Source organism: Pongo pygmaeus, chromosome 15, assembly GCF_028885625.2.
Source record: "Pongo pygmaeus isolate AG05252 chromosome 15, NHGRI_mPonPyg2-v2.0_pri, whole genome shotgun sequence".
Classification (NCBI taxonomy): Eukaryota; Metazoa; Chordata; class Mammalia; order Primates; family Hominidae; genus Pongo; species Pongo pygmaeus.
This window is the reverse complement of record NC_072388.2, coordinates 15,973,827-16,045,915: the sequence shown is the minus strand read 5'-3', so window position 1 is coordinate 16,045,915 and position 72,089 is coordinate 15,973,827. Positions and strand designations below refer to the sequence as shown.

Here is a 72,089-nt window from a genome sequence, read left to right as displayed (position 1 = left end):
ATGATCATGCAAATCAAAAGGATTTTATCCTTTTCCTGTGTTTAGCAGAGTACCTTTAGTATTTCAGTTTTGAGTGCACAAATTGGTTTATTTAGAGAATGTTCAGTTGTATTTTTGCAAGTCACTCTTCCAGGTTCCAGGCAGCCTGTTATGAATAGAAAGATTCTATTCCTTACAACATGGAACTTCTTACTTCCTGTAACTTTCTCCAATCCCCTTCTCCCCCAGAATGACTTACTCAAAATTTGGCAATGAAAACCAGTACCAATGGGAGTTTACTTAAAGATGTCATTTTTCATAGAAGCTATCTTTACTTCTGTTGAAATATAAGAAGATCAGTCAGTTCTATTCATTTGTGAATTTTCACCAAATGTTTTTGCTATATGTAGTTGACAATACTGAATCAAAATTGATATTATTTTTTAGGTAGAAACATTTGTTGATGTTTGAATTCATTTTTTTCATGTTGTATGTACTTTTTTGTCTAATTTTTATTCTAGGGTTGATGATTAACATTAATGATATTTTAACATGTATATGTGATAATAAAATTAAAGAACTTTAGTTTAACCCGAATGCAATAGCAGACGGAGGAGAAAGGGCTTTTTAAAAATTATTTATACATAAAAAACAATTTTTAAAATAGTTATAATTTTGAACTATTTTATCTTTGTAAAACATAATTTTATCTATGTTATGATATTACATAAAGAGAGTACTTCATAAAACATTGTAATATATTTAGCATGAGAACATACTTATTAGCATGGCAACAGGTGTGAATTTTATTATAGATTTTAATTCATTGCAAATGATCTCTTTAATGTCCACTGACCCAGTTATTTATTTTAAATGAGCATTTCCCCTAGGTATCATTCAGAATTAGCAAGACCCATGAAATGTAAAATACTACTTATATTTCATAAAGACTCTTTGATTACCACCTCCCCATCAGTTAACACTAACTGGATCTTGCAGTTCTTGAAAAACTGAAGAAGACGGGGGCAACTTTTGTGGTTTAGAGTGAGTCATCTTTGCTAGATTCTCTTTAGGGATTGTTTGGCATCAGTAGTATCATGCCTTTTGTTTTTTACAATGAAAACTAAACATTTTATAAAGAGTTATTTATAGATACAATGTTAGTTTTTAAACTATTACACGTACACAAACACATTTGTATAGAATAAGGTTTGCATGTATGCCAGGCACGGGGCCCCATGCCTGTAATCTCAACACTTTGGGAAGCTGAGCGGATCACTTGAGGTGAGGAGTTTGAAACCAGCCTGGCCAACATGGTGAAACCCCATCTCTACTAAAAATATAAAAATGAGCCGGGGATGGCAGCACGCACTTGTAGTCCCAACTACTCAAGAGGCTGAGGCAGGAGAATCGCTTGAACCAGGGAGATGAATGTTGCAGTGAGCCAAGATCACGTCACTGCACTCTAGCCTGGGCAACAGAGAGAAACTCTGTTTCAAAATAAATAAATAATAAAAATAAGGTAACATGTATATAGAAAGAACATTTAAATACTGATATATTCCTTCTCCCAGTTAAATAGGACTTTACATTCTGCCCTTTGAGATCAGTATAAAGGAAGAGGGTCCATGAAATATGGAGAAAGATTTATCACTGCATGCTAAAACATCAACACTGAATTTTCTTGTGATGATATCTCAGTACATGGTTGGAAAAATTATCATGAAACAAGTTTGGATCATTCCATGTGTTAAAGATATCACTTTCTGCTCATGACTGTAGTCCCAGCACTTTGGGAGGCTGAGGCAGGAGGATTACCTGAGGTCAGGAGTTCTTTGTATATGAAGAGTCACTTGTCTTCTGGCTTTGAATATTCTCTCTGTCTTTCAAAAGTTTTGTTAGAATATGTCTTGATGTGAGAATATTTTAGTTTATCATACTTGGAGCTACTGAGCTCCTTGGATCTTTACATTCATAATTTTCAATAAATTTGAAAATCTGGGGTCATTATTTCTTTAAATATTCTTTCTGTCCTCTTCTATCATCTTCATCTGGGACTCTCACAATGCATATATTGCTCTGCTTTATGGTTTCCCACAAATCGAACAAATTTTGTTCACTTATCCTCCATCTTTCTTCTTTCTATGCCTCAGACTCAATAATTTTCATTGTCCTCTCTTCTAGTTTGCTGATTCTTTATTCTGCCTACTCAGGTCTGCTTTTAAAATCTTCTAATATTTTTATTCCAGTTACTGTACTTTTTAGCTTCAAAATACTTTTTTTTTGTATTTTTAGGACTCTATCATTTTATTTTGTTTACACATTGCTTTCTTGATTTTCTCCATGTCTTTACTTCTCTGAGCATCTTTAAAACAATTGTTTTAAAATCTTTGCCTAGTGAATCTCCTATCAGAACGTTTTCAAGAATAGTTTATTTGTACTTTTGAATAGGCCATTTATTGGTTTCTTTGCATCCCTTGAGATCTTTCTTGAACATTGAACACTTGAAAGTAACAATATGAAACTCTGGAAATTGATTCCCCTGCTTCCTCAGGGCTTATTGATTCTGTTTTCATTTTTATTATTTTTTATTCTTATATCTTTTAGTGGATTAGTCAGAGGAGTAAACTTCATGTTTTCTGAAGTCACTTCTGAACCTGTGACTTCTCCTGGGCATGCATGGTAACTTTTGAAATGCTAGCCTTTATTACCTGGCTTCCGAAAGTTTAAAAAAGAGAAAAAGAAGAGGGGTGGGTCACTGGCCCTTTTAACTCCATAAAACTCACTTCAGCCAGTGGGGAGGAGCTTTCAACAATGGGGCCTAGTGTTTCTACCAAAAAATTAAATAGTATCAATTTTAATCCAGCATTGTTAACTACATAGGTTTGAGTGAAAATATTTAGTGAAAATTCACAAATGAATAGAACTGACTGATCTTTTTATATTTCAACGTAAGTAAAAATAGCTTCTATGAAAAATAGTATCTTTAAGTAATCTCCCATTGGTACTGGTTTTCATTGCCAAATTTTGAGTAAGTCCTTCCTGGGGAGGAGGGCATTGGGGAAAGTTACAGAGGAAATAAGAAGTCCCTTGTTGTAAGGAAGAGAATCTTTCTATTCATAACAGGCTGCCTGCAACCTGGAAGAGTGACTTGCAACAACACAATTGAACATTCTCTAAATAAACAAACCAATTTTTGCACTCAAAACTAAGTACTAATGATACTCTGCTAAACACATGAAAAATAAAATCCTTTTGATTTGCATGATCATACCACATCTACCTCCTGCATATGCAAACATCCAAACTTCTGAATTATTTTTAAAAATCTAAAAAAATCATGTAGATGATTAAGATGCAGTTTTGGTCTATGTAATTCTAAATCTCCAGAAACATACACACACACAAGACCACACACAGAAGCTCGTATGTTCACAGAGAAACTGATGCTAGAAATTAGTTTTTAAACCTATTTGATTAATATCGGAAGTACATTTTGCAACAATAGTCATCAAAATTTTTCCTCAATGTTTAGTCATGGTTTTACTTTATAGAGAGCTCTATGAATTAATTTCAAAAATAAAAAAGATAAATTATAATAGGTAGCCCTTTATAAAAATTAAAACGGGTCCATTAAAATGTTTTTAAACGACTTTTCTAAATTACATATTGCAAAAATTATCCTCCAAAGAACTTTGAAAATATATTCAGAAATTAAAATACTTATATTTACTGTTAGATTTTGGCAATTAATTGTCCTTGACAAAACATTTTACTACATCCAAATGATTTTAACCACCAAAGACATACTGGATTTTTTTTTAAGTCACAGACAGCTTTAATCTTGCAAGTGCATTATTTCAAAACGTGTGAGTTAAATGTGAAAAGACCAAATCTGCTGTCACGAAAGCCATTCTTTGGATGTCTTTACAGTTGAAGCAGCCAAAAGTCTATACTGAATGCCAGAAGAATGAAGTATACAGATACATATTTTTCCTCTGTCTAATCTACCATCAAACTGGGATTTATTCAATTAGTTATTTTGTTGTTGTTTTACAAAATTGAGTATTTCAAACCATACAAGTAGATTCTGATACAACTCTAAACATTATAACACAAACTGAAAAGTTTAATATTTAATACGATAGTATTCAAAAGCAAAAGAATTATATTGTGATGAGTCTAATAAAGATGTATAGTTTTTTGGCTTTTTTATTCCATGTATCTTTCAATGTCTCAATATTATCACCTTCTGTAAGTGCTATGTTATCCAATTCATGATAAAAGAATTGAGGGATTTCTGCCAGGATACAATTAAAGAAACTAATAAGTAACTGTAAACATAGTTTTTTATATCATAGTAACAGACATTATTAAATATAAAAGGAGTTTTAACAAATGTCCCTTTTTTTGTCATTTAAACTGGCATATCCATGCATGATTCTTTTTAATTCCAGGGATTGTTACTAAAAGAAAATAAAATGCACATGATTCAAAATATTACTGATTAAATTTTCATTTTCAGTTTACAATAAAGCTAATATTTTAACTTGTTTTATGTCTTTACTGGTTGGATTTTATTTACAAGACAAATTTGTGCTATAAATTGTTGGAGATGAAACCAAATTTCTATCCAAATCTTTCATAATCATATAAGCAGGGTCTTACAGCTAGGGAATAAAATAATAGGAAATAACTTAAAATTAAGGAATTACATGGAAAGCTCCCGAGAGATGATACATGCACAACAAGCATTATATTAGTTTAAATGGTACAATGTTGAATATACATTATTCAACATATTATGTTGAATTATATCATGTTTAATTTTTTTAAATTCAGAGAGAATCTATGTCACCCAGGCTGGAGTGCAGTCGTGTCATCACAGCTCACTGTCACCTCAAACTCCTGAACTCAAGATATCCTCCCACTTCATCCTCCTGAGTAGATGGGACTACAGGTGTGTACCACCATGCACAGCTGTGTGTGTGCGTTTTTTTCTTTTTGGTAGAGACAGCGTCTCATCATGTTGCTCTGGCTATTCTTTGCTCCTGGCCACAAGTAAGTCGTCTACTTTAGCCTTCCAAAGTGTTGGAATTTCAGGTGTGAGCCTCTGTGCTGGCCTGAGAGTTAATTTCATGTGCCAACTTGACTGGGTTAAGGAATGCCCAGACAGCTGGGGAAACACTCTTTCTGGGAGTGTCTGTGAAGATGTTTCCGTATTAGCATTTGAACCTGTAGTAAACAATCAGGAGCAAAAGAGGTCCACTCTCACCATTGCTGGTGGGCATCATTCAATTCATTAGGGGCTGCCCCAATAGAACAAAAAGCAGAGAATGGGTTCTCCAGCTCACAGACAGCAGAACGTTGGACTTGTGGGCCTCCACAATAATAAATGTGAGCTGATTCCCATCATGCATCTCTCCTTACATATTTCTGTGTGTCCTATTGATTCTATTTCTCTGGAGAGCCCTGAATAATATACATATATATATGTGTGTGTGTGTGTGTGTGTATATATATGTATATAGTTTATTAAAATAATAAAATTTAAACAACTTATTAATTTGAGCTAATAATTTTTAAAAGCCCACAATGATGCAGAATTTCTCTCTCTAACCCTTGAGAGAATATCCACTCATCTATGGCCGATAGTCAGTCAGAGTTTAATAAGATAGTATGTCTCATTTATTGAGCATTTTCCATATTTCAAACCCTGCCCAAGTCCCATTATGTATGCTAATACACTGATTCTTACAACTTGATGAAATAGTTATGAATATTCATACTTTCAGATGAGAGGATGAAGTTGGACAAGTTCAGTTAGCTGCTGGAGTCTTGTACAGTTAAATGATGAAATAACTAAAATCCAGTACTGTGACTTCTACATACATACTTTTTGCTTTGTGCTTGATTGCCTTGGAAAATCAGTTCCCAAACTCCTCTATGCACTTTTAGAAAGAGAAAGACATTCATATGCTCTAAACCGAAGTACTACATTCCCCGTATCGTGCTTTCCAAAAGGTACACAAGCAGGCGGTAACCATTCTTACTATCCACACTGTATACCCATTTTATTCCTGTTGGGAAATGTCTGAGGAACTCCTACTGGTTGCAAATATTTTTCATCTAATTTATGACTTAGGTAAATGCTTATATTACTTCCCTTAATATTTCCTTCCTTTCAAATCACCCTTTTTTAGATTTTCATTTTGGTGAATAATTTACAATAATAAATTACAAACATTGATATTTAGCTCTACAAAATGTCTGTTTACAAAATTATTCATATGAATTTTCACTGGCCTCTTACTGTTATATTAATAAGGAGAAGGCTGCTGGCAAGAAACAAAGCAAAACAAAACACACACACAAAAATCCTTTAAAACTCTGAGATACTGAAGTACTTTGGTTTTAAGCATTTGATTGTATGAGCTCATTAATGAATGTTAATATTCGTCACTGAAATTTGCTACCTATACTTTTATGCTTCTTATCACAGTGAGTTTACCTACCAGTGATGTTTATTACCCTATTATTATTCTAAATTGAGTGTAGGTAGTAGAAATGCCACAATTATCTTATTTTCTTGGATACTTCCTCAAAGTAGTTTTACAATTTTATTTTCCTTCAGTACTTTATTATCTAATGTATCTGTCTAAAGCAGTATGTACAACAGGCTAATAAATGGCTCTATTTAGCTAAGTCTACTCTAGTCTAATTACCATGAAAATGTTAAGTCTAAATTTCTAAACATTATAAACAATTTTTTGAAGAGCTCTGATTTTCCCAAGAATACCATACTGCAGACTATCTTAAGTTTACACATGTGAAAGAGAAGGAAATATATATGAAAATATCATACCTCTTCTTTAGCTATAAGAATTTTTCAACTGAGGTTTTAAATTATCACCAATTTAGTATCACTCCTTTGCTCTGCAGTCTTTAGCTCTCAATATATAGTTAACACTTTCATTTTCTGGAGAATTCTGACTTTAAGGTACTCATTAAAGGATGTTTAAGAAATGAAGCAGAGGATGGAATGATGACTTTTATTTTAAAAGTTTAAATGCAGAAAAATTATGAAGATGGAGCCTGATGAATATGAAAGGCAGAGAGCACCAAATGCTGGTGATGCTGGTAGGAATGCAAATGCTACACTGCTTAGGAAGACAGTTCATCAGCTTTTTACGAAACCAAGCAAATTCTTATCATATAATCTAGCAATCATGCTCCTTAGTATTTACATAAAGAACATGACAGCACGTCCACACAAAAACCTGCACAACAATGTTTATAGCAGCTTAATTAATAATTGCCAAACTTGGGAGTAACCAAGGTATCCTTAATTAGGCAAATGGATAAACTGTAATATATCCAAATAATGAAATATTATTTAGCATTAAAAAGTAATGACCTATCAAGCCATACAAAGAAATAAAGGAATCTCAATTACATGTTTTTAACTGAGTGAAGCCAATCAGAAAATGCTACATACTGTGTGACTCCAGCTACATGACATTCTGGGAAAGGCAAAAGTATGGAGACAGTTAAAAAAAATCAGTGGTTGCCAGGAGTTATGGGGGACAGAGGGATGAGCAGGTGGAGCACAGAGGAATTCTAGGGCAGTGAAACTCTTCTGTATAATTCTATAATTATGGATATTATGTTCAGATGTTTTAATAAATAAAACTAAAATTTAAAATAGAATAAGAGGGAATCAGGTTGATTTGTCTCAACTGAAATTCATGATCACAAAGCTCACGTCTTCATATTTCCCAGAAAAAAATAATATTCCCTGCTCCATTCACTCTCATCCTTTCCCAGAGTAACAGTTCATGTTTATTTTCTCTCCTTCCCATTTTCACTCTTTGCTGATGACTTTGTTTTCTATTTCACTTGTAAAAAAAATTTCACTTGGTAATTTGACAAGAACTTCAAAATCTCCAGTTGCTACATCTGCTCACCTTCTACATTCTGTTACCTCTCCTTTCCATATGGGTGAACTTTCTTTGCTTCTAAATAATGTCCACCCCTCTTACTATGACTAAGGCCTGCCTCTTGTTGTATTAGTCAGGATTCTCTAGAGGGACAGGACTAATAGGATAAAGGTATATATAAACGGAGTTATTAAAGAGTATTGACTCACACAATCACAAGGTGAAGTCCCACGACAGGCCATCTGCAAGCTGAAGAGAAAGGAAGCCAGTCCAAGTCTCAAAATCTCAAAAGTAGGGAAGCCAACAGCGCAGCCTTTAGTCTGTGGCCCAAGGTCCGAGAGCCCCTCACAAACCACTGGTGTAGGTCCCAGAGTCCAAAAGCTGAAAGAACTTGGAGTTTGATGTTTGAGGGCAGGAAACATCCAGCATGGAAGATGGAGGCCAGAAGACTTAGCCAGTCTAGCCCTTCCATGTTCCTCTGCCTGCTTTTATCCTAGCTGTGCTGGCAGCTGATTAGAGGGTGCCCACCCAGATTGAGGGTGGGTCTGCAACTCCCAGTTCACTGACTCAACTGTTAACCTCCTTTGGTGACATGCTCACAGACACATCCTGGAACAATATTTTGCATCCTTCAATCTAATCAAGGTGACAGTATTAACCATCACACCTGTTATCTACTCATGCCTATCATTCCAGCAATACTCTTCTTTTTCTGCATCTGAAATTTCTTAATTCCTCTACCAAGTTCTTCACATCAAAAAACAAGAAAATAAAGTTATTTAATGCGAAGAAATTTTCTTTTCTTCAGACACCATATTCTCTTAGTTTTCCTCCAGCCTCCCTAGATAATTCTTCTTGTCCTCCTTATCGTCCTTGCCTCCACCCAAAATTTGAAGTTTCCCAAATTTCTCTACTATTTGAATGTTTACTCTTTGCTGCACACCAATATTTCTTAAATCCAGTTTCATGATTTAGTTATGCTTATAACTGCCACGCAATTCTTCATATTCAATTTGGATAGTTACTCAATGTTTGTGTTGAATCATTCTCATCATCCTGGCTTAAATAACACAGCTTGAGGCTTGAAATTTTTACCTTTAAAAAAGTTATACTTATTTCACATAATACACAGAAATAAATTTCCTGAATATTAAAGACATTTTATTATAAAGAACATATTCTGTATAACAATGTCATAATTATATTCTTCTCTATCTCAGAACTGTTAAAGTTTCAAAGTTCGTGTATGTCTTTAATACTTACAATGAATTCCCATGATACAAGTTTAGCTCTCACTTTCTTGTTCTTTTGGAATTGTTCCTTGAGATTTATCGGGATATGTAATCATCCAAATAAAAACTAGGTTTCCTATCAGTCTATCGTCCTATCTAGTTTAGGATTTTTCCCAGAATTTTTCACTTTTAACCACGTTATTAATGGTTGCATTAAGGTAGGCCTTGATGGTTTCTGCACTTCCAGATTCTCCCTTGATTTTCTCTCATAGTACATGAGACATCTGTGTGGGCACAGCAAGAAGGGTTCTTACTGTAACAGAAGCTTGCATCTGAACGACGTCCAGTAACATAACCAATATCTCTCTATTCTTAATCCTCTCTGGATGCACACAACACAGCCAACAGTTTCCTTTCTGTGGCAGTAGGCATACAAATATAAGCTATTTTTAAAACTATTTTATAATTTTCTTTAGAACAATTTTTCAGATCTACCAATACAATAAAAATAAATTATCAGCTAATAATTAATAAATACTTCAAAAAGTATAGAAGTATGTTTAGCACTCCCCTTTTCCCCTCAAAGTTGCTCGGGTTTAGACAATAAATTCTATAGCCACACTACTATAGTCACCATTTTAAAGATGAGACTTGCCGACACTTCCTCGTCTCCTCGAAGTTGCCTGGAAAATAACATCATTGTAGTTCCCAGGGAAGCAGGTATAGACCCCATATGTTGAGCATGTATGGGAATAAGAGCCACTGAATATGGGTGTCTGGGAGAAGACATGGAGCAGAGCCTGCCACCGGCCTGGATCCCTCAGCTGCACACTGTTACTGAAGACAGAAATAAAGTGCTTTTATTAAGACATTATATTTTGGTGTCTTGTTGCTACAGGAGCTTAGTCTGTCTCCAAAGTAATATATTTCCTAAATAATAAAGATTAAACCTTATTTGTATGGCTCCACATTTAGGGAGCAATGGGAGAATCTTACTGAAACCTGGCCAGCCATGACTAAGGACCATTTTTCCTTCTCAAACTAGGGCCAGAATGCAAAGGGTTCTGGATGAAAGAGCTCTTAGCTGCTATCAGAACCAAAAAAAAGCAACTTTTGGTGAAGGGCGCACTGAGAAAGAAAATCACACATAAATGCAAACCCTCTTGTAAGCTCCCTCACGCTGCTGGGCAGAGTCTGGAGACCTGAACAGGGTGGTGGCTGCAGGAAGCCACCTGCTATCATCTCTGAGGGTGTGGCCAGGCAGGACCTGGGACAAAAGGGGTGGCCCAGGGATGCCACAGTGCCTCCACAGAGGGCCAGGACCGAGCCACAAGGCTGCGTCATGGTCCAGCTTCCACGGCCCTGAGGGATCCTAAGTGGACCCAGAGCCCACTCACACCCATTCCTCAGCTGGTGACAGAGCCAGGGCCCCACATTCCCAATGAAGGCGAGACTAAAGAGTGGAGCGGGTGTGACTGATACCTGCACCGAGGCTTCACACATTCGCCCCTCTCAACCCGCAGCCCAGTGCTCATTCTAAAACAAGAGACAGTCCAATCGGAAGGAGAGGCCCAACCTGTTCAATCCAGCCCTGCATTACACAGAGGGGGAAACTGAGGGCCAGGAGGCTGAGTCCCAAGAGGACTTGCTCAGGCCACAGGAAGGCGGCACTCACACCCAGTCAGTCAGCCCTGAGCCAGGTCTGGCCTCCCCCATAGACAACAGCCCCTGGCTTGGACGCCCACCCTGGAGTGACCAGTACCTTTGAACGCCTCCAGCAGGTGCTTCCCCATGTACCAGAAGTAGGTTTTGAGGTTGGGAAACTGAGTCAGGCTGCCCAGTTTCAACCTTCTTTCCACTTCATATGCTCTGAAAGCCACCAAAGAGCCATTCTCAGTGCACTAACCATCAAGCAGGCGACGATGGGGGTGGATCCAGGCCCCAGACACACCAGCTCAGGCTTCCCCACTGGGCCCTGCATAGCTGAGGTGGACCAGGGGACAATCGCCCTGGGAGGCTGCAGGGCTCGGGGCCCACGAGAGCTCTGTTGGTGCCCGAGAAGAGAAGGGAGCAGGATTTTAAGCAACCCAAACCCACCAAGGGTGACTATGACTGTCCAGCAGCCAAGTCCCTAGAGGGGTCGGCCTGCACGACCCCAGAGCCCATCTCCTCCTTCCCTCCACATCACGAAGAGGCCTACCGAGACTGACGGTCATGTCCAGGTCACCCACAGGCAGGATGAGCCAGTGCTCGGCCCAAGGTGTCCAGCACCGACCCAGCTAGAGGGAGGACACTGCGCCGTGGAGCCTGAGGGCAGACAGCAAGGCAGCCACTACCTCCTCTGCATCTGCATGCTCAGGCTGTGGAGGAAATGTCCCGCGAGGGCCAGGCAGTCCACAGGGGTGAGTGTGGCGCAGCTCCAGCCTGAGAAACAGGAGTGGCTGGCACCCGACCTAGCTCCCATGAACGGGCTTCTCATGGCTCCAGATCAGGGAGTGGCAGAGACCAGCACAGGCCTTCCCCGGCCCAACCCAGGCTCCAGCTCCTGCCCACCTGTGCCTTGATGCCCTGTTCACCTCTGCAGCTTCACCAGCAGCCTGGGGCTTCCCTGGGAGAAGCTCTGGCCCTGGGCCCACCCCGGGCTCCATGGAATGGGGTTGGGTGAGAGGCTGTGTCTGAGGCGGCACAGACTACTCAGTCCAGCCCTGTACCAGACAGGGAAACCAAGGCCTAGGACTAAGGAGACTCGCTCAGGCCACATGAGTGCAGTACTCAGAGACAGAGGAAGCCCCAGCCTGTGTCCAGCTACCCGGCCTCCCAACCACACTCAGGGGCAGGAGACAAGGCCAGGGCAGCTGCATCGCCCCCAGAGCTGGGACTGGACCCCGGGTTATTCTCGGAGACAGAGCCTGGCCCAGACCCTGGGAAACCCACAGCTCTTTCCTAAATAGCTGTTGACTGTGAGGAAGCCGACAGAGGAAGGAGAGACCCAGAGATTACAGAAGATTCTGAGGCTTATAAATAATTAAAATGTGAGGGCCTCAGTTTGATACTTTTTTAAAATGAAGGGAAAAAAACCCTATAAAACAATGTGAAAATCTGAACACCAATAGGCTATTTGATGATACTAGGGAATTGTCGTTAATTGTTCATTTTTTGAGGTGTGAGAACGGTATTGTAGCTGTGTTACTTCAGAAGGAAAGGAAGCCCTTCAGAAATAGTGGAATATTTAATGAAACAGCTGGATGTCTGGGATTTGTTCTTACATCATTTAGGGGCACACAGCGGCTCACGACGGGCTTTCTCCTTCAGCACAGACTCAAAATGTCCCCTAATATTGCCTTAATTAGCAGCTGGGGCCCTCCTCCCTCACTGGCTCTGATGCCGTGGCTGCTGTCCCCACACAAGGCTCTCTGAGCTGGGTCTCCAGCCGTGGGCTCAGTCACAGTGAGCCCAGCCAGGCTGTGAAACGGGCTGACTGGCTGTGCAGCTCCAAGGTGGCCTCGGTGGTGAAGAGTGCCCATGCTGACCAGACAGCACAAGCCGCACTGCTGGCCCCTCTGCAGGGACTGGGCTAGGGTGGCGTTAAGCTCCGGACAAGGGAGCACGCATGCCAGGGATGCAAACAGACCTTTTGGTGGGGGGACAGCCTGAGGGAGAGAGACGTAACCTTGGTGAGGGCCTGCAAGCCCTAGGACACGGTCCCCAAAGCTGCCTGCACTCCCCTGAGAGGATGAAGATGGTCTGGCCCTGCTTGATGATGCACTTGTAGCATTTGTGGACCTGGTCGGCAAAGAACATCTCGCTGTGGTTAGAGGCAGACCATCAGCACTCATACAGGAGATGTCGACCGAGGCCAGCCTGATGAGATAGAAAGTCTTCTCTCCCTGACAAGAGAGCCTGTTGGCAGAGCCACCCATGCCAGGACGTGGGGTGGGGATGCAAGTGATAGGCCCTAATGTGAAAAGTGCCCTACCCAGGTCCACGACTCCTGCCTACATCACTAAGGGCACAGGTGCTTTGCAATTCAGAAGTGTGCGTGTTAGGAAGGTTCTGGGTATCTGGGCCCCCAGCATAGTCAAGAGCTAAAGCCCATAATCCCACATTACATAGTTTTGAGGCACTACAAATGGTGTGGGTGCCCAGGTTGTAAATAAAGCTGTAACTGGCTGTCAGAAGCATTCCAGGTAGCTCCACTCTTGAGAGCCACTTGGATCTCAGGCTGGGTCAAATGATGCCACTGTGTCCCAGGCGGTCTTATGCCAGGCCCCAGGAGGGGTTCTGCACTGGGAGCAGCGAGACTCCTGTCCTACTGCAGCAAAGCCAAGGCAGGTTCCAAGAATGCCTCAGTGACTTCCTCAAGGCCTCCCAGAGGTGGGATCAGCACACGCACCGCCCTCAGCTCCAGTTTCAGCTGGTCTGGAGAACTGAGTTAGCAGCTAGGGGAGCCCCCCAGCTTAGAGTTTCCTTTGTTTCTGTTGCTATTTACATCTTATTTTTCTTCTGGCTTCCCTCTCTCAGCCTCGATGATGAGATTCCTAGCCTTCCCTGCCCACTCAGATGCCCCTATCCTGCCTGCTGGCTCCTGTGCGGGGCACTGGCTATGGCTGGCCCCTCTTCCAGGATGTCTTCACAACAACCCCTTTTCTCCTCTAAGTGTACGGTCACCCAGTAGCCTCACCCAATTGTTAACGAGCCTGAATCCCATTAGAAAAATGAGAAACTTGTGTGGTTCTCTGATCCCACATGCACCCCTGCCCCTCCACCCACACACGCACCCCCGCCCCTCCACCCACAATGCACCCCCGCGCCTCCACCCACACACGCACCCCCGCCCCTCCACCCACACACGCACCCCCGCCCCTCCACCCACACACGCACCCCCGCCCCTCCACCCACAATGAACCCCCGCCCCTCCACTCAGCAATGTCTCCAGGGCCTCCTGTTCCAGGGATGGATGGTCCGGGGCCCGCTGGGGAGTGGCATCTTGTCCACAGTCAGGGCTCCCGGGGACTGCAGACCATCTTGCAGATGGGTCATGGCCACGGCAAAGCCAAGGTGCCCCAAGGGGCGTGGCTCACCTTGAGCACGTGGTACCAGGCGGAGGCACCCCCAGAGTCGATGTGGAAGTCTGTGTAGCTGTCCTTCACGCAGATCAGGCAGTACTTGCTGACTTTGGGCTTGGCCAACAATGCATCATCTGGCCAGGGATTTCCCACCTAGGTCAGTTTCTTCACGATGTCAGGTGGCTCCACGAAGCTGGACATCCTGGGGTTGGGAGAGGAAGGTGGTGAGGGAACCTGGGGCTCCCTTTTTGATGTCCCCTGGAGTGGGAAACATGCTCTGTGAGGCACGCCCCACACTGTCTCACCACCTGTGGGCCACGGGTCACAGCTCCCATTTCACAGAGGAGCACACAGGATCACAGAGGGCGGAACGAGCCCAGGCGCTGGCTGTGACCCTGGCAGGAGACTGGGTGTGATGCTGGCCTCCACCCCCAGAAGACAATGAGAAGGCCCCAAAACCATCCACCCCTGAGAGGGAAACTCCTTTCCTGGGAACTGGAAAGTGAGTCTTTCTGGATTGGCCACGTGCACGTGGCTGTAATGTGCAGGGCTGGAGCATAGATATCATTTCTCACACTCAGCCCAGGTGCCTCTGGTGTCACCTAGATAACAGCCACTGCTCTTCAGAGCTGACAATAGGGCACCCGCGACACCTGGCCATGTCAGGTCACTGTCAAATCCAGCCAACTCATATCCAGGGAAGACAGGGAAATGCAAAGGCAGCCATCGATTCAATGAAATGTCACTATCCTGCATAAAATGCACTATATTTCATGAAAAACGTCTAACTAGGCCAGGCACGGTGGCTCACGTGGTAATCTCAGCACTTTGGGAGGCCAACATGGGCAGATCACGAGGTCAGGTGTTCGAGACCAGCCTGGCCAAAATGGTGAAACCCTGTCTCTACTGAAAATACAAAAACTAGCTGGGCATGGTGGCGTGCCTGTAATCCCAGCTACTTGGGAGGCTGAGGCAGGAGAATCGCTGGAACCCAGGAGGTTGAGGTTGCTGTGAGCCGAGATCACCCCACTGTAATCTAGCCTAGGCAACAGAGCAAGACACCGTCTCAAAAAAAAAAAAAAAAAAAAAAAAAGCACCTGTGCAATAACATTTCAGCTGCTGCCAAGAACCAGATCTGGGAGTTCTTGCTGCCTCCAGGAAGACAGTGTCTGTCACGTCTCTGCCATCCCATCTGAAAGTGCTGTTGTCTCTACTCAAAGGTCACACCACCTGGACAAGACTGTCACAAATCACAAGCAGAGTTCCACCGCCCCAATCCCACCAGCCTCAGTCACAGACCTCACCTTTAAATCTCCAGCAGACTCCAAACCAGCAGCCTTCTCCAGCCGCCAGGAGTCCTCGTTGCCCCATCAATGCCCACTGCCAAGCTCTGAACCCTCAGCAGTCTGGGCGCATCGCTGCCCACAGGAGAGTGTTCCCTGCCACAAGGGCCCTCGCAACCCATCCCAGCTGGGTCCTCCAACCACCACACACCACAGGGGCCAGGCTGTCCCTACCTCCCACCACACCCTCAAATGTCCTCCTTTCCCTTGCTTGGCCAGCTTAGGTGCAGGCCACACCTTTCTCTGAGTTGGTGGGGGGTGGTCCTCAAAGCCCCTATGGACACGCAAAGCCACCGTGACCAACAGTCCAGATGTTGCATGTGCCTGAATGACCAGCAGTGTGCACATCACCCTAGACCTGCCACACAGCAGGCATCTCTCTGGTCTGGGGGTACATTGGTCACTGTGGCCCCCCTGAGCCAGCAGGCCCCAAGAGCTACCCCAGACAGCCCATGGGGTCAGGCCTGACCTTACCCACTTGGCCAACATCTTAGGGGACAGACTTAATGATGAAGCAGAGCCCACTCCATGGCCCTGACCCAAGCCCACATGAAGGCTCTGGTAGGTTAAATGCCCCAAAAAAGTTGCCAACAACCCCCTAATGGTCTTGGACTGGGCCAGTGGACACAGGAGGAAAAGGGATGGCCCAGAAAGGCCCAATGGAAAACCACAGGCCAAAGTACCCTCTCTCCCTAGCTCCATCATCCCAACATCTCTCTGTGAGAATCCCCTACCCAGGCAGGGAAGTAAATTAAGTTGATGGAGACATGACTCAGTTATGTTGTTTGGTACCAAAGCAACAAATACTGCTCCCTCTGATACCATAACCCACTCCATTTCCCTTTTTGCCTTTGCTGTTAGGAAGCTCAAACCAAACTGAATGCTTATTACCTTTTTAAAAAACTTTTTTAAAAATAAAGACAGGATCTTGCTTTGTTGCCCAGGCTGGCTGCAAACTCCTGGCCTCAAGCGATCGTCCTGCCTCAGCCTCCCAAAGTGCTGGGATTATTGGCAAGAGCCACCGTGCAGGGCCATATAACATTTTTGTGGCTTTTAACACAGTTTTGTATTCTCTTGGTGTGGTTTTAGATAATTCTTTTGTTTCGTCCTACCTGCCCCTTTACCTGTGTTATGTGCTTTCAGGAAGTAGGCATGATGGAAATGATGCAGACTGAAGCCATCCTTAGCCACGCATGCCTTACGATGAGTGTTCTGGATCTTTCCCAGGGGCCAGCCGGACAGCAGAGGAGATGTGATGGAGACGGGGTGAGGGGTGGATCCAGGGCTGGCACCAACCACCACCAAGTCGGCAGCCATTGGAGAACAAGGTCAGAGCCACAAAGTGTGGGACCAGCAGCTCTGCCACTAGGAAACCAGGCTGGTGTAGGTCAGCCCTGACAGAGGATGCCCCACCCAGTGACCACAGGGCTGACGACAACTAGCGCCAGGAACTCAGGGAGACTGGGCCAACCAAGGCACGTCTGTGTGGGGCCCACCTTGCCTGGGACACAGGTCACAACAGCCGCCTATGCAGGATCTCATGTGTGAGAGTGTAGGTGTCTACATGGGTGTGTGCAGGTGTTGGTAACTGTGCCAGGGATGAGGGTGTTAGGAGTGTGAGTGTGCCAGTGAGTCAGCGTCTCAGTGCACCAAGGATGTGTGTGTCATAAGCATGTCATGAGTCTATTGTGTTTGTCAGTGCCTGTGTAACAGGAGTGTGTCCGCAGGTGTGTCTGTCAATGTCCATGAGTGTATCACATGCCCATGTCATGTGAGCGAGTGTGTTAGTATGTTGTATCACAAGTGGGTTGGGGTTTCCATGAGTGTGAGTGTACCCTGTGTTGGTGAATGCTGTGTGTGTCATGTGTGTTCGTGTGTCTACTACTGTGTCGTGTCTATGAATTTGGCATGAGTGTGTCCATGGGTGAGTGGTGGTGGGTTGTGAATGTGTCGTGTCTTGGCGAGTGTGTCCTGGAGTCCTTGAGTGTGAGTGCACCATGTGTCTGAGTAGGTATGAGTCTGTCATGACTGCATGTGGCATATCTATGAGTGAGCGTGTCATGTGTCCATGAGCAAATGTTAGAGTGTGTCATGTGTCATGTGTTGGAGTGTCCATGCGTCAGTGTGTCATGAGCATGTCTACGACTTGGTGTTATGAGTGCTGAGTGTGTTCATGAGTAAATATGGATGTTGTGTGTCCTAAGTGGGTGTGTGATCGATGTGTCTGCGTCATGAGTGTGTGCATTCTGGAAAAAACCACACACCGTTACCAGTGGTTCTCTCTGACGAGTGAGATGGGGGTGGCCAAGGTCAGAAGAGGCTTTGCCTGTTTGCTCCTTATTTTTGTTCAAATGGTTCATGATGTGTCACCTTCATACATTAAAAGAGAAACAGCTTTGGGCCAGCCTTTAAAAAAAAGGAAGAAAAAAGGAAAAAAATTTAAGAGAGAGAGAGAAACAGGATAAATCAGTGTGTGCCATGTGCAGTGTTCCAGACTCTCAGACCTTCGACCTGTGCTTCTCAGGTGACTGCCAAGGACAGCACAGCAACCCTGCCCCAACCCCAGCCCCCACACCCCCACTCTGTTGGTGCTCACTGGGTGTCGAAGAACTCAAGGTTGGTAATGTTGAGGACCCGCTTGCAGTTGGTGATGTAGTAACAGTTCACAAACTCCTTCAAGCTTCATCTTGCAGTCCTTCTGCTTGGTGACATCTGTCACATCCACACTCCGCTCCAGCCGTGGGGCGGTGGCGGGTGGAGCCTGAGCACCCTGGGAGGGTGGCACAGCCTCCCTGAGGCCGGGATGTGTAGAATGGACACACACCCTTGGCTGCCCTCACACATGGCAAGAGCTGCCAGGGGCTGGATGCTCAGGCTCTGGGTGCCAACATCCAGCTTCACTTCACCCACCTGCTTTTCTTGGCTCAACGAAGTGCCCCAACCACTCTTCCTCTGACCTGGTGATGCTGCGAGGTGGCCAGGTGACACACCTCCGCGAGGGTGGCCAGATTAGCCAATGAAAACACAGGATGCCTGGCCTGCTTGAATTTCATATGAACAACAAATACATTTTAGTGTATATTCCAAGTAGTTCATGAGACCTACCTAAATTTTAAAAATTAAGCTATCAAACCCCCTGCATTTGTAGGGCACCAAATCATTACTCTGATAATTGGCAAACTGATAAATAAAGGGAAAATCCTTTTCTGTAGTTGACAAAGAAAAGTTCAGGATAACCAGATGAGCTGAAGAGAAAATTTCTTTATAAAGATTGATGACTGATAGAGGGAGAAGGGAAGACAGAATTGCCAGTTGCCCTTTGCAATAGTTCTCCGTGGCTGCGCTGACCACAAAGCGCAAGGTCATGGGATTAGTGTGGACAGATGAGGTGGGTGCCAGGGCCACTGCCATTGTCTGCATCACTGCAAGAGTGTCGCCAGGCATGACAGGCCTCCCCATGGGTGGAGGCACACCCACCCAGAGGGAGTCCTGCCAAAAACCTGAAGGCAAGTCAAGCAAGCCTCTAACCACGAGTTTACAGCAAGTCCCGGGACAGAGGAACCTGCTCAATGACACCACTGGGGATGCTGGCAACCAAATCCTGGGTGTGGGACCTTCTGCAGGGCCAACATGGCCTTCTCCCCAACAAATTAATGGGATGGAAGGAAATGGCAGAGTCAGAAGAAAAGATACTTCAGAGACATAAAAACCAAATGCAATGTGGAGGTCTCATTGGGATTCCACAGCCAAATGTAGAAAGGTATTTTTGAGGCAACTGACAAGAATTAAACTGGGTCTTACATGCCACCGAGGAATTATTGTTAATACTATCAAGTGCGATGATGGAACTGTGATTATATATTTTTTAAATTGTCTGCTAGAGCTATGTAATGTAATTTTTATGGGTAAAATGATGTATGTCAAAAGATTTTTTTTGTTGTTTTTTGAGATGGACTCTTGTTCTGTCACCCAGGCTGGAGTGCAGTGGTGTGATCTTGGATCTTGGCTCACTGCAACCTCCACCTCCCGAGTTCAAGCGATTCTCCTGCCTCAACCTCCCGAGGAGTTGGGACTACAGGTGCCACCACTACACTTGGCTAATTTCTGTATTTTGAGAAGAGACAGTGTTTTACCACGTTGGCCAGGCTGGTTTCGAACTCCTGGCCTCAAGATGAACACCCACCTCAGCCTTCTAAAGTGCTGGAATTAAAGGCGTGAGGTACCATGCCTGCGCCAGAATTTCTTTTAAAATACAACAAGAGAACAAACATAGGGAGGCAGAAAATCAGCTGAAAGCTGGGGGTTTTTATTTCCAGTGCTGGGTGTATGACGGCTGACTGTTAAATTTTGTGTGTGTTTAAAAAGTTTCACCATAAAAAAAAAAATTAAGAGGAAAGAAAAACATAGAAGCAATACAAACTATGAACCATTTCCCTGCTTCTTCAGGAACAGCTGTGGAAGGAACAGGGCCAGGGGACAAACCAGCCCCTGTCCGCATAATTAGATGACCCCAGGGCCTTGGTGGCAGAGCTGGCCCCACCTCTCAGAGATGTGGGAGGGAGGAAATTAGCTTCCACATCAGAAGAGCTTAGAAAAATGCCTGACACTGGGCAGGCCCTCACCTGTATGGTGCACTGCGTGCACCATGCCTGGGGCTGGGAAGGTGACAAAGAGCACTGGCCCAGCGAGTGTGAACATTAAGGCTGTGGTACATAAGGCTGCCAGACCAGCATCGTGCAGCAAGCCCACCAGATGGCCATGGCCCTCTCTCTACTCAGGCAAACCTGCGGCAAAGCCGAGCACAGGCAAGACCAGGGGTTGGATCCTGGCTCAGGGCAGGGTCAGCCACAGCGCTATTGCCACAGCTCAAACCATGCCCAGCCTGCCCTCCTCCTCAGTAAGAATCCCACAGAATCAGCCCCTTTGCATGGACCCCCAAGACCTCCACCCCAGGTCCCGGGATGAGACCTTTCTAGCCCCTCTTCCTGAGATGCCTGACAGCTCCCACGGTGCTCACTCTTCCTCCTCACAAGTCTGGGAGCCCAGTCTCAGTGGCCCCAGGATGGCTATGTGGCTCGAGAGAAGTGACGTGGTCCCAGGCCCCTGCTGAAATTGAACTTGTGAGCCTCCTGATGGGTGCCCGTATGTGCCCAGAGGCTTGTACAGGTGACCTCATTTCATCTCCAGCACACACCTCACGAGCGGCGCCAGAGGAAGGGAGTGAGGCTCAGAGTGGTGGGGGTAGTCCTCTCGGAGCCCCAGCACCAAGAAGACAGTGTGCCTGCCCGCCCAGCTCCTGTCCTGGGCATTTCCCTGTTCAGTGTTTTCCCTCCCCATGCCAGCCATCCATGCATCCCCCATGAGCACCTTGAAGCCCTGCAACCATGCATGGCCTCCACGCTTGGCCGTGTGGCCACTGGCCTATCATGGTCACTGCTAGATGTGCTGGTCTCTCCCTGCCACTGGCTCTCAAATGGCATCCCCACTGGTGCTTCCTGCACCCACAAGTGCCTACCTGAGCCCAGTAGATCTGGAGCTGCAAGAGGACATAAAATGGGCACTACTGATGGCGATGGCACTGGCTAGAACCCAGATGGAATCCAGACGAGGAGACTCTGGTGCCGTGGGGGCAGGTCACAGTACAGATGAGGAAGGCCAGGCATCCGGCCAAGTGCCCGGCCAGGCAGCCAGGATGGGGACATGCGCCCGCCAACACCAGGGACTCCCGGGCGTGGCGGTGTCATGTAGCACCCACAGGAATGCAATTCATAGCTGCCAGAATCAAAGGGTCTCCCAGACCAGCCCCCACTTTGCAGCCAGAGTATCTGGGAGGGCAAGGGACCTGCCAGGTCACATGTCATCTCAGTGGGACACAAGTATGATCTAAAAGCACTGGGAACAGAGTACAGTGAGCCTTGAGCCTTCCCTGCTTATGGCACACATGGGACACAGTCGGGCCGGGGAAACAGCACGCACAGTGGGGGGTGCCCCAGCACTCCCAATTCAAGCCCCAGAGCCCTCTGAAGGGGATGGCGCTTACACACATATTTCTCGACATTGCTTACATAGAACATGGGGGCCGAGACAGCCAGGCCCAGCCCGTCTTTCTTAGGGATGAAGATGGGCTTGGTGAAGCTGTAATCCTCCATGTGGCCCAGCGTGAGCTGACTGTCTGGCACACGGGTCACTATGTCTTTAGCACTGCAGGCAAACACAGGTCAGAGACCACGTCAGGCCCGAGGCCTCCTGTGCCAGAACAAGTGTGGACAGGGCCTCAGTGCCCGAGAGGCGAACCTGGGTCTGGCCACCCACCTCCACAGCCACAGGAGGAGGCCTGGCTGTGGTGCCACATCTGGGACCATAGGGCAGTCAGGGCAGATGCAGTACTGAATCCAGAACCCCACGTGTCAGATGGAGACGCTGGGCCTGTCCACCCCACCTGCTGCCTCACACTGCTCAGGTCACACCTTCTCCCGGGGCACCAGGTACGGACATCTTGGACTTTTTACATGTGCATATGAGCACATGTGCACACACCTCTAGTGGACTATGTGCCCATGCAACAATGCACGCACACACATAGGTACATACACATGCACACACCCCTACTGGACCTCAAGCCCTACACACACAACGCACACACCCCTACTGGACTTCAAGTACCTGGGGGAGGGAAGCAATTTCCTCTCCACACTGCTATGTCCCTAGCTCCCAGCCTCGTATTCGACCAGGCAGAGAAGAGCAGCTGGGATAAGGGAGGCCACTGGGGCATGCAGATGCCTCCTTGGGGGCTGCTTTGCTGAGTCTGACACAGGCTGACCCTTGAGCGTAAAGGGACTGAATTCAAGAGCAGAGCCAGGCAGGGCCCGTATGGTGCCCATCCTTCACAGATGAAGGTGGGGTTGGGAGATGCAGAGGACAGGGGCCTCAGAAGACCACGTCATCCTCCTGAGTCTCAGTGGTTGTGGGGACAAAAGGAGCTGACAACCACCCAGGGGCAACACCTGTCTCTGAGCAGGATCTACTACCAACACGAAGGAGCAGGGCTGGGTGGAGCTGCGAACTTTTATGTGCAAAGAATCTTCGCATTGTGTTCAATCTTCCTGCCCGCAATTCAAGTGGACGTTATGGAAATTTGGCAAAATCCAACAGAGTCAAGGCCAGAAACCAGGACTTCTGAGGGAAGCATGGGGCACCATAGATGAACAATAAAAGGAGTTCATATCTGTCTTTCCCAATCCTCTTCTGGCTGTGTGACCTTGAGCAAATTACCTGACATCTTTGTGCCTCATCTTTACTAGAAAAAGGCTCGCACGGCCTTATGGGTTGCCTGTGGGACGTAAGTTGGCACATGCACACTGTCTGTGCCAGACTCCTCTGGGCCTTTTCTCAGGGCAAAGCCACCTGGTGTGGCAGATGCTTGTTCAATGGCAGAACATGCTCACAAGCTGGCTTGGTGCTCCTAACAGACCCTAGGCTCATCCCTGTTTGCCCCCTGCACCCAGTACTGGGCCCAGCACACAGTGGGCACAGGGGGAGTGTCCGCAGGCAGATGAAGTCTCCCATCCTTGTCACACTGGCTGCTTGGCTTCAGAGCATCTTAGAAGGAGAAGTGGATGCATCTGCTTTCATAACTATCAACAGGGAAGGCCCAGTTCAGCCCATGCTCCTGCCCTCTTGCTGCCAGCCTGAGCCAGGCAATGCCAGGGCCACAGATAACTCCAAGCTGCCCTCCTGTTGCAATTTGCAAGCACTCACTGAATAGCTTGGCTCCGTGCAAGGCTGGCGACGCTGGAGCAGGTGTCACCTAAGTGACAGATGCTTGGGAGTCCCTGCTTCTTAGGAGCTGAGATGGGCAGGGAGCCAAGGCAGGCCCTAGTGGTGCATGTGTTGAGATGTTCGGCCCAGAGGGTAAAGGAGTTGGAAAAAAGACACCCCCAATGACAGCCCAGACCCTCCTGACCCCCCCAACAATCCTAAGCCTTGGTGACTGTAAATACCATCACCCTCCTGCTGGGCCTACTGCTACCCAGGGAAATGTGGCTACCCAGGGAGCGAGGGGCTTCAGAGTTCACAAAGTGCCTTCCCTGCCTCAGAGGGCCTCATGGAAATGGAGGCAGTTACGTGCACTCCATGGGGGAAACCAAGTAGGACCCAGGGAGGAAACTTCCAGAGCTGAGCTTTCTGCACCAAGCAGAGCTCCCTGCCTGCCTTCAGGTCATCACCTGCGAGGAGCACCGAGTGTGGGCAGGGCTCCAAGGAGGAGCTGCAATGAAGGCCCAGGACAGCGGCAACTCAGGCAGGGGTGCGAGGCAGCCCTGAGGTCATGCAGCAGAAGTGACACTGTGGCTGGGAGAGGCCTCAGGGCTGGCTGAGGAGACCAAGGAAAAGGAGGCAGCCCACAGAGACAGGGTGCCACGGAGGGGAGCCCGCAGGGGCCAGCACGGCCGGCAAGGTGGGGGCGTCCTTCCTGTCACCTGTCTGCATAGTCATTATCATCAATTGCACTCCTGTCCGAGGACGCTCACTGAGGCCAGGGTCCCCCGGCTACACCTGTGTTCCTCCTCTCTCGTGGGGCGGGGCCCTCACTTCACAGATGAAGCAACCGAGGCCAGAGACGTGGGGCCGTGCCAAGGTCGCCAGCAAAGATACACAGAGGGGCAAGGAAGCCGACTGCCCTTCCTGCTGCTCTGGCACAGGGCACCCTGTCCCAGAGCCACATGGGGAGCATGACGACAGCGTCCCTGTGATGGCATACCCACGGAGATGACCGCTGAGCACAGTCACCCTAACCCCACAGAGCGGGATGGGATGAGAAAAGTCAGTTCAATAAGATGAGTGACTGTATACGTCAGGAGCTGCAGCTCAGGGCTGCTTCTAACCGCTATGCAGCTTCCTCATCAGAAGGGGACGCCTTCCCGAGTTCCTGGCCAGGTACCCTGGGCCACCCTGTACCAAATCTGTGCCAGTCAGGTAAACCTGTGGGCCTATGGCCCCTGCCCACAGGCAATGGCCAAAATCAGCTCAAGGGACATGTTGGAACAGCACAGGGAGGGACCCTGCAATCCTCACCACTGTGGCTTTCAAAAAGAGGCAGTGAAACGTGAGAACCAAGCCTCAGGCACAGTTAACTCTAGCAACCCTGAGCAGCCCCCATCCCCACCCGCAGGCCAGGGTGGCAGGGGCAGAACAGGTGGATGCAGGCTCAAGGCCTTCAGAGGTTCCCAGTGCTGGCTCAGAGCTTCTCCAGGGACACGGAGAGGCCCTCTTGTCCCCAGGGTGCTTTGGCGTACAAGGCGTGGCTGCAGTCAACGCAAACACCACAAGGGGCGTCACAGACAGGCTCTGGGCACAGTGCACATTCGCTTCAAATCTCAACATGCACACTGGTGGAAGGTGCTAGAACCATGTGCCTTTGTCCCTGATGGAGCCTATGGCCCTCAATATCAACTAAAAATCTGCCTCACAGAATTTATATAACACACTCAGCACGTAGACACGTGCATGCAGACACACGTGCATGCACACACACACACATACACACGCACACAGCTAAGAACTGAATATCTGTCCCACCAAAATTTATCTGTTGAAATCATGACCCCTAAGGTGACGGTTTTAGGAGGTGGGGCGTTTGGGAGGTAATGAAGTCCTGAAGGTGAAGTCCTCATGAATGGGATTAGTATCCTTATAAAAGAGACCCCAAAGAGCTGCCTCCTTCTTTCCACCATGTGAGGACAGGGCAAGAGGGCATTGTCTGAACCAGAAGCAGGCCCTCACCACACACTGAATCAGCCAGCACCTTGATCTCGGACTTCCAGCCTCCAGAACTTGAGAAATAAATTTTCTATTACTTAAGCCCTCCCAGTCTGTAGTATTTTGTTATGGCAGCCTAAACAGACTTTGTTATGGCAGCCTGAACAGAGTATGACATACACACAAACACATGCACGCACACATACATATGCACAAATATGTAAGTACACACATACATGCGCACACACATGTGTACAGCCAGGCAGGGGCTGGGGGTCCCACTGCCTGCAACCTCAGCACTGTCTGCTGGTCTAGAATGTCTCTCCCTGGGCGCTTGGCTATAGGAGACAGAAAGGGGAGCCTGCACTGGGGTTTTAGCTGCAATCGAGGGCAGGCTGGGACACCAGGCCTCTGCCTAAACTCTCCGCAGGCACAGGGGCAGGGACTGGCTGAGGCAGGCACACAGGACTCCCATGGCAGGTGAGCTGTTTCTGGGGATGCCTGGAGACATTAGACAACTCGAAACTGAGTGCTCACCAAGGTGCAAAACCTGCCCAACCCCAGCACTACACCATTGCTCTACCCCATCCCCAGCTCATGCAAGAGCCCCCCAAGCAAGGAGCCCTCGAAACGTATGCTGACTATGAGAAGAGGCACCTGGCCCAGGAGTTTCCGACACTTTCCCCCTACCAGTCTGAAAGCCTCTTCCCAAGTAACGCGCACGTGTACCTGCTGCGTGAACCACACAAGAGCAGCACCACCCCAGCATCCTCCCAAGGCCCCACTCGGGGGCCCTGAGCGGGACCTGCCCCCCAGGAAAGCACCTCCTGAGGTGTCCTGGCTCCAAACCTGCTCTGCCCTGACACCCACCCCCCAGGCCAACAGGGGCAGCCCCAGGTCCCCACTGGAAGCTCACCCCTGTTTATGTCATTCCTGTCATAAAGACAGCGCAGTCCTGAGCTTTCTGGGTAGGCTCAATAAGGTGGCAGAAACACTAGGATGCCCCACCCTGCCGGGCTGATCCTTCTTACCCTTTATCTGTTTTCAAGCAGTAACCAGATGATGGGTTAAAGAGCTTGCCACACGCAGATGCTTTCTGAGCATAAATGCAGCCAACTACTGGGGACCAGGGGTAAGAAGGCAATTTAGGAATCCCCGAACCTCCCTGCAGGCAAGCCATCAGCCTGAAAGTTCAGGAAGACGTGCTAGCTTCTCCTCATCACCCTCTCGCATATTTCGTGGTGTCTGCCTGCGTGTTGAGGCTGTGCTGGGGATCAGGTCGAGATCTCAACACATGAAACCCCCACCGTTGTCCAGCAATGGACGGGCACAAAGCGTTCAGGCCTTGGGAGAGGCCAAGAAAGAGCAGCCAGGTCTCCAGAGTAGTGGGATCCCCACCTGCCCCAGACCCCAGCATCACCAGCTGCCAGGTTAAGCCTCCAAAGCTCCCTCGACCCGACCTCAGCCCACAGAACAGGGGTGTTGGGGCCCCTTCCACCCATTGCCTGCATCCTCACTCCATCCCCACTGGTTCCACAGGACCCATCCCACAGGGATTTGGGGGTCTGGTGCTTCAGTTTGCAACTCGGCACTGGGAGGGGGCTCCCTTTGAAGGAGAGTGACTCAGACTGGCTGTGACCTGGAGCCAGATACATTCCCTGGCCCACCTTGTCCAGGGCTCAGGTCAGCACGTATATGATCAGCTGCCCCAGCCACAGCCCACGTCCAGCCTGCAGCTTCTGTGAGCACCCAAGACCCTCCAACGAAGTAGAACCCAGAGGACACATTAACACACACACACCCACATCCATGTCATCTGTCTTATCTACAGGCCACACCCCTCCCAAGTCCTTGAAGACCACCACACAGCTCCCCCTCCACAACCAGGGCTGAGGTTTGGAGCTCAAGGCTCACATAACCTCCAGCTCACCTGGATGAACCTGCATAGTGTGAGGCAAGCCTGCACCCCTGGACCCACCACACCTGAGAGGGCCGAGAAGAATATGGAGCCTCAGCCCTTAGGATATGCAAACAGCAGGTTGTGTGGGAAAGGCACAGGCCCTCCAAGCTTCTCTGCAGAGGAGGAGGTGGGTGAGATGAGGCGGGGCTGAAAAGGGAGGAAAGGACAGAGCCCACGCCCACCCACAATGCACATGCCCAGAAAACACAGACAGGCTGGGCCCCCAGTGTGGCAGTGGCTGGCTGGGCCGGGCTAGGCTGGAGACCCCTGGAACCCCTGCATCACCATTCATCCAGGTCCCCAAGTCCGTGTCCCCCTAACTCAGGCTGGCCTGGCCTCTCCCTTGGCCTCAGAAGGCCCTTTGGGTCTTGGCACAGCTGGCTCTGCCAGTGGGAGCTGGTGAGGAGGGGCTACAGTGGGCCTAGTGAGGCTACAGGGGACAGTAAACTAGGCTGGCAGGGTCCCCAGGCCTAGACATTACTCAGGGCGTTTTGCCCCCAGCAACCCAGGGCCCAGCAGACACCTCACCCTCCATGCAGCCCAGGCAGGGTGGATGCTGCTCTCTTCAGCAAGAGGTGGCCGCTTGGCCTGCCATACTTACAGGTGGACTTCACATGGGTTTTCTCATAGTTTGGGCAGTGGTATATGCTGATGTCGGGGGCTTCCTCCTCTTCCACTCCCAACACAGCTGAAACGAGATGTAACAGACCATCACCTAGGCACTCAGCACCCCCTCAAGCACTTTCCATCTGCCAAGCTCTATGGAGAATCCCTGCTCATCATCTAGGAACGTAGGCCAGATGGAGCACAGCTGTGTAGGGAATGTGTTCCACCAGGAAAGCAGGGCAGAGGAAAACAGCTAGAGAGATGTTATCCTGGAAAGGCATCTGCAGCCTGGACCCAGATGCAGCATCTGGATATGCCCCACTATGAGGACCCAATGAATGGGCCATGTGGCAGGCCTGCCAGGGTGAGGGTCACCAATGCCCTGTCACCCAGAGGACAAGGAAGGAAGAGAGAGTCTCAGAGCCAGGCTGTCCCCATTACTTCACCAGGGGTAGCCTGAGGGGGCAGAAAACACCAGAGGCAGCTTGAAGCCCCCTCCTGAAGGCCACACCATAGCCACCAATCCAGCTTATCCTCATGGGGGCCATGAAGAGGCCCAGACACACGCCTAGCAGCCTGGCCTTGGGACATGCCCAGGACTCCAGACACCATGACCACTCTTTCCTCATTCCCTCCCTGGAGTTCCTCCAGATCCCTTGTAAACCTGCTCAGAGATTTAGAACAAGAGAGCTCCTCCTATGCAGATGGCAGGGCTACAGGCCTTAAGTCATCTGAGGAATGAAGACAAAGAGTATCAAAGTACACAACCTAAGGCATCAATAAACTTCTCCAGAAGCAAACTCAACAAAATGGAAATGCTTTGTTTTATTTTGATACCTTCTACTTTTTTTTTAGTTAAAAGTGACACAAGGCCAGGCCTGTGGCTCATGTCTGTATTCCCAGCACTTTGGTAGGACAAAGTGGGCGGATCACTTGAGGTCAGGTGTTCCAGAGCAGCATGGCCAACATGGTGAAACCCTGTCTCTAATAAAAATACAAAAAATAAATTGGCCAGGGCATAGTGGTGCACACCTGTAATCCCAGCTACTTGGGAGGCTGAGGTGGGAGAATTGTTTGAACCTGGGAGGCAGAGCTTGCAGTGAGCCAAGACTGCACCACTGCACACCAGCCTGGGCAACAGAGTGAGACTCCATCTCAAAAAAAAAAAAAAGAGTGACACGAGAGTGGCCAAATAAAACTGACCAGCAAATTCAAAAATGGACATTTCCCCCAGGAAGCCCCAGAATGTTGCTATGGGAGGGGGTCAGGGCAGCAAGCTACCTGGAATGGAGGATACAGATGTGCATGAAGCAGACTGTTTTCACTCAGGGCAAACAAAAAAAACAATGAACATAAAGACACTGCTGACCTTAAGGAAATAAAAAAGGATTATAACAGAATACTATGAAAAAATTATAGGTCAATAAATTATGTAACCTGGATGAAATGGAGAAACGCTCAGAAGCACAAAAACTGCCACAACTGACTCAAAAAGAAATAGAACATTTGAACAGACCTATAACAAGAGATTAAATCCGTAATCAAAAAACCTCCCCCAAAAAGAAAACCCCAGAGCCACCACTAGTGAATTCTATCAAACATTTAAAGAAGAATAACACCAATCCTTCTCAAACTTTTCCAGAAAATAGAAGAGGGGGGAACGTTTGCTAACTCATTCTATGAGGTTAGCATTACCCCGAGTCCAAAGCCAGACAGAGACACTATAAGAAAAAAAAAACCACAGACCAGTATCTCTAATGAATATTGATGTAAAAATCCTCAACAAAATACCAGCAAATGAAGTCCAGCAGCACATTAAGGGGAAAACGCACCATGACCAAGTGGGATTTATCACAGGAATGCAAGGATGGTTCAGCACATGAAAGTAAATCAGTGCTTCAACCCCTGAAGCATCACATCCGACTGCAAGAAGAAAAGGATGCAAACCTGGGGCTCTGTCCTAGAGGCTAGGACAGCAGAAGTTGTGCTTCTCTTTCCTTCACCCAGGAGGACAGATCTCAAGTGGGTAAAACACAAGAAGCAGCAGGTCTCACCCGGCTCTTTCTCCTCAGCTGGCACTGCCCTCTGCCTCATTCCTATGTTCCCATCTCTCCCAATCCTTCCCCAATTCGCCATCCTTCCCAAGACACATTACACCATATTAACACAATGATGAAAATCCTACGTGATCATCTCAATTGATACAGAAAAGGCACTTAACAACATCCTTTCATGATAAAAACACTCCACAGACTAGGATTAGAGGAGAACTTCTTCAACATGATGAAAGCCATGGACGAAAAATTCACAGCAAACATTGTATACAATGGTGAAAGGCAGAAAGCTTTTCCCATAAGATGAGGAACAAAATAGGATGCCTATTCTTGCCACTTCTATTCAACACAGTACTGGAAGCTCTAAGCCAGAGCAATCAGGCAAATAAAATAAAATAAAAATAAATCCTGAAGTGAAAGGAGTCTGAATTGCAAAGGAAGATATAAATTTATCTTTACTTACATATGACATAATCCTATATATAAAATACTCTAAGGAATTCATACATAGAAAACCTTTCTATAGCTAATAAATTCAGAAGGGCTGGACACGGCAGCTCACACCTGTAATCCCAGCACTTTGGGAGACTGAGGAGGGTGGATCACGAGGTCAGGAGATCGAGACCATCCTGGCTAACATGGTGAAACCCCGTCTCTACTAAAACTACAAAACATTAGCTGGGTGTGGTGGCAGGCGCCTGTAATCCCAGCTACTTGAGAGGCTGAGCCAGGAGAATGGCGTAAAACCAGGAGGTGGAGCTTGCAGTGAGCAGAGATCACACCACTGCACTCCAGCTTGGGCGACATAGGGAGACTCCGTCTCAAAAAAAAAAAATTCAGAAGTTGTAGGTGCAAAAACAACACACAAAACCAGTTGGATTTCTATACACTAGCAATGAATAATCTGAAAATAAAACCAAGAAAGCAATTACCATTACAATAGCATCAAAAATAAAATATTAATATGTAAGAATAAATTTAACCTAGCAAGATTTGTACACTGCTGAAAGAGGTCTTAAAGGCTGCAAATAAACGGAAATACATCTCATGTTGATGAATTGGAAGACTTAATAGTGTTAAGACAGCAATACTACCTAAAAGAATCTACAGATTCAATGCAATCCATATCAAAATCCTAACAACTTTGTTTACAGAAATGGAAAAGCTAAGAAAACTTACATTTCCTGATTCAGAACTTACTACAAGGCTATGATAAAACAATGTGGCACTGGCATAAGGACAGATATATAGATCAATGGAATAGAACTAAGGCATCAGAAATAAACCCACACATCAACAGCCAATTGATTTTTGACCAGGGTTCCTAGACCATGCAATGGAGAAATAATAATCTCTTCAACAAATGATGCTAAAAAGTGGACATCTACATGCAAAGGAATAAAGATGGATGCCCACCTCACATCACAAACAAAAATTAACTAGAAATGATTGATAGCCTAAATATGAGCTAAAATTATAAAACTCTTAGAAGAAAACATTGGAATAAATCTTCTTGACCCTGGAATTGACAATAGATTCCTAGATATGTATGTCACCAAAAGCATGATCAATAAAAGAAAAAAATGCTAATTTGGATTCCATCAAAATTAAAAACTTTTTTGCATTAAAGGACACTATCGACAGAGTAAGAAAGCAAGTGAGTGACAAAACAGGAGAAAATATTTGCAAACCATAAATATCACAAGGGTATGGCATCCACAACATATAAAGAACTATTACAGTTCAACAATAAAAAGAAACAATCCAATTAATGAACAGGTAAATGACTCAGACATTTCTTCAAAGGAATATGCCAATGGCTAAGAAGCACATGAAAAGATAATATTCTCAGTCATTAAGGAAACTAAAATCAAAACTACAGTAAGGTATCACTTCACACCCACTAGGATAGCTACAATTTTTCTTTTTTTTTTTTTAAATGGAGACTTGTTCCATCTCCCAGGCTGGAGTGCAGTGGTGCAATATCGGCTCACTGCAACCTTCGCCTCCCCGGTTCAAGCAGTTCTTCTGTCTCAGCCTCCCAAGTAAGTGGGACTACCACACTTGGCTAATTTTTGCATTTTTAGTAGAGATGGCGTTTCACCTAGTTGGTCAGGCTGGTCTCAAACTCCTTACCTCACGTGATCCACTCACCTTGGCCTCCCAAAGTTCTGGGATTACAGGCGTGAGCCACCGCAACTAGCCAATTTTTTTTTAAAGTGAATGTTGGAGAGGATGTGGAGAAATCATGACCCTCTTATATCAATGGCAGAAATGTAAAATGGTGCAGGCACTGTGGAGAAAAATTTGATGTTTCCTCAGAAAATTAAACATAGAATTACAATGTGACCCAGCAATTCCACTGACAGACACATACCGAAAAGAATTAAGAATAGATACTCGCAGTGGGTTCTGTGGCTCATGCCTTTAATTCCAGCACTTTGGGAGGCCAAGGTGGGCAGATCACTTGAAATCAGGAGCTTGAGACCAGCCTGACCAACATGGCAAAACCCTGACTCTACCAAAAATACAAAAATTAGGTGTATTTTTTTGTATTTGTGCCACCACAGGGTGTGGTGGCACATACCTGTGGTCCTAACTACTCAGGAGGCTGAGGCACAAGAATCACTTCAACCTAGAAAGCAGAGGTTGCAGTGAGCTGAGACTGCACCAGTACACTCAAGCCTGGCCAACAGAGCAAGACTCTGTCTCAAAAAAAAGAAAAAGAAAAAGGAAAAAAGAAAAAAGAAAGAATAGGTACTCAAAAAAATCCTCGTACACAAATGTTTCTAACAGTGTTATTCACAATAACCAAAAAGTGGAAATAGCCCAAATGTCCACTTTCAGGTGAATGAATAAACAAAACGTAGTCTGTATATACAATGGAATATTATTCAGCCTTCAAAAGGAATGAGGTCCTGATACATCTACAATGTGGATGAATCTTGAAGGCATTATGCTAAATGAGAGAAGCATGACACATAAGGACTAATGCTGTATGATTCCACTCATGTGAAATGATAATATGTTTATAATAGGTCTATCCACAGAGACAGAAAGCTGACTAGTGGTGCCAGAGAGTGGGAGGAAAGAGGAATGAGGAGTTACAGTTTAGTGGGTACAGAGTTTCCTTTGGAAATTCAAATATTTTGAAGCTAGATAGAGGCAATGGTTGCATAGCATTGTGAATTTACTAAGCACTACTGAATTGTTAACTTTAAAATGATTAATATTATGCTATGTAAATTTTAACTCAATGAAAGAGGAAAAAAAAGAACTTGTCCCTGTGAGAGTGACAATGTCACCATGGCCTTCACCACCACCATCATCACCAACATTGCCACACCATCTTCATCACCACCTCAACCACCATCATCATTATCATTACCGCCATCACCAACATCACACCATCATCATCATCACCACCACCACCATCATCATCATCACCATCACCAGATGAGGTGAGACAGGAGAACTGCTTTCACCCAGGAGATGGAGGTTGCACCATCACCAACATTGCTACACCATCATCATCACCATCTCAACCACTATCATTACCACCCCCACCATCATCATCACCACCAACACCAATCACCACACCATCTCAACCACTATCACCACCACCATCATCATGACCATCACCACCACCATCACCAACATTGCTACACCATCATCTCAACCACTATCATCACCACCACCATCACCATCACCACCAACCCCACCACACCATCATTATCATCTCACCTACTATCATCACTAACATCACACCATTATCATCTCAACTACTATCACCTTCACCACCACCATCATTATCACCATCACCAACATTGCTACACCATCGTTATCATCATCTCAACCACTATCGCCACACCATCATTATCATCATCTCAACCACTATCATCACCACCACCATCACCAACACCATCACTGCCACAACATCATCTCAACCACTATCATCACCACCAACATCACCACACCGTCACTGTCATCATCTCAACCAGTCATCACCACCACCATCACCACCACCACCACACCATCATTATCATCATCTCAACCACTATCACCACCACCATCACCACACCATCATTATCATCATCTCAACCACTATCATCACCACCACCACCATCACCACCAACACCATCACTGCCACATCATCATCTCAACCACTATCATCACCACCACCATCACCACCACCATCACTGCCACATCATCATCTCAACCACTATCATCACCACCACCATCACCACACCATCATTGTCATCATCTCAACCAGTCATCACCACCACCATCACCAACACCACCATGCCAGCATTATCATCATCTCAACCACTATCATCACCACCACCATCATCACTATCACCATCACCAACACTGCCACACCATCATTATCATCTCAACCACCATCATCACCACCAACATCACCACACCATCATTGTCATCATCTCAAACAGTCATCACCACCATCACCAACACCACCACGCCAGCATTATCATCTCAACCACTATCATCACCACCAGCATCATTATCATCACCAACATCGCCACACCATCATTGTCATCACCCCCGCCACCATCATTGTCATCACCCCCATCACCATCATTATCATCACCTGAACCACCACCATCATCCTCCTCACTATCATCATCATCACCATCACCACCATCACAAACTCCATCATCACTAACTCTGGCTGAGCACTCACTCTGAGACAGGCAGCATGCCAAGAACTCTAATAGCATTGTTTTCCAACAACCCTGCAATAATGGGAATTCTTATTATTAGTCTTATTTATCAGAATATGGAAATTGAGGTATGAGAAGTGCCTGCCCATACACAGAATAGTCTCCTTATTTATTCACTGGGGATAGTACTGCCTTTGCCCTTGGGGCATTTACACATGCAAATGAATCCAGGCAAACAGATGGGTGGGCCTGGCCCAGAGAAAACACTTGTTAGGGTGAGCTGTTCCTACTGGTGCCCAATGTATCAGACTAACCCTGCCAGGCCACCAGGGTCTTGGGCCCCAGATGAGTGTTCTCTTCCACAGCCACCACAGTCCTGAGTTCTGAGAACAGAGCAAGAAGCCCAGAAAAAGATACTGGCAAATTGTTTTTGAAAATAAAAAATTCACTCTATCCTAGAATACAAGCTAAAATAAAGTCCACACAGTCCAAAGAGTCAAGTGTAAAAGAAAGGCTATTGGCTGGGCACAGTGGCTCATGCCTGTAATCCCAGCACTTTGGGAGGCTGAGGCGGGTGGATCATGAGGTCAGGAGATCGAGACCATCCTGGCTAACACGCTTAAACCCCGTCTCTACTAAAAGTACAAAAAATTAGCCAGGCATGGTGACACATGCCTGTAATCCCAGCTACTCAGGAGGCTGAGGCAGGAGAACTGCTTAAACCCGGGAGGTGGAAGTTGCAGTGAGCTGAGATCACACCACTGCACTCCAGCCTAGGTGACAGAGTGAGACTCCGCCAAAAAATAAAAAATAAAAAAGCCATCAAAAGCACAACGTGAGGGAATACTTGTCTGCTCTGCTCTCAGGGTGCAAAGTAACTTTCTTTATAAAGAAACAAACAAAAATTGGAAAGGAAACTCAGCAAGAACATTGATGGATGAAAATCATGCTCCAAAACACCAAAACAAACTTTAAAATGCACGCTATGAAAAATATTTACATCGAATATGGCAAAGTGTTAATATTCTTCCTTCATGAAGTTTATACTAAAGGTGTCTTCCTAATAGAAGTAAAGGCCCAAAGCCAGGAACTGTACCAGGGCTCAGCACTAGGACACGTGAAGAAGAGCTCAGCACAGAAGAGAGCAGGACAGGGCTGCAAAATGTCACGTGCACTGACCAGTGTCACGTATACCTCAGGTTCTCATCAGTGACACCAAGTTTCAGTCACATGCAAAGACTTCTGTGGGACCGGATGAGCTGGGAGCTGAGGACAGTCCCTTCAGCATCATCATTATTCATTTCAAAGACACATGTTACAATACATTGCCCTGGAGGGGAACCAGTTGAGCTCTTGCAGCCCAGAAATTAGACCCAGAATCCACACCATATGTCAGACCCCCCATCCATGTTGAGACCCCAAATCCACATCCACAGCCACATCCACACTCCATGTCCATGCCCACATCCATAGTCACACCCATGCCCCATGTCCACACCCTCACCTGGCCCCCAGGCTGTGCTCTCACTGCAGCATCTGGAGCAGACGAAGCCACAGGATGACCTATACCACCCTGACCTGGTTCTGCCACCATCCCAGCAGGGCCTCGCACGCACATGGACCATCACACACCCCTACCTGCCAGGCCTTTATGGGTTGGTGCTGACCCTGAGGCAGAAGGTCAGAGGTCAGACCACCAAACTCAGAGTAGAACAGACAGACTGACTCAGTGCTCAGTTAGCAGGGCCAGCAGTCCCTGAAAAATGCCTGTTCTCGGGACAAGACATGGGGTAAGGGGTTGGAGACACCAGGATCCTCACAGGGCCTTTGGACAGGAGCCCCCCACGAAGGACTCGCTCTCCAGGCTGGAGGTTGGAAGTCCAAATGGGTCTCAATGGGCTAAAATCAAGGTGCGGGCAAGGGCAGCTCCCTCTAGAAGCTCTAGGGAGAATCTGTTTCCACCTCCTCCAGTTCCTAGAGGCCGCCTGCACTCCCTGGCTCCTGGCCCCTTCCATGTTCAAAGCCAGTGATGGCCAGCCGAGCTCTCACAGACATCACCCTGACTCAACCCTCCTCCTGCCCTCCTCCCCTCCTAAGGACCACTGTGAGGACACTGCAGCTGTGGAGACATGCAGGGCAGCCTCCCCATCCACAGCTGGGTGAACAGCCCCAACTCCATCCACAGCTTCCCTTCCTCCTCTCTTGCCATGAAACTTAAAGTTGCAGGATTAGGACATGGGTGCCTTCAGGGGCTGTTATTCTGCCAACCAAGCTAAGAAACACACCTCAGGGTGACCTCTGGCTCGGCATATGGACAGGCTGGCTGGGCCCTGTCTGGACCCCAAGCCCAAACCGAAGCCTGCATGAGGCCCCAACTGTGCCTGTGAGTGTAAGGAAGTCCTAGTCTCCTCAAACTCCATCCCTCTGGCATCCCAGGCTCCCTGTGATGTAGCAGGGACAAGGTGCCAACAGCCATGGTGAGCCAGTGACTCAGCACGGGAAGATCAGGTGGGGATCTGGTCCTCACACTTGGCCCCGCCCTCCATGCAGTGCCCACTTGTGTGGCTCCAAGCTCTGGGCCAGTGTCTGTTGCAGGATGCTCTGCCCTGGCACAGCCAATCCACTTATAAAAGCAAGGGCCCCTGCGGGCTTCCTCCTTCCAGCACCACCCACCCCTGAGTCACCCACTGGGAGGATGAACTGGGTAGCACAGGTGACAGGCTTCACCTTGACCATGACAGCCGCCTCAGTCATCATTTGCTGCTTTGTGCAGGAGACCCCAAGAAACTGAGAGAAAAGAGAAGTGGTCACAGTGGGAGGGTCCTTCTGCTGTCCAAAAGAAGCTGAGTGAACCAAAGGCCTCAGCACCGCCCCCCCCCCCCCACCACCACCTGGGTGCCTGGGCCAGAGGCAGGAGCTGCATCCAGGGCCTGCCCACTGAGGGGTGACCACCGGGCTGCCCCTCTTCCCCTGCCAAGGCTGAAGGAAGTGGACCCTCCACAGGGATCCAGGCCAGATCCCCTGCTAGCACTGATCCTACATCTGCATTGCCGCTCCAACCCCCACTGCCTGTGCCACCAACCGTGACAGTGGCCACTTGGCAAGTGAAACTAAGTCCCGGGGCTTTCAGCTTGGTTCTGTCACTAGCTGTGGTTATATGCTGAGGAGACAGCACCTAACTCCCGGGGCTGCTGCTGGGATCCAGGGCCCCGACTGTGCATGATCCAGCACACTGAGCTCCATCGGGGCCATCCTGTCCTCACAGGAGAGACTGTTTGCTGACACTGGGCATGTATTTTATTGCACCAGAATTAAGACTCTCTAAATGCCCCCTAAGAAATTACTTGGAAAATTGGCAAAATGAAAAAATAAGAGGAGAATAATAGCTACAGAAAAATGGAAAACATTTTCCTTGCACTAAAGCTAGGAGCATAAGACACTGAGAATCTGAAGGAGACTAGGTAACACCAAACCAGTTTACAGCATCCCAAGGCCATGTTAGTGGATGAGTTCATTATTTCAGAGACAAAAACAGGCACACGCTTCCCATTAACACAAAACCAACCTCACCTCCTCACTAATGCAGAGTGGCCAATTCCCAGATGTCCACGTGCTTGTGGGCTGTGGGTGGCTTTCCTTGCATCTCAGCTGACAGATGGCCTATTGCGGGACTTTATGATCATGTGATTTAATACTTAATAAACTTATATATATATATATATATATAATATCTATCTCTCTCTCCTATTTGCTCTGTTCCTCTAGAGAACCCTAACTAATACAAACACCATAGGAAATGTCCAAGAAAAAGAAAACTGAAAGGGGTCGGGAGTGGGGAGTGTAGAATTCAGACACTTCTAGAGGCCCCACAATTGTCTGTGAGGATCTCTAAGAAGCCTGTCTGCTCTCTAGGAAGGCAGCCCGCTCCCCGCCAAACCTGCGCTCCCTCCCAGGTGCTGCTCTGGCTGCCTAAGATCCTCAGGCAAGGGCAGCCCCAGAGGGGAAGTGGCTCTTCTGAGCTTTTCCCACAGGAATCCCTGCTCTGCAGACAGGACACAGTGGCTCTCTCATGAGTGACATGGAATTCTGAGCCCAAGCATGCCAGTGACAGCCCTGCTCATGGAGCTGTGGCCCTGCTGCAGGCCACAGGGCACAGTCTCCCATGGGGCCTTGAGTGGGCTAGGGGCTGTCTTCAGGGGGCCTGGAGGGTCCAGCACAGAAGCCCAGCCCTGGCCCTTGGCTCAGACACCCTTCAACCATGCCACCCTCCAGACCAGGCCAAGACTGGAATGAGCTCCTGAACAGTACAACTGGATTGCATTCCTGGTTTCTTGTATTGTTGTTAAGAACATCCATTTAATGTAAACCATAATTTTTGAACCTGATTTTGACATTAAAAAAAAAATTGGCTGGCTGTGGTGGCTGACACCCATAATCCCAGCACTTGAGAGGCCGAGACGGGCGGATCACCTGAAGTCAGGAGTTCGAGACCAGCCTGGCCAACATGACGAAACCCCATCTCTACTAAAAATAGAAAATCAGCCAGGTGTGGCACATGCCTGTAATCCCAACTACTTAGGAGGCCGAAGCAGGTGAATCGCTTGAATCCCACAGTTGCCATTATCCCAATTAGTCTCTCAGTCTGAGTCTCTGCCACTTTCCTTTTATTCTCCCACCACTTTCCTTACTCATACTTTCAGAGACACCATCCTGACCCCCACAGCAGTAAGCCTCTCTTATATGGTTCTTATAACAACTGTAATTACGTAACCAGATGATACGTTCTTTAATATCCACTGTTGTACTAGAATGTAAATTCCATGGGAGCAGGGAAGGTATCTTTCTTGTAATCGTTTTATCCCCTACGGTCGGGAGTTTTAAAAGGCAATCAGTAAATGCTTGCTAAGGAAAGAAAAATGAACTGGAATGTTACACCCTCTCTTGCTGCCCTCAACAACCACCTTTTTACTGCCTAGGGCAGTATGCTTCTAACTGTTGTCCAAGAACAAGTGGTCTCTGCGAGTCTACCAACCAGTCTACAGGTAATTAGGTGATCTCAGAGGAAGGGACCCTTCAATGATTACCTTCACCTGTGTTTTACAAACTTGAACTGTCAAATAGTATTTCTATAATAATCCTACTTCTTTAATGAGTGAAAATCTCTATACCATAAACCAGCAGCCTCTTTCCTTTATCTTGCTTCCAAGTCTTGACAATCAGAAATGTGTATCTTTTCCAGGCAACCAACCACGCAATATTTTCCTAAAGAAGCTAAATGTTCAAGAAAAAGAAATACATGTATGTTCAAAGAAAACATACATTTAGAAAGCCCCCAACAATAAAGTTAGCTCTCCACCAACTGACCCTAGCCCATGGACAGGAACTTCCAATTGTCTCACATTTAGGAGGATATTTACATTTTTTTTTTCCAACTTGAGGTATAATTGACAAAATTTATATAATTTAAGGTGTACATGATGATTTAATATATGTATACATTCTGAAATGATTACTACAATCGACACATCCATCATCACAGTTACTGTGTGTGTGCATGTAAAATATTAAAGATCTAAAAGTTGGCCAGGCGCGATGACTCATGCTGTAATTCCAGCACTTTGAGAGGCTGAGACAGGCAGATCACTTGAGGACAGGAGTTTGAGACCAGCCTGGCCAACATGGTGAAATCTCATCTCTACTAAAAATACAAAATGTAGCCAGGCATGGTGGCACATGCTTGTAATCCCAGCTACTCGGGTGGCTGAGGCACAGGAAATCTCTTGAACCCAGGAGGTGGAGATTGCAGTAAGCTGAGATTGTGCCACTGCATTCTAGCTTGGGCGACAGAATGAGACTCTGTCTCAAAAAAACAAACAAACAAAACTTAGACATTTAAAGTGAAAACAGCTCAGAATCACCAGGTATAAGGAAATCTTATTAACACGACAGAAAAAGAACACAACTAATTTTGAGACGACAGAGGAATGAGAACTTCAAAAAACGGTAAATTATTAATATCTAAAAAATACTTAAAAATTTAAAGAATGCTATTTTTACAATAAAGAGAGCAGGCTGGGTGTGGTGGCTCACACCTGTAATCTCAGCACTTTAGGAGGCCCAGGCAGGTGGATCACCTGAAGTCAGGAGTTTGAGACCAGCCCGGCCAACATAGTGAAATTTCGTCTCTACTAAAAATACAAAAATTAGGCAGGCATTGTGGCGGGTGCCTGTAATCCCAGCTACTCAGGAAGCTGAGGCAGGAGAATCGCTTGAACCCAGGGGGTGGAGATTTCAGAGAGCTGAGATTGTGCCACTGCACTCCAGCCTGGGTGGCAGAGTGAAACCCCATCTTAAAAATATAAAATAAAATGAAATAAAATAAAAATAAATTAAAATTGAAAGCATAAGAACAAAAGAGAACACTGAGAATGTTAAATATACAGTACAGTATGTTGGGAATCCCCAGGATCCTCCACAGGTTCAGTGTTCTCTAGAAGGACTCACAGGACTCAGCATACAGTCATTTTCATAGCTATGATTTATTACAGCAAAATAATACAAAGCAAAATGTAGCCCTGAAGAAAAAAAATGCATACTTGTATCTTTACAGGCACACACGTGTATACATGTATGTATAAGCACATTGTTTTTCTTCAGGGCTACACAAACCTGATCATGTCTTCCTTGTATTTTTTCATATTTTGTTGCTAGGGAGCTCAAATAAAATTCAGAATCCAAATATAAAAATACCATCAGATTTATAGCCTAAACCTGTGATGCCCTGCCTCCCTGATTCTAACCCCTATTTCACATTTACTTTTCCCATATGCTTGAAGTGTAAAATTGTGTATGTGTATATGTATGTGTGTGTATATATGTATACATGTATGTGTGTGTGTATATATATAAAAATGCCTGTGTATATAAATATACGCATGTGTGTGTGGGTGTGTGCGTGTGTAGTGTTAATTTAATTGGCTTCAAATTCTTGTTAAAATTGGGTCCCCCATATATAAATAATCAAGCACAATAAAGCTTTGTTCAACAATCAAGCACAAATAAAAGCTCTCTTGTTCCAGTTAAGTGTTAATTTTACCAACAGTAAGAGTGTAAATCACCAAGATAAGTATTATGGGATACAGACTGTTAGATTATCCCTTCTTCTGTGACTCTAACTCCTATTGTCAATTTCTAAAACAACTGTAAGTACTTACATAACAATAATTTATGTTGTTTTAATTGAAAAAATTCCTGGCATGCCTGTCTTTGATAAAAACAAATTATTCTTTTCTAATATCACTGAGGAGCTTTATTTAGAAAATGTTATAAGTAAAAAAGTAAAACTTATAACTAGGTTTTCCACCTATGCCTTGTTGACTTCTTGCTTCTAAGCACTTCCTTTTGCTGTCAAATGTGTTGTGCTTTATATAATAAATTGCAAGATCATTTTATATTAAGCATCATTTATTTTATACTGCAAATATGTTCCCCTCCCATTTTCCTTGTTAACACATCCAGATTTGGTAGCAAATAAGTAGCAAAACAAGGCAACGTTCTGCTTTCAGGACTCCTTTCTCTTAAAAAGATATTTAAACATGATCAATCATGGAAATTTTTCTTATAGGAATATGTATCTGTGTCCACAATTCAGAGATTCTGGGGTTAGACAGTAGCCATTGATAGCTCTGGCTTTTAATGGGCCTGAGGGGGCATTTCTTGTTATTATCAAAAAATTATGTTACAACTTTAACTACAAGTGTTTAAAACATTTATATAGGGTCCAAATTTAGATCCAATAGTATGACAATTTTATCATGCTTAAAAACTTAACTTTCTTTGGTCACAGAAAAAGCACCACAGTTTTGCTATTTTTTTTTAAATTTAGAAGAGGGTAGAGAAAAAATAACAAATCAAAGACTGTCGATTACCCCAAGTTAATAAATGTTGACATTTTTTCAAATATTTAAAGATATTAAATATTACAAAGAAAATGTAAATAGCTGTTTTTCTCTACCTTCTCGGACAACCACCATCAGACACTTTGTAGATGTCCTGCAAGACCCTTTGTATATTTAATATGTGAAGTTATACACATAAAAAATAGCTTTGAAACAAAAGCAGTAACAATCCTTTCCTTATTGTCTGTGGACTAGACTGCCAAAAGCCACAGGATTAGAAGTGCTAGTTATCTTACTACATTCACCATACAACTATTTTCATTAAGCCCTATCATGGAGGGCTTCCTTCATGGAAGTGAGCTCCTTCTAAAATTTAACCTCTGACTTCAATTAGACCAAATGAATACATTTTGAAGATATTTTTATTTTACTAAGAATTTTAACACTGTCTTTATTTCCCAAACATTACTGAAGTCACATGAAATAAAAGGCATCAGACCTTCTATTTTTTTGACAAAAAATTTGAGAGCTTTCATTTTCTTTTAAGCCAAGCTATTAAAGCTCTTTTATATGTACATCACATACACACCACTTCTAGACAGGAGAAGATCTAGCAGTTGTGAATTTTTCTTTCCCATTTTATGAACCATAACACAACTCCACAGACCCCTATGACGTGATTAAACTTTCTGATTTGTTCTGTATTTCCCTCTTTGGTAACTAGTCATTCTACTTTAAGACAAGAATTTGCCATACAAGATTCTCTCTCAAATAACATTTGTTTCCTTCGTAACTTTTCTTACCATAAATACATCTTCATATCCACAACTTTCTTTAGATCTCTCTCCCCTACTAATTTCTGATGCCTACCCAAACCAAAAAGGTCAGACAATGCAAAGCAAAACAGAGGAGAGCCTGAGATTTCGAGAGGGACCTGTCTGTTTAAAGTTCTTGGGGTTCCATGAAGAAAACAGGTTTCTCCTAAAATGGGGTTTGTGACACCTTCTGTTTTCTTTAAGGAGTCCCAGGCTGTCGCAAATTACCTTAGATCCAGATCCTCTCATGTGGGCATCAAGAGTGGCAATAAGACAAACCAGGGAAATAATTCAGACAACTGAGCAGAAAAAGAAAAACTTACTAAAGTCCCCACTCTAAAGATGGACAAACTGAGGCACCATGCAGTTTAAAAATTCATGTTCACATCGAGTTAGGCTCCACAGCTCTCTCTCACCATCCTGTAAGTTTGGCAACTCTATGCCCAGTCACTGGTGCACCTGTACGGTAGCTCATGGTCCCCCTGGAGCTTAGAACCTGGGTTTCATTCCTGCTCTATGACTAGATAATAAAACAATTTTCCTCTGAATTTGTTGGATTCTAACTCTGTATATCTCTAATTTTATTAATATTATTCAATCTTAAAGGCGGCTGTGATGTCTTTAATCTTTAGAAATATTAAACCTATAAACAAAGGACTCTATGAAATTAAATAGTATTCAAATTTCTATATGCTTTAAAACTTGGACACAATGTATTGAGAAACACACCTATGAAACTGCACCCAATCAACTCGGAACAAAAATTTGGATATTATCTTTTCAATACAAGCTATCTAGTGGTATTTATACATATTCTTCCGTATATCAACAGTATCTTACATGCTCATAATGTCAAAAATAACTAAAAAGTATCCAAATTCTAGGCCTTACACATTTCTAAAAAATGATACAATATAGATTGTCTTAAAGCAGTCAAGAAAATGCATAAACTCCTAGAGGAATCAACAAAAACATAACAGTAATAATAAAAAGAGTTCACACCAAAGGTAGTAATACTAAGAACAAAAGAGAGCTCAACACCCCAGGTTCTTTGAGGCAAAAGTTATTAAAGCCTTGCTTTGGTTGTGATTCTTTGTCTTAAAACATATACAGCTGGATGTGGTGGCTCACACCTGTAACTCCAGCACTTTGGGAGGCCGAGGCGGGTGGATCACCTGAGGTCAGGCGTTCTAGACCAGCCTGGCCAACATGATGAAACCCCATCTCTACTGAAAATACAAAAATTAGCCAGGAGTGGCAGCAGGCGCCTGTAATCCCAGCTACTCAGGGGGCCAAGGCAGGAGAACTGCTTGAACCCGGAAGGTGGGGGTCGCAGTGAGCTGAGATCATGCCATCATACTGCAGCCTGGGGTACAAGAGCAAGACTTCGTCTTCAAAAAGAAAAAAATTACACAAGATTCTCCCCGCTTCCTTTTTCTCTTGCAAAGAGGTGGTGATGAATCAGGTTTGCTCATACAGATGACAACACTCTTGAAAATGGTGGCAGAGAGCTGGACACGGTGGCTCACACCTGTAATCCCTGCACTTTGGGAGGCTGAGGCAGGTGGATCACTTGAGGTCAGTAGTTCAAGGCCAGCCTGACCAACATGGAGAAACCCCATCTCTACTAAAAACACAAAATTAGCAGGGCACGGTGGGGCACATGCCTGTAATCCCAGCTACTCAGGAGGCTGAGGCAGGAGAATCTCTTGAACCCGGGAGGTGGAGGTTGCAGTGAGCCGAGATCACCCCACTGCATTCCAGCCTGGGCAAGAAAATGGTGGCAGAGAAATAAAATGAAGGGAATACAGTTCACTTAATAATCTCATAAATTACAATGTATCACCACCGTGACTTTTGCATAGCTCCAGACAAATACGTTAAACAGATGAAATGGCTGTTTGTTGCCAATATTCTATGTGATGCTTCATTTTTTGATTCCTTGAATAACTACTTTAAGCACATTAACCCATTTATGACATAGGCTGCAATTTTTTGAATTTTTGCATGAGTGAAAAATCAGACCTTGTCGACGACCCTGAGTAGTAGGATATAAGTAACTCTCTCATGCTTAGCATTCCAATAATGGAACGCTAGGCCTAAGTGGGTTAACACGAGCGTGAAAGCATAGTTATTCAAGTAACTATACCACCGTTTTTTTCCTCATCTCTAAAACATAATAAGGAACATGTTGTTTCAAAAACACAACAGTGCCAAGTAGTTTCTTTTTAACTCAGTTTTGGTTTGTTGTCTTGGCATAAAGAAAAAAAAGCGGAGAAGAAAGAATAGAAACATGAAATAGAAGCAGCAACAAAAAAAAAAATGAAGACGAACAAGATGAAGAAAAGAACATACAGACTGGAAAAAAGAAAAAAGAACAGGTGTGCGAAGTAGAAGGCCTATTATGATACCTTTTATCCCCTCCCCAATTCATGAAGTTTGAAAAAGTCCAAAACTACCACGACAGAAAAGCAGCAAAAAAGATACACAAATACTCACCCCCTAAATTTTGTTAAGAATGAGATAATGCTGCCACTCACGCCTGGCCCAGTCAACAGGAAGAGAGCACCCTGCAGAGATTGCTGGAGAAGGGGGAGGACTCCTCCTTTCCCTAGGTGTGCCTCCACCACTGCCACTGAGGCCCGCAGTATAGCACCCACAGGTTCCTCCCCACCCCAGTTCAGCTGCGCCCTGCAGCACTCCTACTCTCCCTTCCTGGCCCCCCGACTTGCTGCTGCTACCACCACTAGCACCGATGCCAATACAACCACTGTCACCTTCAATACAGCAACCCACCCTACAAGGTTCCTGCCACCTTGCCCCCGCAGGCACCCTCCTATCACTCTGATAGAGCTGCAGTCTCCATCACTGTCAACAATTGCATGAGATGAGCTGCAGTCACTACACAGGCAGGCTCCAGCGTACCACAGGTGACTCCTCCTTCTCCTCCTCCAGCCTGGCTTGGAGCAGCTAGGCAGGCAAAGCCAGAATAGCCTAGAATGAGATGCAGGGAGTGGTAGTGTTAGAGTCTCACCTTGTCATGCTGGCCACTGGGTGGCAGGAACCAGTTTCAGTGAAGGCACTCACACCCACCCTCCAAAGTCCAGCCTCTCCTTCTGGCAAAAGCTGGCCAGGAACTGGGACCTGGGGTGGGTGTGAGTGCCTTCGCTGAAACTGCCCCCAGCCAAGTGCAGCTGGCCAGAAATTGCTGGGCCCAGCGGGGCTGAGGGAGCAGGAGTAGAAGAAACTCAGACCTAGCCAGCCATCCCCCCCCAAGAGCTGGTTTCCGTTCCTGACACCTCCACCCACACTGCCCTGTCCCCACTGTCCCCCGTGATGCCCACTACTCCCTGCCCGGTAGTCCCAGGTGGTCTCTGCAACACAGAGCATGGAGGCGTGGGCCGGGGAGCCACTGTGGGTGTGGGGGCTCTGCCATGCTCGAGAGTGCATGAACAGGAAGACATCATCCACTAGAGTCTGGAGTTGAGAAAAGGAGAACGGTCACCAGAAGGAGGCCACTGCTGTCACTGTCACCTCTGCAGCCCACCAACGCCGTTGCCAGTGTACCCTCGACAGCACCCCTAACCTGCCCCCTGCCGCTGGAGGTGTATCCCCCGGATATCACACCCAACACACCCCGTGCCAGTTTGCAGGCACAGTAACCCCCTAACCACCCGTCCACAGGCAGTGTAGCACCGGATAGTGCCCACAACCTGACCCAGCTACGGGTGTTGCTGCACTAGATAGTACCCCAAACCTGTCCCTCACACATGCCCTGCCATGGTCAGCACAGCTCCTGATAGCACGTCCCAAGGGCAGTGCAGCACCCAACAATGCCCCTAAACCACCCCCTACTACCAGCATTGGAGCTCCAGATAACCACCCGCCCCCTGCCGCAGGCAGTGCAGCAGAATATAGCACCCCTAAGCCGTCCCCTGCCACCAGCAGTACATGTTAGTGCACACAACTTGCCTCCCCCAAACACCCCCACCACTGTGGGCAATGTAGCCCCTGATAGGCAGCCAACCCGCCCCACCACCAGCAATGCAACCCTGGAGAGTGCCCCCAACCAGCCCCCTATCACAGGCAGGGCAGCCTCTGGCAGTGAGCCCCAATAGGACACCCAATCCCTGCCCCCAGAGGCAGGCAGTGCAGCCCCGGATAACTCACCACTCTGGCCGAGCTACAGTGTCCGACGTCACCTCCAACTGCAGTGAGGCGAGCCGCAGTGGCGCAAGCTCCAGCCTCCAGCATGTGGCAGTGCCTCTCCCTTCCACTTGTCCTCCTGTCCCGCAGGAGATGCTCCCGCGGCCGGCTGCCCTCCTACAGCTCCACCCCCTCCACCAACCGCAGCCCAGTGCCCCGGGAGGAATCCGCTAGCAGCCCCTTGCCCTAGTTCTCTAACCCAGGTACCGAGCGCCACCACTGAAAAACCTGACACGACCTGACGCCGCCTCAGCATGCTTTATATAGCGAGGTTAAGGCACAGGCAGTTCCTGGACTACATGTTCTGATTGGACGAGAGAAAAACCACTAGGCCTACTCTGATTGGACTTTATTTTCATGCTGTGATTGGTTGTCTTAAGGCTTGCTCTCATCCAATCAGAACATGATAATAAAGTCCAATCCGAGTAACCCTGGAGGTTTCTTCTCATCCAATCAGAACATGCAGTCCAGGAATCCTCCTGTATATAACCTCAGTATATGACTGCTGCTGAAGGGAACTCAGGCCTTTCCAACTTCTGCTCTGTTCCTGTGTAGAGCTGCTTAGTGCCAGGCTTAGAAGACCAAGAATGGGTTATCAGCGTCTGTACGCTGGATGCTGGGGCCGAGACAACATGGTCTCGCCTCCCTGCGGTTGGCAGTGGTGGCGACGGAGATGGCAGCGCGGCTGGAGAGGTAGGAGAAGGAAAATAGTTTTGGGATAGATGGAGGGGGTTAAAGAGGGTGGTTAGGAGTTAAAGTGGGTGGTTAGTGCCAAAGGGAAAAGAGGATAGCGAGCAGGAGATGGTGTTGCAAAAAGACGATAGGAAAAAGATGGTGGGAAAAAAAAGTTTTGGGTAGATGGAGGGGGAAAAACAGGGTGGGGAGCGGGAGGGAGGGAAGGTTTTCCAGAAAGACTGTGGTTGAAAAGTTTATGGGTAGATGGAGGGGGAAAAGAGAGTGGCAAGTGGGAGCAGGAAAGCAAGCGTGATAAACGGGGGGAGCGGGGGTGAGCAGTAGGGAAAGAAGGTTTTGTGGAAAAAAAATGGGGAGAAAGGTTCTGGTTAGACAGAGGGAAAAGAGGATAACAAGTAGGGAAAGGAAAAAGGGTAGCTAGCGGGAGGAAGACAAGGTTTTGCGAAAAGATAGTGGGCAGAAAAGAAAGACGGTGGAGAAAGAAAAGACGGTGGGTAAAAAGTGTTTGGTAGATGGAGCGGAGAAAGAGGGTTGGGAAAAAAGGGAAAATAGTTTGGGGTAGATGGAGGGCAAAAAAGAGAGTGGCAAGCAGGATAGGTCAAAGAAGAGAACGAGTGGGAAGGGGGGATGACTTCGTGAAAAGACGGTGGGGAAAATTTGGGGGGATAGATGGAGGGCGAAAAGAGGGAGGTGAGCAGGAGCAGGGAGAAGGCTTCACGAAAAGACGGTGGGAAAAATTTTGGGGGGTAGTTGGAGGGGGAAAAGAGGGAGGTGAGCAGGAGTGGGTAGAAGGCTTTGCTTAAAGATGGTGGGGAAATGTTTTTGGGTAGATGGAGAAGGGAAAGAGGGTGGCAAGGAGGAGCGGAGGGAAAGACGATGAGGAAAACAGTTTTGGGTAGATGAAGGGGTAAAAGAGGGTGGTTTGCAGCAGGAGTGGGGAGAAGGCTTTGGGAAAAGACAGGGGGAAATGTTTTTGCTTAGATGAAGGAGCAAAAGAGGATGATGAGAGTGGGACGGGGAAAAAGAAGGTGGCCAGGGAGAAGGGGAAAAGGCAGTGGGAAAAGTCAGTGCGGAAAGTGTTTGGGTAGACGGATGGGGGAAGAGTGGTGAGCAGGAGAGTAGAGAAGGGTTTGCGAAATAACGGTGGGGAAAAAATGGTGGGGAAAAAGTTTTGGGCTAGTTGGAGGAAGAAAAAGGGTGGCGAGGGGGAGGGGGCCAAAGGCCGTCGGGAAAAGAAGGTGGGGAAATAAAGGTGGGAGACAAAGGTTTTGGGTAGATTTTTTAAAAATCAGATTATTTGTATTTTTGCTTTTGAGTAGTTTGAGTTCTTTATATATTTTGTGTCTTAACTCCTTGGTTGATGCATAGTTTGCAAATGCTTTCTTCCATTCTCTGGGTTGTTTCTTCATTCTACTGATTGCTTCCTCTGCTTTGCAGAAGCCTTTAAGTTTAATGTAATTACACCTTTGCTTTTGTTGCTTGTGCTTTTGATATCTATTTGAAAATTCTTTGACCTAACCAATTTCATGAAGCGTTTATCCTGTGTTTTCTTCTCTAGTGCTTTCATAGTTTCAGGTCCTACATTTAAATTTTTATTTTAAGTAGATTTTTGTATTTGGTAAGATAACAGCCTAGATGGATTTTTGTACATGTGGCTGTTAGGTTTTCCTAGCACAGTTTATTGAAGAGATTGTCCTTCCTGAATGTGTATTCTTGGTGCCTTAGTTAAAAATGAGTTGACTGTAAATGCGTGAATTTATTTCTGATTTCTCTATTCTGTTTCATTTGTCTTTCTGTCATTCCTTCACTTCTCTGTCTCTCCCCCGCCCGTTTTTTTGATAATCCCAGCTGCTCTGATAGTACCTGGCTTACTATAGATTTGTAGTATATTTTGAAATAAGGTAGTGTGATGACTCCAGCATTTCTTTTTATTCCAGATTCTTTTGTCTATCTGAGGTATTTTGCATTTCCATGTGAATTTTAGGATTGTTTTCTAGTTCTTTGAAGAATGTCTTTTGTAATTTAACGCGGATTGCATTGATTCTGTAGATCACGTTGGATGATATAGATATTTTAACAATATTCTTCTGGTGCATGGACATGGAATATCTTTGTATTTACTTGTGTCTGCTTTAGTATCTTTCATCTATGCTTTATAGTTTTCATTGTGGGATCTTCTGTTAACTTTTTGGTGAAGTTTATCCCTAGATATCATTTTTTTGGTAATGAAATAGATTTCTTGATTTTTTTCTTAGGTATTTCACTATTGGTGCATGGGTGTGCACCAGTTTTTGTATATTGATATTGTGTCTTGCAACTTGACTAAATTTATAATTTCTAGTAGGTTTTTTGGTGGAATCTTTAGGGTTCTCTACTTGTATATGTGTATATATATGTATATGTATGTATGTATGTATGTGTATATGCATGTATATGTATATATGTGTATATATGTATGTGTGTATATATATGTGTATATATATATGTGTATGTATATATATGATCATGTCCCCTGCAAACAAAGACAGTTTGACTTCCCTTTTTCTAATTTGGATGTCTTTTATTGCGTTCTCCTAATTGCCCTACCTAGGACTTCCAGTACTGTGATGAATAAAAGTGGTATAAAAGTAGCCACACTTGTTCCAGGTCTTAGAGGAAGAGCTTTTAACTTTTCCCCATTGATTATGATGTTACCTGTGGGTTTGTCCTATATGGCCTTTATTGCACTGAGATACGTTCTTTCTGTGCTCATGTTGTTCAGTTTTTCTCATGAAGGAATGCTGATTTTTTTTTTTCAGTATCTACTGAAATGATTATATGGTTTTTGTTCTTGATTTGCTGAATGTGATGTCGCATGTTTATTTATTTGTGTTTATTGAATCATTCTCATATTCCTGGGATGAATCCCACCTGATCATGGCAGGTCATTTTTTTATTGTATTGTCAAATGCAATTTTCAAGTATTTTATTGAGGATTTTTTTGCATCTGTATTCATCAAGGATATTTGCCTGTGGTTTTCTTTTTGTGTTGTGTCCTGGTCTGGTTTTTGAACCAGGGTCATGCTGTCCTCATAGAACAAGTTTCCAAGCCTTCCTTCCTCTTCAATTTTTGCGGAATATTTTGAGTAAAATTGGCTTTAGCTCTTTTAAAAATTTTTTGTATAATTCAGTAGTAAAACCATGGTTCTTGTGCTTTTCTTTGACGGAAGGCTTTTTATTACTGCTTTAATTACGTTACACATTATTGGTGTGTTCAGATTTTTTATTTCTTCATCATTCTATCTTGGGAATTTGTTATATGTCCAGAAATTTGTTCATTTCTCCTAGATTTTTTGATTTGTTTTTATATAGGTATTTTCAGTAATCTCTTACAATCCTTCATATATCTATGTTATCAGTTGCAATGTCTCCTTTTTCATCTATGATTTTCTTTTCTTTTTCTTTTCAGTTAAAGCTTGTCAATTTTGATTTAAAAAAAAAACCCAGCTCTGTATGCCATTGGCTTTTTGTATTTTTTTGTTTCTATTTTTAAAATTTGTTCTCTAATCTTTATGATATTTTTTCTACTAATTTTAGCATTTTATTTTTCTTGTTTTTCTCATTACTTGAGGTGTACTGTCAGGTTGACTATTTGAGATCTTTCTACTTTTCTGATGTAGGCATTTATAGCTATGCACTTTTCCTCTTACATCTGCCTTTGCTGCATCCCATAGGATTTGTTATGTTGTGTTTCTGTTCTTATTTGTTTCAATAAATTTTAATTTCCTCTTTATTTTTTTCATTTATTTATTGGTTGTTCATGAGCATGTATTTTAATTTCCATGTATTCGTATAGTTTTTAAAGTTCCTCCTGTTACTGACTTCTAGTACTATTCCACTGTGGTCAGAAAAGATATTTGATATGATTTCAATTTTTAAAAATGTGTTGTGGCTTGTTTTTTGGCCTAACACACAGTCTGTCCCGGAGAATAATCCATGTGCTACTCAGTGGAATGTGCATTGTGCAGTTGCAGAGTGGAAAGCTGTGTAAATGTTAGGTCCATTCGGTATAGATTACAGTTTAACTGATGATGTCTTTTTGCCTGGATGATGTATCCATTGACGATAGTGGAGTGTTGATTACAGTGGAGCATTGAGGTTCTCTATTACTGTATTGCAGTCCATCTGTCCTTTAAGTTCTGTTAATATTTGCTTCTGTGTTCAGTTGCTTGAGTGCTGGTTGCATATGCACTTATTTATGCTGCTGTTTACTTCTTTCTCATTATGTAATTATTTTCATTTTTTTTCCTTTTTGGACTGAAAGCCTATTTTATCTAAGTAGAGCTACTCCTGCTTTTGTTTCCATTGGCGTGGGATATCTTTCATCATCCCTTCACTTTCAGTCTATGTATGTCTTTATAGGTGAACTGAGTTTCACCTATATAGTTATATAATTGGGTCTTGTTTTTTAATCCATTCAGCCACTCAGTCTTAATTGGAGAATTTAATTCATTTATATTCAAGGTTATTACTAACAGGTAAAAACATACTACTGCCATTTTTTACTTGTTTTCAGGTTGTTTTGCTACTCTCTCTTTTTGCTTTTGTTCTTTCTTCCTTCCTTCCTCTTTCTCTTCTCTCTGATCTCTTTCTTTTTTTCTTCCTTTCTTTTCTTTCCTCCTTCCCTTCCCTCCTGTATTTATTTGTAGTGAGGTAATTTTTTCTGGTAGTTTGTTTTAATTCCTTGCTTTTAATTTTTAGGGTGTCTATTATTGATTTTTGTTTTCTGGTTACCATGAGGCTAAACAATTATAACCAGTTATTTTAAACTGAAGAAAACTTAACTTTGATTGGTCTCAGCAACTCAGGAGGCTCAGGTGGGAGGATTTCTTGACCCTGGGAGGCCGAGGTTGCAGTGAGTTGAGATTGCACCACTGCATTCTCCAGCCTGGGTGAGTGACAGGGTGAGACCTCATCACCCTAAATAAATAAATAAATAAATAAATAAATAAATAAATAAATAAATAATGCAATTGCTTATATTGAATTCTGATTATAAATTTTGAGGTGGTGATTGATAAGGTATAAAGAAGAAAGTGAAAATCATTCATAATCTCATTACCCAAAGATAACTACTCCTAATGTTTTGGTACATATGTTTCCTAATTCATAACCCCCCTCTCACACACACACAAATGCACACATACAATAGATATATGTTACACACAGATATAATTTTATTGTAGCATTTTAAGAAAAATGGCTTTGTAATTTTTTATTTAAAAATATTGTGAATATCTTTTGTGAATTATATTCATACAAAATATTATACTTCGTAGGCCGGGCGTGGTGGCTCATGCCTGTAATCCCAGCACTTTGGTAGCCCAAGGTGGGCGGATCATGAGGTCAGGAGATTGAGACCATCCTGGCTAACACGAAAATACAAAAAATTAACCAGGCATGGTGGCACACACCTGTAGTCCCAGCTACTCAGGAGGCTGAGGCAGGAGAATCGGTTGAACCCAGGAGGTGGAGGTTGCAGTGAGCCAAGATCATGCCACTGCACTCCAGCCTGGGTGACAGAGCAAGACTCTGTCTCAAAAAAAAAAAAAAAAAAAAATTCATACATCTTAGTTTTAAGATTGTGGTTTCTGCTCTTTGGGGTGGCAGGTACACTTCTTGCTAAAATGAATTGTCTCAGTGTCTTTGATTTTCCTTCTCTTCCCCTGGCTATTGCTTTGGGAAGGGGGGCCTGGATCTCCCTCCTGTTTGCTTGGGGACAAACACATAGTATCATGGGGTTATGAAAACTTGTTGCCTGCCCCAAATAGCAACACTGGCTCCAGTTCTGAAAATCAAGGTAATGTAAGAGTTTTTGCCCTCTGATTAATACTAAGATGTAAATAAATTGGTTTTAGATGTAAATAAATTTGATTATTTTGTCTCAGCCTCCCAACGAGCTGGGATTACAGCCGCCTACCATCATGTATGGCTAAATTTTGTATTTTTAGTAGAGACAGGGTTTCACCATGTTGTCCAGGCTGGTCTCAAACTCTTGGCCTCAAGAGATCCACCCACCTCAGCCTCCCAAAGTGCTGGGATTACAGGCATGAACCATCGTGCCCAGTCTAGAACCATCCCTTTTTTATATATATATGACACAGACTCTTGTTCTGTCACCCTGGCTGGAGTGCAGTTGCGTGATCTTGGCTCACTGCAACCTGCACCTCCTGGGCTCAAGCGATTCTCCTGCCTTAGCCTCCCGGTGGCTGGGACTATAGGCATGCGCCACTATGCCCAGCTATTTTTTTTTTTTTTTTTTTTTTTGTAGTTTAGTAGAGACAGGCCAGGCTAGTCTTTAACTCCTGACCTCAACTGATCCACCTGCCTCTGCCTCCCAAAGTGCTGGGATTACAAGCATGAGCCACTCTGCCTGGCCGAACTTCCCTTTTCTTTCCATTTCTTGGTATTTGGAAAGTGAGCAGCCATAGAACAGCTGATGTTTTCAGCTGGTGCAGACCCAGCTGGTATGCTCGTAAGGCTTCTAGCTGAAAGAAGTGTCCGCCCTGCAGTCTCGCTGCCATCCCATCACCTTCCAGAAGCAGGACACCAGCTGTGTGTGCTCTTGGCCCACGCTCAGCCTGTGCTCTGGTGCTGGTGTTGCCGGTTTCCCCACCCCTTGTTTTGGGTGAAGTCCCTGCCCGGCTGGCATGGGAAGGAGGATGGGGAGTGGTCACCACTGTGGTTTGTTGCAGAGTGAGTTTTGTGGCTGCCCTGCCTGGGCCTGGTTCTTATGTTTCTCCTGCTTGGCTGCAGTTCCAGCCCTGCCCTGTCCCCCATAGCTTCCTACCCAGCCCTGCACCGTAGACTTCCCAGCACCCAGAAACAGCACAGAGCCCACAGAACTCCAGTGTCTCCTCCCATAGACCTTTACACACATCTGGCAAGTTGGGCCTGGGACCCACAGCCCCATTGTGTGAGCTGTACATGGCCTGGCAGGTTGAGGTGCTAAGGTCACCCCTTGCCTGTATGAGGCCTCGGCTTGTACCGGGCATGTGAGCTCTGAGGCCCTCAGTGCCCAAGCTACCTGCCTGAGGGTCTAGGGCTGTGGCCTCACCCACCCATAGTCATGCAGTGACCCCAGCTCGGTCTTGAGTCCAGCCGGCTCCAGCTGGGCGAGGAGCAGCAGTACCTGGACACGCTGAAGCAGCTGTCCAAGCACATCAAGCCCCTGCGCCGTGTGGTCAACAAGATTGACAAGAAAGAAGGTGGGCTGCAGCTGGGGTGGGGGCCAGCACCCTGGGGATGCCACCAGGCTTGCGTCTTAGTGTCCCCTCTGCTGTCACAGACAGAAAAAAGGACCTGAGCAAAGTGAAGAGCCTTCTGGACATTGTGACAGACCTCTCCAAGTGGTGAGCTTTGCCCACAGTCCACGGAGGGTCCGCATGGGCGTGGGTCACCCAGCCATAGATGGGCATTTGGTGATGATGTGGGGTTAGCAAAGGCACCAAGCAGCTCTTTGAGCCCTGGCTAGAGGCCTCCAAGGCTCCACTCTGGTGTGTGCTGGAGCTTTGAGCCCAGGCTTCATCTTGGCTTGTTCCCAACCTTTGCCCTACTCCTGACCACTGCCGTGGCCCTCATGCTGGCCCATCACAGCAAGGTCTCATCCAGCCAGTAGCTTGGGGCCCAGCTTGCAGTGGCCTGACCATCAGCTGGCTGTGATGGGCCTGAGCAAGACCTGGAGTTCTGCCCCTGACTTCCCGGTGACCGTGGGCAGGCGACTGCATCTCAATTTACCCCATTTGTGGCTCATTTATGCTGTCATGAAAATGAAACAAGACGGTGCTGGTGAGAAGCAGGTGGAAGGCAGGGCCACGAGCCACGGGCTGCTGTGAGCTCAGGCAGCATCTCAGAACTGCATGGGCATTGGCCTGTACCTCCCTGTCACCTAAACTCAGGCTGTCCCCCACCCCCATCTAGAAGGGTCTCTCTGTTCTGCTTGTCTGGATAGAATGCCAGTCACTATTGGGTGGTCCTCCAGGCCTTCTTGAGTTGATCCTTTGTTAGGGTTATAGGACTGAGCGGGACAGAGACTGGCCTAGGTGCAACTGAGGCCTTCCCAGCCTGGTCAGCGGCCTGGCCACTGTCCCTTCCCTTCACCTGTTGCCTCACTCTGCCAACGGGGATGGGCAGCTCCTGGGGGTGAGGGCCGCCTGCCTAGACTCTGGGTCTGGGAACAGCTGGTCAGCTGGTGGGAGCTCCTGCAGAGCTTTCTGAGGGCCGAGGCCCAGTGGCAGTGGTTGAGATCCCAGATCTGAGCTTAGACCTGTCGTGTCTCCCAGCCCTCCAGCACGGAGCTCAGCCCAAGTCCCCTCTCTCTGCAGGTTCCCTGAAGACCTTGCCAAAGTAAGACATCACCTGGAGAAACTCAAGAATGACATGGTGGTGGTGAGTGGGATGCTGGGGACCCCTGGGGGAACCAGGGCTCCCCCAAGAGCTCCTGGGAGCACCACTGGAGGGGCCTTCAAGGTGAGGGTGACTGGGTGGGGGCTGGGCCTGACCTGAGACCCTGCCCACCAGGCTTCTTCCAGGCCAGATCTACTATGCTGGGTGGAAACGTGGGAGAAGTCACCGTCTGTCTGCGGCCCCCATGGGGGCCTCTGCCACCCAGCCCAGAGAGGGCAGGGACTCTGGGGAGGACAAGGCTGTGGGGGTGGGGGATTATACCCAGGATCGGCCAACATTGTATGCACAAGGTGGAGGCTGAGAGAGAGGCCTTGGGAATCTGGCTGTAAGTAAGGACGGGCCTGGGGTGGGAAGGCCCCCTAAATGGGGAACCTTTGGGTTCTGGGCTGCTGACCATGCCCCTCCTGCCTCTAGCCCACTGTCCCTGGTGCCACTGATGAAACAGCAGTACCTATGCCAGCCGCTCCTGGATGTCGTCCTGGCCAACATCCGCTCACCTATTTTCAGCCATTCCCTGTACTGCACATTCATTCCAGCCATGACCGCCATCCATGGCCGACCCATCATGTACATCCAGCTGGGCTGGGCTTCGTGGAGGGTGGCTGGCCAGCCCTGGGCCATGTGTGCCCAGTGTGGTCACCATGCTGCCTTCCCAAGGCCCTGGGGTGTGCACCCAGAAGCATAGGCTTGAGGACGACCAGCAGCAAAGCATCCCCAGCATTCTCCAGGGCTAGGTGGGCAGGCTGGACCCCAAGTGCATGACAAACCTGGACCCTTCTCACTGCAGCAACAGTGGTACCATCCACCTGATCTGCAAGCTGGGCAAGTGTCCAAGAGGGTCAGGCTGGTGCGGGTTAGCAAGCCCCAACTGCAGCCCCAGGCCTCTGCAGTCCGAGCCAGAGAGCAGTGCCCAGACCCCACCCTGTGTTCATGCCCTGGCAGGCTGTCGGCTCTCTCTTCACATATACCAGGCCGAGAAAAGATTGGCCATGCCTCTGCCCCCAGCCCCGGAGCCCACGCAGCCTCACCTCTCCAACACAGATGTGGCTCTGCTTGCCTGGGGCCCTAGGGATATGGTGGGCAGGGACCTCTGGGCACCCATCGATGCAGGGCACTCTGGGCTTCAGGTTTGGAAATCCGAGAGTCAGAGAGACCTCCAGGCTTTGCCACAAGCCTCACCTGAACCTCCTGGGGTGTGAATAGTCCTGATCAAGAGCTTGTCCAGGTCACAGGGTACAGCCTTGTGTGTTGCAAACAACAAGGTCAGCCTTGTGTGTGCTCAACACACCTTTGCTCCTTTCTATAGGAGAACACAGAGGACACAGGAAACCATATATTCTTGAAGTGCAAATATATGCTTCCAAGTTAAGAGAAATATTTTAATCTCTTCAAATAGGTTGGCATTTGGCCAGGCGCGGTGGCTCACGCCTGTAATCCCAGCACTTTGGGAGGCCAAGGCGGCCGGATCACCTGAGGTCAGGAGTTCGATACCAGTCTGGCCAACATAGCGAAACCCCGTCTCTACTGATAATGCAAAAATTAGCCGGACGTGGTGGTGCACACCTGTAATCGCAGTTACTCAGGAGGCTGAGGCAGGAGAATCGCTTGAACCCGGGAGACAGAGGTTGCAGTGAGAAGAGATCACGCCATTGCACTCCAGCTTGGGCAACAAGAGTGAAACTCCGTTTCAAAAAAAAAAAAGTAGGCATTCACATCGATACACAACGTTAATTTTCTTTCCTTAGTACACTACGTTTTCCCACAGTGAAAAGGACCTAAGTATGGGTATCTGGCAATGTGAAATCTAGCCTTCACTTTGTCACCAGCTGTCATCTGGGGAGGACAGGGCTGTGGGGGTGGCAGGACTTTGGTATGGGATAAAGGACATACATGTTATCCAACTACAGTTATCCAACATGTATGTCCTTTGCCTTTGATCACAATCAAGTATAAGCTCAAAACCAGTAAGCTCCCAACCAGAAATACATTCTTTAACCAGTGTACTATTGTTAGGAAAAAAATTACTCCTTATATTATTGATGTAATTTTTAATGGGAATTAATGGGTTTTGTTTTCATTAGGATTTTCCCTGGACATTATTCACATTAATGAATAAGTATAGATGTGGATTAAAAGAATCCCTAACAAAAGAAGTTTTAATTTAACAAAATTTTTATGATAATTTTTATTGAGATAAAAGTGCCATACCCACATACCATTAAATTCACCATTTTAAAGTTTACAATTCAGTTTTCAGTATATTTATAAGGTTCTGCAACCATTACCACTATTTAATTCTAGAACTTTTTTTTCTTTTCTTATTTTATTTATTTTATTTTTTTGAGACAGAGTCTTGCTCTGTCACCCAGGCTTGAGTCCAGTGGTGCAATCTCGGCTCACTGCAACATTTGCCTCCCGGGTTCAAGCGATTCTCTCACCTCAGCCTCCTGATTAGCTGGGACTACAGGCACATGCCACCATGCCCGGCTAATTTTTATACTTTTAGTAGATACAGGGTTTCACCATATTGGTCAGGCTGGTCTCAAACACCTGACCTCAGGTGATCCATCCGCCATGGCTGCCCAAAGTGCTGGCCTTACAGCCGTGAACCACTGCGCCCGGCCTAGTTCTAGAACATTGTTATCACCCCTAAAAGAAACCTAGTCCCGTTTAGCAGTCACTGTCTATTCCTTCCTCCCTCTAATCTCTCTCGATTTATTTTTTTTTTTAATAGAAGCTTCCTTTTTTTCCTTGCAGAATCCAAGAAAACATGGACCTGAAACCCAAGGCAGTACAGCGGAATTAATTACAGGGCTGGTCCCTCAGTCACACATGCCAGAGATTGCTCAGGAAGAGGTAAGGGGAAAATGAATTCCAGGTTCTTGAAGGAAAACTTGTTACTATGTACATTCATGATGTTCCTTTGGTGTGTGGTTTCTATGAGTAATAGGTAGATGTCATTTCTGGAATGGTATGTTTATGTCTATACATTGTTTTATTAAACTCCATGGAGAAAGAAGAGGCTTACTTGCTTTATATCACATAGCAACAACATTGTACAAATTCTTATGCTTAATGAAATATTTTCTAATTGCAGTTGATTTTAAAATTTTTAAAAATATTTTTATTAAATATTAAAAAATATTGATTTTTAAATTGAGACATAATTAACATACCCTCAAGTTGACCATCTTAAGTAGTTCTTATTCACACAGTTGTGCAACTATCACTACTCTCTAATCTGTAACATTTTTATCACCCTAGAAAGAAACTTGTCTCCTCCCCATTCCCTCATCCCTACCAATTACTGATCTATTTCCTGTCTCTATGGATTTGCTTGTTTTCGATATTTCATATAAATAGAATCATAGAATATGTGGCCTTTTATGTCTGGCTACCTTGACTTAATGTTTTCAAGGTTCATTTATGTTGTGGTATGAATCAATATTTCCTTTCTTTTTATAGCCAAACATTTCATTGTATGGATCTGTTTTTTTCATCTGGTTATCAGTTGGTGGACGTTTGGGGTTGTTTCCACTTTTTGGCTATTACAAATAATGCTGCTATGAACATTTGTGTAAAAGTCTATATGTGGGCATATCTCCTGAGTATATAAAAGTGGAACTGCTATGTCATATGGTAACTCTGTTGAACTTTTAAGGAACTGTCAAACTCTCTTCCAAAGCAGCTGTATCATTTTATATTCTCAGTAACAGTGTATGAAGGTTTTAATATTTCTGCATCCTTGCTGATACTTGTTATAATGTGTCTTTTTGATTATAGCCATCCTAATGTACATGCCGTAAAAATGTTTACACTGCAGTAAAAATGTTTATCAAAAATATTTTGGCGGGGCTGAGGTGGGTAGATCACCTGAAGTCAGGAGTTCAAAACCAGCCTGGCCAACATGGTGAAACTCCATGTTTACTAAAAATACAAAAATTAGCCTGGTGTGGTGGCACACACCTGTAATCCCAGCTACTTGGGAGGCTAAGGCGGGAGAATCGATTGAACCCGGGCAGCAGTGGTTGCGGTAGCCGAGATTGCACCACTGCACTCCAGCCTGGGAAACAAGAGTGAGACTTCATCTGAAAACAACAAGAACAAAAAGTCTTAGCACTTATTACATAGTCATTGCTTCCATTTGTGTATATTGCTGTTGGTTCCATAAACTGATATATTTCTTACAATCTTTTTGGAAGGCTGTTTGGCAGGAGGTATACAAACATTTCATTTTTTTGTACAAATAATTCAATTTCTATGACTTTAAAAATTTTATGAATTTAACTCAAAAGGAAAAAGCTGCGCACATAGGTACTTATTGCTCTTGATTTTGATAGGAAAATATTAGGATAACTTTACTAGGAGGAGAATGGGTTAATATTCAGTAATGAGAATGGTATTTTAACTTGTTGAGCTATTAAACATTCATTAAACCTATATAGATCCCACAGCAATACGGAAAAATATGAAACATCAAGTGAGTATACTGTGGTTATGGCTTTGTTAAAACGTGGAAAATACAAAAAAAAAGAAGGAAACATGAAAAAGCAGGGAAGAGGCTAACACATTTTCTTTCAATATATATATTTAAAGTTTTATCAAACAAAAGATAGAGAATTTGTCACTTGAAAAAATTAGTGCCAGTAAATTATACCAAGTTTTTGTACAATAGTAGCAAATTTGATTTTTAATTTGTGTTTTTTCTTGATACGAGAGCTATAAATTAATAGCTTTTTAAGATTTTCACAATTAATTGCAGTTTTCACTAAATATCTCAAAGTAATTGCAATAACGGTATTTGAAATAACATAATATGGGTCTGGCCTTTATATGTTGGTATGTTGAGCAAGGACTGAAAGAAATGTCCAGAGCTTCACAGTGTCTGCTGGATTGAGGGTGGAGGGGTGGTGGGGAGAATGTGAGTTGGAATTGTAGAATTGGATTTGAGATAGGATCAGTTTGAAGGAAGAGTTTACATTCTATTCTTTATATCTTTGATGGTTTTAATTTATGTAACAATCTATATGTTATATATTGTAAGTGAATTATTTAATTTCTGTTAATGGTCTCTGAGCCAAATTCCAATTTCAGTTCTATGGTCAATTGAAGTACTTTAGAATGGATAATCTGCTGTGAAATACAAAATCCATTTTGCATCCTCTCTCTTGATTTTTTTTATTATACTTTAAGTTCTAGGGTACATGTGCACAATATGCAGGTTTGTTACATATGTATACATGTGACATGCTGGTGTGCTGCACCCATTAACTCATCATTTACATTAGGTATATCTCCCAGCCATCCCATTACTGGGTATATACCCAAAGGATTATAAATCATGCTGCTATAAAGACACATGCACACGTATGTTTATTGCGGCACTATTCACAATAGCAAAGACTTGGAACCAACTCAAATGTCCATCAATGATAGGCTGGATTAAGAAAATGTGGCACATATACACCATGGAATACTATGCAGCCATAAAAAAGGATGAGTTAATGTCCTTTATAGGAACATGGATGAAACTGGAAACCATCATTCTCAGCAAACTATCGCAAGGACATAAAACCAAACACTGCATGTTTTCACTCACAGGTGGGAACTGAACAATGAGAACACTTGGACACAGGAAGGGGAACATCACACACCAGGGCCTGTCATGGGGTGGGGGGAGGGGGGAGGGATAGCATTAGGAGATATATCTGTCTTGATTTTGAAAAATAGTTGCTCTTTTCTGTTACAAGAGACTTTGTGGCAAGTGAGACAATTTTTACTTATCTTTTGCTGTGTGTATTAATTTTGGCAAGCCTTCTTACTTGAGGATTAACTTTTTGTTTCATAGAGTTCTTTAATATCTATTGAAATTTTTTTTTGTTTCTTAAAGCAGTTTTTACAGTTATATATTATTCTGAATTAATCATTTAGCTTTATAGGTACATGCCAGTTAAAGTAAGAATGATGGGAATAAAATGATTATTATTCCCTATATTATTATTCCCTAGAGGTTTGTGTTCACCAGAGTTTATCTCATTTTACCTTTACTATATATTGAAACTATAAATGAAATAGCTCAATTTCTTAGCATTTATAAAATAAGTACTCCAGTGTTATGTTTACCATAAATGTTTGAGTGAGTCTTCTCTTTGCCTTTCTCTTTGTCAAAAAATTCAGGCTCTGCTGGTTCTTTGTCAGTTAGGTAGCATTGATTTGTGGAATCCTGATGCTCCTGTGAAACATTTTGGGATATTAGGTATATGTACTTTTATTTTTTAAGTTCAACTTTTAAATTTCATTTTGTATTTTTTTGTCTTGAAATATTAACTCTATAGTACTTAGTACGTTGTAAAACTTACACTTCCAAAGGTTTTATGATTTTGTATTTTATTTGACTTCAAATTATTAGAATTTCTTGTTTTAACTGTAAGAAAATATCACAGCAATTTAGAAAATAAATTTAAGAATAGTGCTAAATTTTGTCACCCAAACATAAGTACTGTTGTTTGCTATATTCCCTTTTTCAGATTTCAATGTGGTTGCTACCGTGTTTTTAATAGATTTGCAGTTATAAGCCTAGAACGATAAAATTTTGTAACAATACTGTTTTTTCAGTTTTTTAAACTGTGATCTTTCCTACACTTTCTGTAATACCAATGCTTTTGATGAATGAATTAATCATGGACACCTGCTTAGAAGACAAAAATATATACAGAATTTTGTGGTCTGCTTCCTAGATTACACAAATAGTTACATTTTCATGAGCATGAAGTCACCACACCGAGGAAAATGGAAATGTGTAAACCTCTAGTTTGCCATTATCTTATAGGAATGGGTGTGCTAAGTTACTTCACAGCTGAATTAAACCTTACTGTAGAGCAGTGCTCTCCACTAGTAACATAATGAGAACCACATATGTTATTTAAAGTTTTAAAGTTTTCTAGTTACCACATTAAAGAGTAAAAAGAAGCAGGTAAAATTAATTGTATTAATGTTTATTTAACCTGGTATATATTATCTATAATTTCAACATGTAACCAGTATAAAAGTTATTAATGACATATTTCATTCTGTTTTTTAATGAAGTCTTCAAACTTTGGTGTGTCTTTTATACTTACAGCACATCTCAATTTGAACAAGCCACACTTAAAGTCCTCAATAGCCATGTGTGGCTGCCCAGTGGCTACCATGTTAGACACTGCAGCTCTAGAGTAGGGATCAGGAAACTTTTCTTTTAAGGCCAGATAGTAAATATTTTAGGCTTTGTGGGTCATACAGTTTCTGTCGTAACCATTCAGTTCTGCCTTTGGAGCATGAAAGTCGCCACAGACAATATGTGAAATGAAGGGGATTGGCTGTGTTTAACTAAGACTTTATATTTACAAGAGCAGGTGATAGGCTGGATTTGGCCTGTGGATGGTAGCTTGCAGACGCCCACTGTGGAGCACTGGGTTTATAGGCAGTCTCTGCCATGCATGTGGTTTATTGTTTCTTCTTATGTCCACTGCAAGGATGAGTTACATGGATAGAAACACTGGGAGTTTAATGAAACACAGGGGGCTTATAAATAACTTATATTTATAATATAAATATAACTTTTTTTTCTATAACTTATAGACTTTTTTTTTCTATAACTTATAGACTTACTTCCTTTGATTATAATGCTGTTGACACTTTGATAACTATTTCTCTAAAACCCTTCAAGGGAAATTAAGCTTCTCTAAACTTGTATTCATTATGGTAGAATGTCATTCTTATGTCTGGTTATTGATGATGCTACTAACAATGAACTTTATGTTACTGCAGTTCACAGATGCTTTATACATCTGCAAGAAATTAGTCATCAAATGCTTAGTAGTACAAAAATTCTCAAGTGGTTGCAGGAAATTTTGATCTGCAGGAATAAATTTCTTCTTAAAAATAAGGTAAGCAAAATGACATTTTTTAAAAAATGGAAGAATATTTGGAATGGTAATGGGGAGAGATTGAGAAGTGTTTTATAGCCCAGTTAGGTTCTATTTCAGCTCCTCCTTCCTCCCAGGGTTTTCAAAAGGATATATATGTGCAGAGGACAATGGCTGGCAAATCAGCATTTTAAAAAATAATCTGAGTCTTTGACCTTAAAACCACGCTGTTGATGAATTCTAGTTCTAGCTGAGTTAAATAGGACTCTATGGGGCAGGCCTAGGAAAAATGTGGACTGCTATAACCAAAGTAGCTTGAAGGGAGCATATTCTATCTTTACTGTCAAGCTCATACATAAGACATAATTCATACATAAAATTTATTTTAACGTGTAGCTTCTATAATTAATTTAAGAGTTCTATTATGGCATAGATTTGGGAGTACTTGATTTAATGAGTCTTTGTCCAGTTCTAGAATCACAGCTCTGAGAAATCATAAAGGCCTAGATGTCATGGCTAGACTAGTCCAGAGAATTATCTATCAAGAAGCAAAAGGGAAAAGGTTGAGGGTCCTCAATCTAGATTTATTTCTATTACTCCAATAAGGATTTCACCTCTTGAAAATATCAGGGGACTTCTTTGTGGTGGAGTGAAATTTTTTGATTCTGAACTATTGAAACATAGTGAGGTTGTGGAGGATAGAGAAGAGCCTTAAATTTCTTTTAACATATAGTTTCTATTGTTAATCAATTTAGGAATTCTATTATAGACTACTTTTAGGAGTACTTGATTTAATGAATTTTTATCTGGTACTGGAAGCGTAGCTGTGAAAAACTTTAAATGTATGAAACTCATATCCTTTTCAGTATTATACAGCTTGTTATTAATCAATTGTCTCTGTTTAGAAATAGACTAGTGGTGAAGTGGGTTTATTCACATCTGGCTTATTTGATGTGTTAATATAGCAGAATTTGGCATTATTCCAAAGATACGGAAAGAGATTAGACTTCAGACTTTCATGCCCTTGCCTGTGGTACAATCTCCAGAATGCGAGTATGAGGAATCCAGTAATGAATTCGTAGTGCCCTGGTCAGCACAGCTACTCTTGTGATATACTTGGTGTATATACCAGGGTTAATTACTGGTCCAGAAGAACTTAATCTCAAGAGTCAATTTATAGTTAGCCCAACATGGCACAGGATAAAATCTTATAGAAAAAAATCTTTGTCATTGAGATCAAATTATAGTTTTCATACAGTAGGTTTACATTGTTGATGTTTTACTTATGTTTATGTTAGACTTAATTTATATTTGTAGAATGTACTGTTTACGATGATTTAGAGAATGGATGGGAAACTGAAAGAAATTGTAAAGACATTTAAGTAAACATTATTTGTTCTAATGGGTTTCTAGTGAATCTCTTTCAAGGTGGGGCATAGAGATTGAGAGGAAGGAGAGGTTTTCTAGCAGATTCTCAAACAGGAAGACAACTCAAACAAGTGTTTATTCCTCTTGGTTGTCAGTGCTTCAATTAAGCTTATTTCTGTCTTTTCTAGCAGGCAGATAGAAGTTCCTGTCACTGTCTCCTTTTTTATAAAGTAGGATGAGATATTCCTTCTACTGGAAATACCAGTCAGATGTCCATGGATCATGAAGAGTTACTACGTACTCCTGGAGCCTCTCTCCAGAAGGGAAAAGGGAACTCCTCTGTGGTCAGCTTCTTTTGTAATTTTCCTATATCATGTTTTGTGTTCTATTTGTTTTCTGAATGAACTTTGGTAAATTTCATCTAGGTAATGTAGTGTAATAGTGAAAAACTGCTTAGACTCTAGTTCTATCACTGCTCTTTGTGGAACTTTGGGCAAGTTCTTAACATCTTTGTTCCTAAGTTCCTCAACTTTAAAATGGGGACAATAACAATAAGAGGTCCTTCACATCCCTTGTAAGTTGGATTCCTAGGTATTTTATTCTCTTTGAAGCAATTGTGAATGGGAGTTCACTCATGATTTGGCTGTTTGTCTCTTATTGGTGTATAAGAATGCTTGTGATTTTTGCACATTGATTTTGTATCCTGAGACTTTGCTGAAGTTGCCTATCAGCTTAAGGAGATTTTGGGCTGAGACGATGGGGTTTTCTAGATATACAATCATGTCATCTGCAAACAGGGACAATTTGACTTCCTCTTTTCCTAATTGAATACCCTTTATTTCCTTCTCCTGCCTGGTTGCTCTGGCCAGAACTTCCAACACTACATTGAATAGGAGTTGGTGGGAGAGGGCATCCCTGTCCTCTGTCAGTTTTCAAAGGGAATGCTTCCAGTTTTGGCCCATTCAGTATGATATTGGCTGTGGGTTTGTCATAGATAGCTCTTATTATTTTGAGATACGTCCCATCAATACCTAATTTATTGAGAGTTTTTAGCATGAAGGGTTGTTGAATTTTGTCAAAGGCCTTTTCTGCATCTCTTGAGATAGTCATATGGTTTTAGTCATTTGTTCTGTTTATATGCTGGATTATGTTTATTGATTTGCGTATGTTGAACCAGCCTTGCATCCCAGGGATGAAGCCCACTTGATCATGGTGGATAAGCTTTTTGATGTGCTGCTGGATTCAGTTTGCCAGTATTTTATTGAGGATTTTTGCATCGATGTTCATCAGGGATATTGGTCTAAAATTCCCTTTTTTTGTTGTGTCTCTGCCTGGCTTTGGTATCAGGATGATGCTGGCCTCATAAAATGAGTTAGGGAGGATTTCCTCTTTTTCTATTGATTGGAGTAGTTTCAGAAGGAATGGTACCAGTTCCTCCTTGTACCTCTGGTAGAATTCGGCTGTGAATCCATCTGGTCCTGGACTTTTTTTGGTTGGTAAGCTATTAATTATTGCCTCAATTTCAGAGCCTGTTATTGGTCTATTCAGAGATTCAACTTCTTCCTGGTTTAGTCTTGAGGGGGGTGTATGTGTCGAGGAATTTATCCATTTCTTTTAGCTTTTCAAGTTTATTTGCATAGAGGTGTTTATAGTATTCTCTGATGGTAGTTTGTATTTCTGTGGGATCAGTGGTGATATCCCCGTTACCATTTTTTATTGCATCTATTTGATTCTTCTCTCTTTTCTTCTTTATTAGTCTTGCTAGCAGGCTATCAATTTTGTTGATCATTTCAAAAAACCAGCTCCTGGATTCATTAATTTTTTTAAGGGTTTTTTGTGTCTCTATTTCCTTCAGTTCTGCTCCGATCTTAATTATTTCTTGCCTTCTGCTAGCTTTCGGATGTGTTTGCTCTTGCTTCTCTAGTTCTTTTAATTGTGATGTTAGGGTGTCAATTTTGGATCTTTCCTGCTTTCTCTTGTGGGCATTTAGTGCTATAAATTTCCCTCTACACATTGCTTTGAATGTGTCCCAGACATTCTGGTATGTTGTGTCTTTGTTCTCGTTGGTTTCAAAGAACATCTTTATTTCTGCCTTCATTTCGTTATGTACCCAGTAGTCATTCAGGAGCAGGTTGTTCAGTTTCCATGCAGTTGAGTGGTTTTGAGTGAGTTTCTTAATCCTGAATTCTAGTTTGATTGCACTGTGGTCTGAGAGACAGTTTGTTATAATTTCTGTGTTTTTACATTTGCTGAGGAGAGCTTTACTTCCAACTATGTGGTCAATTTCGGAATAAGTGAGGTGTGGTGCTGAGAAAAATGTATATTCTGTTGATTTGGGGTGGAGAGTTCTGTAGATGTCTATTAGGTCCACTTGGTGCAGAGCTGAGTTCAATTCCTGGATATCCTTTTTAACTTTCTCTCTCGTTGATCTGTCTAATGTTGACAGTGGGGTGTTAAAGTCTCCCATTATTATTGTGTGGGAGTCTAAGTCTCTGTAGGTCTCTAAGGGCTTGTTTTATGAATCTGGGTGCTCCTGTATTGGATGCATATATATTGAGGATAGTTAGCTCTTCTTGTTGAATTGATCCCTTTATCATTATGTAATGGCCTTCTTTGTCTCTTTTGATCTTTGTTGGTTTAAAGTCTGTTTTATCAGAGACTAGGATTGCAACCCCTGCCTTTTTTGGTTTTCCATTTGTTTGGTAGATCTTCCTCCATCCTTATATTTTGAGCCTATATGTGTCTCTGCACGTGAGATGGGTTTCCTGAGTACAGCACACTGATGGGTCTTGACTCTTTATCCAATTTGCCAGTCTGTGTCTTTTAATTGGAGCATTTAGCGCATTTACATTTAAGGCTAATATTGTTATGTGTGAATTTGATCCTGTCATTATGATGTTAGCTGCTTATTTTGCTCGTTAGTTGATGCAGTTTCTTCCTAGCCTTGATGGTCTTTACAATTTGGCATGTTTTTGCAGTGGCTGGTACCAGTTGTTCCTTTCCATGTTTAGTGCTTCCTTCAGGAGCTCTTTTAGGGGCAGGCCTGATGGTGACAAAATTTCTCAGCATTTGCTTGTCTGTAAAGGATTTTATTTCTGCTTCACTTATGAAGCTTAGTTTGGCAGGATATGAAATTCTAGATTGAAAGTTCTGTTCTTTAAGAATGTTGAATATTGGCCCCCACTCTCTTCTGGCTTGTAGAGTTTCTGCTGAGATCAGCTGTTAGTAGTTCTAAGCTAAGGTGCTTGTTGCTGCTAAAGCTATTACATTTTTGTGGATGGTTAAAAACAAGAGCTAAGGATTAACAATAATTAAATGTCTCTTAGAAAAAGTCAGTGGTACAAAGAAATGGTTAATTACAGTGAGAGAATAATAAGAAGGAAGTTGAAGAGAATGTATTTTTTCAACAAAACCGAGTAGAAGCTATCCAAGCAGTGAGATTCACTAATTCATAGCAACTAAGCAGTTTATTATAAGTCTATAATTATATTTGCTACCTAATTAAGAACTCTGTACAGATTTCTCAATATAACTTGTTGGAAACTCTACTTATCTTGGCTACTGGGATTTCATGAGGAAACTGCTTTCACTGTGTTAGATTGTCTCATTAAAATTTTGCTCAGCCATCCGTGGAAGCACGAGTTGATTCCTAAGAGTCTAATAGTTGTGGATTTGTTGGTGAAGTGTGACTGAAAGGGCATAGGACAGCACAAATGACTTTCTAATCCTCAGTCATTAAGGTGGATATTAACCCACTATGCACAGCTATGGCATTATTGCTTACTTATGCTGGTACTGATTCTTATTGACTGTGGGCATCCATTCTTATCGTTTAGTGCCCAGGCTTATTAGATCATTGTAAAGCTCACCTGTTCCGCAAATGGGTGACTACCTGGATAGAAAAACAGAAGCCATAACAAGATACTGACTCCAGGTTACCTACTTTGACAATGATAAGAGAGCTCAAACTTACTTCCATCTATAACAGCCGAAACGCCTGAAGACAAGTCTCCAGGAAAGAAGTCAAAATGCGAAATTGTAGTAGCGTCATTGGTGACTCTACTTTTTTGTATTTTTTTAATAGAGAGATCCTGTGACTATTATCAGCTTTGTCAATAAAATCCTTCTTGGAGAGCTTGCAAATGTAGGGGCTACAGTGCTGTAAATAGATGAATAGCAAAATAGTAGAAATTGCAATGTCATCAGGTAATATAGAAAGAATGAAGTTAATGGATATGTGTAGCCTCTTAACCCAACTCTGGAATAGAGTACATTCTCAGTAAATAGTAAGAAATAGAAGAAGAAGCATTTCCCCATGTTTTTCATACTGATTGCTACCTAAGTTTTTATAATATATATTTCTTCACCAAGTGAATGCATTGTGATGTTTTCAACCACCTTATTATAGTTGGACATTTAGGTTATTTCAGAATTTTTGCAATTGAAAACAATAACAATCTCCTCATGGACATCTGTATGTGTCATGAACATTGTTTTTGCATTTTGGATTATTTCTCATTATATTCCAAGTGGATTGGCTGGGTCTAGTGGGCGAATTTGTTGGAGTCCATTGCAGTCGGTCCTACTTTCCTTATTTATTGTCTACTTACTGATAATGGAGAACTACATATGATACCTAACTAAGTTTAGAGATTTGTCATGTTTGTAATAAAGATTAATAAAAATACAAAATAGTATGTCATAAATGTCGGGGGAAACAATGAAGTAGAAACTAAGGGCCACTGACTTTTATACTTTAAGTAGAGATTGAAGCTGGAATTGAGAATTCAAGGCGAAATTTATATCGTTTCATCAGAAAAAGGACAGGGACATGATATGTAACAGTGGACTTGCAGACAATAAGAAGGTGAACTTTGCTAACACAGTTTATTCATATACAGAAATAATAGGGCATCACTGGAGAATCAAGAGTAGGTAGAGGCCAGACAGGAATGCACTTTCAACATAATTTAAAGCATTTGGACTTTATTATTCAGCTAATTGGAAGAAATATAATTTCTCATTATGAGGTTGATATGCAAAAAGGCATTATCGGAATCTATACTTTTTTTTCCCAGTTTTCCCAATGAGATAATTTTTTATTATTATTATTATTATACTTTAAGTTTTAGGGTACATGTGCACAATGTGCAGGTTAGTTACATATGTATACATGTGCCATGCTGGTGTGCTGCACCCATTAACTCATCATTTAGCATTAGGTATATCTCCTAAAGCTATCCCTCCCCCCTCCCCCCACCTCTCAACAGTCCACAGAGTGTGATGTTCCCCTTCCTGTGTCCATGTGTTCTCATTGTTCAATTCCCACCTATGAGTGAGAATATGCAGTGTTTGGTTTTTTGTTCTTGGGATAGTTTACTGAGAATGATGATTTCCAATTTCATCCATGTCCTTACAAAGGACATGAATTCATCATTTTTTACGGCTGCATAGTATTCCATGGTATATATATGCCACATTTTCTTAATCCAGTCTATCATTGTTGGACATTTGGGTTGGTTCCAAGTCTTTGCTATTGTGAATAGTGCCGCAGTAAACATACATATGCATGTGTCTTTATAGCAGCATGATTTATAGTCCTTTGGGTATATACCCAGTAATGGGATGGCTGGGTCAAATGGTACTTCTAGTTCTAGATCCCTGAGGAATCGCCACACTGACTTCCACAAGGGTTGAAATAGCTTACAGTCCCACCAAAAGTGTAAAAGTGTTCCTATTTCTCCACATCCTCTCCAGCACCTGTTGTTTCCTGACTTTTTAATGATTGCCATTCTAACTGGTGTGAGATGGTATCTCATTGTGGTTTTGGTTTGCATTTCTCTGATGGCCAGTGATGGTGAGCATTTTTTCATGTGTCTGTTGGTTGCATAAATGTCTTCTTTTGAGAAGTGTCTGTTCATGTCCTTCACCCACATTTTGATGGGGTTGTTTGTTTTTTTCTTGTAAATTTGTTTGAGTTCATTGTAGATTCTGGATATTAGCCCTTTGTCAGATGAGTAGGTTGCAAAAATTTTCTCCCATTTTGTAGGTTGCCTGTTCACTCTGATGGTAGTTTCTTTTGCTGTGCAGACGCTCTTTAGTTTAATTAGATCCCATTTGTGAATTTTGGCTTTTGTCGCCA

At 44.2% G+C, this 72,089-nt stretch overlaps 1 long non-coding RNA gene and 1 pseudogene across 1 annotated transcript; both read right to left on the bottom strand.

Moving 5' to 3' along the window:
• Window positions 1-12,459: 12,459 nt before the first annotated feature.
• Window positions 12,460-14,418, bottom strand: LOC129012630 (uncharacterized; annotated as a pseudogene).
• Window positions 14,419-19,506: 5,088 nt separating this feature from the next.
• On the bottom strand, window positions 19,507-47,774 carry LOC129012631 (uncharacterized). Its single transcript, XR_008493658.2, has 3 exons — window positions 47,502-47,774; window positions 27,878-27,964; window positions 19,507-21,761 (listed from the first exon to the last, which is right to left on the bottom strand). It is a non-coding gene; the product is annotated as an uncharacterized LOC129012631 (long non-coding RNA).
• Between the last annotated feature and the right edge of the window lie 24,315 nt (window positions 47,775-72,089).